The sequence below is a fragment of the Haliotis rufescens genome, unplaced genomic scaffold (assembly GCF_023055435.1).
Source record: "Haliotis rufescens isolate VD_foot unplaced genomic scaffold, xgHalRufe1.0.p SCAF_39, whole genome shotgun sequence".
Lineage (NCBI taxonomy): Eukaryota > Metazoa > Mollusca > Gastropoda > Lepetellida > Haliotidae > Haliotis > Haliotis rufescens.
In genome coordinates this window covers 2,799,646-2,871,734 of record NW_025964101.1, presented here as the reverse complement: position 1 = coordinate 2,871,734, position 72,089 = coordinate 2,799,646, and the positions used below count along the sequence as shown (strand labels likewise).

General features: G+C 40.5%; 3 protein-coding genes across 3 annotated transcripts; 1 reads left to right on the top strand and 2 right to left on the bottom strand.

The window, feature by feature from the left end:
- Positions 1–9,286: 9,286 nt before the first annotated feature.
- Positions 9,287–14,415, bottom strand: LOC124147175 (mucin-2-like). Its single transcript, XM_048381452.1, has 3 exons — positions 14,320–14,415; positions 11,642–11,989; positions 9,287–11,338 (listed from the first exon to the last, which is right to left on the bottom strand). The coding sequence occupies exons 1-3, from the start codon at positions 14,405–14,407 to the stop codon at positions 9,450–9,452; spliced, it is 2,325 nt and encodes a 774-aa protein (XP_048237409.1). The 5' UTR covers positions 14,408–14,415; the 3' UTR covers positions 9,287–9,449.
- Positions 14,416–39,544: 25,129 nt separating this feature from the next.
- Positions 39,545–49,188, top strand: LOC124147191 (methyltransferase-like protein 27). The gene is made up of 6 exons (XM_048381525.1): positions 39,545–39,620; positions 44,006–44,163; positions 45,361–45,489; positions 46,479–46,614; positions 47,298–47,390; positions 48,943–49,188. The coding sequence occupies exons 2-6, from the start codon at positions 44,008–44,010 to the stop codon at positions 49,125–49,127; spliced, it is 699 nt and encodes a 232-aa protein (XP_048237482.1). The 5' UTR covers positions 39,545–39,620; positions 44,006–44,007; the 3' UTR covers positions 49,128–49,188.
- A 4,561-nt stretch (positions 49,189–53,749) lies between these two features.
- On the bottom strand, positions 53,750–63,302 carry LOC124147167 (methyltransferase-like protein 27). Its single transcript, XM_046517780.2, has 6 exons — positions 63,158–63,302; positions 56,926–57,083; positions 55,968–56,096; positions 55,162–55,297; positions 54,622–54,714; positions 53,750–54,137 (listed from the first exon to the last, which is right to left on the bottom strand). Exons 2-6 carry the CDS (start codon positions 57,079–57,081, stop codon positions 53,953–53,955), a joined length of 699 nt encoding a protein of 232 aa, XP_046373736.2. The 5' UTR covers positions 57,082–57,083; positions 63,158–63,302; the 3' UTR covers positions 53,750–53,952.
- Between the last annotated feature and the right edge of the window lie 8,787 nt (positions 63,303–72,089).

The window sequence follows — 72,089 nt, the reverse complement described above, 5'->3', positions numbered from 1 at the left end:
TATGTTTCCGTGCATGAGTATGTGATGGGTGCCATCGGTGGGGCAGGATACGCTCACCTTTTCGCGAACACCTGGTATCATTACTATTTGATAGTGATTCATAAACACATGCTCATGATAGAGTCGGAATCGTACAATCGACTCTGCTTTATTGCGAGATTTCTATTGGATATGGTTGGTTGGTTGGTTGGTTTGTTGTTTAACGCCGCACTCAGCAATATTCCAGCTATATGACGGCGGTCTGTGTGGGTGTGTGTAGTTTTGTACTTCAAAAAAACGTTATACAATTACATGTTATCAGGGTCCTTGGTGGGAGATAAAAGTCATTTTAGGAAATGCCTATAAAACGCCTTGCAGTACCCTTAAACGTCCAACGAATCTTAAATCAATTTGCACCCTTGGAAGATCAGCAACGTGTGTACACATACACTACTGGGCCCATACGGTGCTGATTATCAAAAACTCTTAAGTTGGTTGGTTGGTTTGTTGTTTTACGACGCACTCAGCAATATTCATGCTATCTGACGGCGGTCTGTAAATAATCGAGTCTGGACCGGAAAATCCAGTGATTAATATCATGAGCATCGATCCGCGCAATTGGGATACGATGACATGCAACAACCAAGTCAGCGAGCCTGACCACCCGATCCCGTTAGTCGCCTTTAACGACAAGCATAGTCACCTTTTACGGCAAGCATGGGTTGCTGAAGACCTATTCTACCCCGGAAACTTCACGGGTCCTATTGGATATGGAAAGGATTTTGTCGCTTTATTGAACTTATTCTGAAAACAATTACTCTCCTCAGCTTTCCACTTTACCTTATCCTATTAATAATATTCAACACGACATATCGCTTAGGTTTAATTTCTCGGATTTTAGTTGGGCATCCTACCATCATCATCCTTGTTTGAAATAGTTATACGGAGAGTAAATAATATAAGTTTATGTACATCCGATTAGAGCAGTGAGAAATCATCTATTTCAAAGTTATTAAACAGGGTAGAAACTTTGAGGAAGAGGGAACAGAAATGAACATGAAGTCGACGACATTTTTATCCGAACAGGTACACTACTGCCTAAAAGTTCATTCCCCTAACACGCGTTGAGAACGCGTGTAACACGCATGTGACACGGGTGCTTAACGGGTTGCACACGGGGTGAGCACCCGTTGGACACGACACGATGACATATAGTTTGAATATTGATGACTGCGGCGTTAAACAAAATTGGCTCAAAAAGTAGTACAAGAATATTACACGTGGTCCTCGATTAGCATTGTCAAGGACATCCCCAAAATGCAAATATCCACCAAATAAAGCGTCAGCATTAACAAAAAAATCTGCACATAAACGTCAAGATCAGATTTAACAGACTTTATGCCTGAAAGGTTCACAATAATGTTCGTAATTAAGATGTCACAAACAGCCAACTAAAATGAAGATTAATTGAGGATGTTAAGCACGACCTCTTCCCTGTCTAGCCATCTTGCACCCAGACGTGTCGTATCATGTTCAAGTCAGTCTGAAGGTAGCAGTGCAAGGTAAGACATGTTACATCGCAAACGCATAAACTACGGTGATACGAAATTAGTTAAACTGTTCTAAAAGTTATCAGAAGTGTTCATATATTTTTCACAAGTTGCATGTCCGTTTTTACTTTCCTTTTTCATAAAAAAATTAGAATCAGAAATCCATAGCTTATGTACAAAGGTTTTCAGCCTCGTCCAAAGGTTGTTCATTTCTTTCTATTATTTTTGCAGATTATATTATCGTATTCTCAAGGAAAGTTGGTGACATGCAAAAGCAAATTAATGTATTAATTATTGTGCAAATTAAAGTAACTGTGATAAATTGAGTGAGTGGGTGAGTATGGTTTTACGCCGCTTTTAGCAATATTCCAGCAATATCACGGCGGGGACACCACAAATGGGCTTCACACATTGTACCCATGTCGGGAATCGAACCCGGGTCTTCGGCGTGAAGAGCGAACGCTTTAACCACTAGGCTACCCGACCGCCCCTGATAAATTGAAACTTGATGTTAATAGAGTCAAAACTAAACTTATTGTATTAAAAAATAGTTGTTAACTTGCCACAAATTAGATTAAATTGCCATTTAGAGATTCCAATATTAAACAACGAAATTAAAAACTTATTTGAAACAGAAATTGTGCGTGAAGAAATTTCATTTGTTGTTTAAAACATGAAAACAATAAAAGTTCCGTTTTGATGGCTTTCTTATTGAACTTTTACTCAATTAAATATATATGCACAGATTCATGTCATTTGAAGAACTGAAACTAAAATATCAGATAACAGGTTCAACATTAGACTATAGATATTTAATTTTCAATATACCAGTCTCATGGAAAAGAACAATCAAGAAAAGTAGAAAAATGATATTACAGACTATGTACGTAAAACGTTGCTTAAATGATCTGATGAAACCTGTTAAAGGCGCTGAACTCTTTTATGATAAATTAAAATCAACTGAATATATTTTTAAAGTTTGTGATAAATGGCAATTATCTTTTGACTGTGAGTTTAATTATAGATGTACACTGAAGGATGTAAAACTTTTAGAATTTCAATCGAATTTCTACATAGAATTATCTACACAGAAATGAACTATTAACAATGGATCTTGTAGACAACAGAGTATGTAGCTTTTGTAATGCTGTGAGTGAGGACATCAGCCATGTCTTTTTGGAATGTAATGAAACTAAATTATTTTGGAATGATATCGAACTTTGGCTTAACAATTATCTTTCACAAAATATTTGATTAACAAAATATCTTATTTGGTTGGTTATTAACTATTCTCATACATTAATCAATCCCATACCTTTATTGGGGAAAAGGCAATATTCATATGTGTGGCTTCAAAGGAATCAAACCGAAAGCAGATATACTTTTAAAAAGGTAATCAAAAACATATATTCAATCGAGAAATTTATTGCTATAAAAATGGATGACAACGATTACTTTAACAAAAAATGGTCACTTTAAGTCTCAGCATTTGATTCTTAGCTCTTTGTTGATACATGCCATGTTTGTGTCTGATTGTGTGTTGCATCCTTTTTAGTTTGAAATGTGCTAATTTTTGTTTCAAAACTTTTCAATTTTTAAGAATTTATTGCCAAAATGAAAAATGGTCCTTTAAAGGATGCAACTACACATTATACATATTTGGATGTTCAATAACAATCTAAATTGGTTTGTACAAATAAAGAAGCGTTAGTCAAGACCAAAAAGGTTTTCCTTGTATATAATGAAGAGTATACAAATTCTTTCAAGTTGCAAGTAATAATTTTTTATGTTAAAATTACTACAAGTATACTTAACGGTGCCGAAAAGCAGGGAATAAATCAATCCATTGTTATGAAAAGGTTCACGTGTATGCATGTAAAAGATTTCTAGGTGTGAAAAGCAATTCATCTAGCGCAATGGTTTATGGCGAATGTGGTATATTTACCGTTTTTTTTTATTTATTAAAAAGTTTAAAAGCTAAAAGCTCTAAAGCTACTGGCTGAAACTCGATAAAATGAATTTATCGAGATACACAAAGAAACGTGTCAATATGATGATGTTATGTGATATGAATGTTATGGAGATAATAACTGGGTAACTGATGAGGAAATGATGTTTGGTATGGATAATCTGTTTAATTTGAAAGTGCATTATCCAACATTGTTTTATATGATAGAATGTTAAAAACACATATATGTGTGTACTGAACAGCATCATTGTGATGTAAATATAAACAAATATCGTAATTCATTGGCAAGACTTCGGTGTTCATCACATTATCTATGCTTCAAGAGTGGGCGAAATACAAAACGACCAAGGTGAAAACGATTCTGTAAAACGTGTAATATCAAAGTTATAAAGAATTAATATACATTTTACATGTATATCCATCTTACTCCACAGTGAGGAAAACATATATTCATACAGAAATGAACATGAAGTCGACGACATTTTTATCCGAACAGGTACAGTGTACATGTAGGTTCACCTATTTACTGATCATTATCGATGCAACCATTGCAGATAAACACGTTTAGGTTCTTGCACATATTTAACAGTTCGTGTCCGTAATTATTAACTCTTGTTATGTCTAGTGATCCCCGAATTCGTGGGTGTTTTAAGACATGTGGCACTTCGAAACCATTCAAATGAAGCGCCCAACAAATATCACATACATGTGTCTGTTAGGACTTGGCACTTTCTACAACAATCAATTGCCACCAACGTTTCTTCATCGAATAACAGGCTCGTTATTCTCTTGCATTGACAATTTATATTCAATACCAAATACGGGCCTATAATGATAAAAGAAAACCTGATGAAGACAAAGTTAATGTCCCCTACCGTTATACGAACTCAAAAGCATACTAATTAGATGTGCGTTAGATTTGTTAAGGATGTGTATGGTATCAATGGAAATCAAATGTCAAGCCTATTTTCTGTATTCCTCATGATTATACTTTGAGGCCGTCTCCGAGCTCTGGTGTAATAGACGTTGTAGGGAGGTACTCGGCAGTAATCGGACGGCTGGGAGTCAGTATTCTGTGTCTGAATCGTGTATCCATGTTAAACTGCGGAATGGTATCTCAGTGGGAAAACCGGCACTCAGCACTAGAAGACCGGCACTCAGCACTAGAAGACCGGCACTCAGCACTAGAAGACCGGCACGCAGCACTAGAAGACCGGCATAAGTCCGGGCAGGTGTATGCAGCCGCACGCACACGCACACACACACGCATGTGCACGCACACGCACACACACACGCATGTGCACGCAAACACGCAAAACACACACACACACACACACGTCGCTATATAAGTGCAATGATCTTGAACACGTCGTCAAACCCCATTTGACTATTCACAGAACAGTAGAGCGTCCGGAAACCCATGGGAAATCCAGATCAGAACATATGACCCCAGCAACCTATGTTTTATTACTTTTATTTACAACCAATTTTGTATTTTGAAAAGAAAATATTAATTACTCAGCTATTTTTAGGCTGGCTTCCTGATGAAAGTATTGAGGAAAGTCGATGAAACTCAACATAGCTAGCTAGCATAAGTCAGTCAGGATAAAGGTTCGATTCCCGACATGGGTACAATGTGTGAAGCCCATTTCTGGTGTCCCCCGCCGCGATATTGCAGGAATATGGCTAAAAGCGGAGTAAAACCATACTCACTCACTCAGGATGAAGGTAATCAAAGGTGTATGGTTAAAGGCTACATTATAGTTTTCGGCTGTAATAGTTTTTCAGCAGTTCCTCGTGTGTGGATGTCCTATCACAACAATTAAAATAAGCAAATACTAACATGTTCAATAGTTACGTTAAAATCTGCGTGAAGATCCGGGGTAGAATAGGTCTTCAACACCCCATGCTTGCCGTAAAAGGCGACTATGCTTGTCGTAAAAGGCGACTAATTGGATCGGTTTGTCAGGTTCGCTGACTTGGTTGACGCTGACTTGGTTTTACCTGATATTACGTCAACTGCAAGGATCGATGCTCATGATATTAATCGCTGGATTGTCTGGTCCAGACTCGATTATTTACAGACCGCCGTCATATAGCATGAATATTGCTGAGTGCGGCGTAAAACAACAATCCAACCGATCCAAATGATAACTGTCAAAACGATTGATCAATTTAGACCAGTTCCAACTTGTGAAATATAGTATATGTGAATAAAATTGGCAAAAAAAACCTATCCATAATCTACTAAAAGCCCTTAAAAGCATTTAACTCTTATCAAGAACAGACAAACAACCGCGTTGAGGAATAGGTCAATATGTAATTGACAATAAATTATTTATGTGTTAAAACAATGAAGAAATACCTTCCTAACTAAAATGTACAACATTTTAAAACAACAATTAAAAACTAACAAGCCCTGGGAGGGAGGGTAGGAGTCTTATTTACTCGCCTGCAGGGGGAAGACTGAGTGTCACGGGTGAGGCGCGGTGACCTCGCGGTAGCGGTAGCGGGAGCACGTGACCTGAGCAGCGGATCGGCTGCGTTGTGCTTACCGAGTTAAACCTAAATAAACCTTTACTCATTATTTACCACGTATTTATGTATCACTATCAAATGGTGATGATAGCAAATGTTCGCGAAATGTGAGTGTGTCCTGCCCTGTCACAAACACATGCAAAGCCAAATCAATTGTTCATATTAAAATACATGGGAACCTAAAGGTTCAAAATAAGGAGTTGCTTGGGACATCATTTTGCTCATTGATGCGTCAAATTGTCAGTCGAAATGTCTACCATAGATCTTTTTGAAAGCTTTACTAAATCCGTCTATGGTCAGTCGTATACGTCATTTTGTAGGTGGCTAGAATATTCTCACATACAAATTGTTGAGCACATATGCAGACGATTTTCTTGATTAGTTTCATTTTAATTGGAGTTGCAACGGGAAGTATGCATGTTTTTTTCTTGATGAATTTAATTTCAGTGACAATAGAAGTCGTAGTTCCCAGAGAATGAGATTTGGTTAATTATTCACAATTTTGTTTGACTATAACGTCTTGAAAGACGTCAAGTCACATCTGACACATTATTCTCCTCGTTAAATTGGATGGAACGGCAGTGGAGTAAAAGATATATATTATAATTCAGCCATGATAAATGGAGTTTAAAATATTAATTACTTACCACAAATAACAATTGCATTATGTTGTCACGCTGGTTAAACAGCTATTGGAAGATGATGAAATTCGTTAGATGATAAGGGGCACGGTATAAGCAGTCAAGATGACTATTGTTCACAACATGCATAGGACATAGTAGCCTGCACAATGTTTGCAAATCAAAACATGATTAATATACTTCACTGATAATGTTCCTTCGACCGAAGCATTTAACGATTCCAGGAAGAAGATAGTTTGCTTTGAATCTAATTGTATAGAACCTCTTTCGAAATAATATGAAGTCGCATAAGCAACTTGTTTTTAATGTGGCTGTCTAGGCAAAGGACTTGGGATATGTTGCACGTATTTCTCAATAGGGATTGCGAGACCCGTGAAGATCCGGGGTAGAATAGGTCTTCAGCAACCCATGCTTGCCGTAAAAGGTGACTATGCTTGTCGTAAAAGGCGACTAACGGGATCGGGTGGTCAGGCTCGCTGACTTGGTTGATCCATGTCATCGTATCCCAATTGCGTGGATCGATGCTCATGATATTAATCACTGGACTGTCTGGTCCAGACTCGATTATTGAGCTGGAATATTGCTGAGTGCGGCGTAAAGCAACAAACCAAACCGACCGTGGCACCAGGCATGGTTTTCCAGGTCTTTGGGACACTGATGGCCCAGTTGTCGAAGGTGCTGGAATTCGCTGTGCAGAGTTGCCTCCCTGTTCACCCTGATTGTACTTCTTGGTTTGTTACATACCGTACTCGTGGGCTTCTCGAAAGTGGTAAACGTCTAAGACCTGCATCACTTCGGGCCTTCCCCCAACATCAATCTTACTCGCCGTGGTGTAACCGAAATACTGTTCAAAGTGGCGTTCAACTCACTCAAATCTTTATGACCCGTGAAGATCCGCGGTAGAATAGGTCTTCAGCAACCCATGCTTGCAGTAAAAGGCGATTATGCTTGTCGTAAGAGATGACTAACGGGACCAGTGTGTGTGTATGTGCGTCCGCGCGCGCGCGTGCGTGTGTGTGTGTGTCTACTTGTACTAGTCCGGACTGATGCCGATTTATCGTGCCAGCCCACGAAGATACCATGCCGCAGTTTAACATGAATACCCCACTCAGACACAGTATACTGACTTCAAGCCGATCAGTCCTTGTTTTAGCTCCTGAATCCCGAGCGCCAGACATGGTTACAACAAGTACCATCTTTTAACGTCTTTTGGTATGACTGGGGCGGGGATGAAACCCCGGATCTTCCGCTAACCAGACCACGGAGGCGGTCCACATATGTATAGACTGTGATGGGGTTGGCTTGGGGATTCAAAAAGAGGCTTTAATTTGTGAAAAATGATCTGTTCCCGAAAAAACTGTCCTGTGGATTTCACCGAAAAGCGATCGTCCACTGGGACCAATGATCAATCTGTTAGAATATACATGCAGTAGTCAATAGTTGTGTATGCCTATGTGTTCTTGTATTTCGAACACGAATCTGCAGAATTAAAGAGTAAAATGAAGATGAATCTTAAGCATTACAAGCATTTAAGTTGTGTAACACTTTATGTCATTTCTTATACGTTATAGGCTGTGTACTTACTTACTAATTAGCTCTTTAGGGCACTTCAATTAGGGCACTGACAAACAGACACTGTGAACAATGAAGTGAAACATTTACAACAGATGTACTGAAAAACAACAGATACTGTGAGCAATGAAGTCAAACATTTACAACAGATGTACTGAAAAACAACATAGACTGTGAACAATGAAGTCAAACATTTACAACAGATGTACTGAAAAACAACATAGACTGTGAGCAATGAAGTCAAACATTTACAAAAGTCGCACTGACAAACAGACACGGTGAACAATGAAGTCTAACGTTTACAACTAGGGCACTGACAAGCAACAGACACTGTGAGCAATGAAGTCAAACATTTACAACAGTCGCACTGACAAGCAACAGACACTGTGAGCAATTAAGTCAAGCATTTACAACAGATGTACTGACAAACAACAGAAACTATGAGCAATAACGTCAAACATTTACAACAAAGGCACTGACAAACAACAGACACTGTGAGCAATGAAGTCAAACATTTACAACAGTCGCACTGACAAGCAACACACACTGTGAGCAATGAAGTCAAACATTTACAACAGTTGCACTGACAAACAACAGACACTGTGAGCAATGAGTGAGTTAGTGAGTTTGGTTTAACGCCGCTTTTAACAATATTCCAGTTATATCACGGCGTGTCAGATTAATGTGGGAGGAAAGCCCGAAGTGATGCAGGTCTCAGACGTTTACTACTTCGGTGAAACCCAAGAGCACGGGTATGGTGCTGACAAACCTAGAAACATAATCGGGGCGAACCGGGATTCGAACCCACAATCATAGGTTTCTGGCGTGCCCAAGGGGCGCAACTCTGCACAGCGAATTGCGGCGCCTTAGACGACTGGGCTACCCGTGGGCAATCCTGAGCAATGAAGTCAAACATTTACAACAAAGGCAATGACAAACAACATACACTCTAAGTAATAATGGTTCGATTGTATTTCTAGCATTGGTAATTTGATTTGCATGAATATCACTGAATATCCCAAACATTACAATCACGATTACACTTTGAGAAAGTTGATTTATAATACGATCTTATATCTATGTACACGCATGTAACAGGGATTAAATGAGGTCATTAACTCGTCAATCACAGGGATACAATCAGAAAGTATTCTCTGGGCCATAAACATAGCACATTGTCAGTCCGGTTATGCAGTAATTTTAACTTTTTCTGTCCTTTGCACACGTGGGTTTTACTTTAGTTTTAAACAGCCATTTAACGACCAGGCCAGCGTCACTCAAAACAGCCAACATAAAAGGTACAGCTACAACGACAAGATACACCCACCCAATAACGACGGGAGACGATCGTTTGTCGTCTCGGCTTTTTTTCTTTAGAATCGTGTTGGTTAAATACTTCACGTCAACAGTTAAGTTCTTCTTTATTTCATTGGCCTTCTCAGTCACTTTGTCCAGTTCGCTTGGTGCATCAGTTTGATTTTGGCTTCTACAGACACATTTCCTGAATACATGTCGTTCTGATGTTGACGTTGTGTACGCTGTTGTGGTGGTGTCACCTGCAGTAGTAGTTGTGGTGGTGTGACCTGCAGTAGTAGTTGTAGTGGTGTCAGCTGCAGTAGAAATTGTGGTGGTGTCAGCCGGAGTAGTAGTTGTGGTGGTGTCAGCTGCAGTAGTAGTTGTTGTGGTGTCAGCTGGAGTAGTAGTTGTGGTGGTGTTACCTGCAGTAGTAGTTGTGGTGGTGTCAGCTGCAGTAGTAGTTGTGGTGGTGTCAGCCGGAGAAGTAGTTGTGGTGATGTCAGCTGCAGTAGTAGTTGTGTCAGCTGGAGGAGTAGTTGTGGTTGTGTCAGCTGCAGGAGTAGTGGTGTCAGCTGGTGTAGTAGTTGTGGTGTCAGCTGGAGAAGTAGTTGTGGTGGTGTCAGCTGCAGTAGTAGTTGTTGTGGTGTCAGCTGATGTAGTAGTTGTGGTGTCAGCTGGAGAAGTAGTTGCGATGGTGTCTGCTGGAGAAGTAGTTGTGGTGGTGTCAACTGAAGTAGTAGTTGTGGTGGTGTCAACTGAAGTAGTAGTTGTGGTGGTGTCAGTTGGAGAAGTAGTTGTGTTGGCGTCAGCTGGAGAAGTAGCTGTGGTGACGTCAGTTGAAGTAGTAGTTGTGGTGGTGTTAGCTGAAGTAGTAGTTGTGGTAGTGTCAGCTGCAGTAGTTGTTGTGGTGGTTTTAGCTGAAGTAGTAGTTGTGGTGGTGTCAGCTGGCGTAGTAGTTGTGGTGGTGTCAGTTGGAGTTGTAGTTATGGTGGTGTCAGCTGGTGTAGTAGTTGTGATGGTGTCAGCTGGAGAAGCAGTTGTGTCAGTGTCAGCTGGAGAAGTAGTTGTGGTGGTGTCAGCTGCAGTAGTAGTTGTGGTGGTGTCAGCTGGAGAAGTAGTTGTGGTGGTGTCAGCTGGAGAAGTAGTTGTGGTGACGTCAGTTGAAGTAGTAGTTGTGGTGGTGTCAGCTGGAAAAGTAGTTGTGGTGGTGTCAGCTGGAGAAGTAGTTGTGGTGGTGTCAGCTGGAGTAGTAGTTGTGGTGACGTCAGCTGGAGTAGTAGTTGTGGTGGTGTCAGCTGGAGCAGTAGTTGTTGTGTCAGTTGGAGTAGTAGTTGTGGTGGTGTCAGTTGGAGTAGTAGTAGTGCTGACGTCAGCTGGAGTAGTAGTTGTGTCAGTTGGAGTAGTAGTTGTGGTGACGTCAGCTTGGGTAGTAGTTGTGGTGACGTCAGCTGGAGTAGTAGTTGTGGTGACGTCAGCTGGAGTAGTAGTTGTGTTGGTGTCAGTTGGAGAAGTAGTTGTGGTGACGTCAGTTGGAGTAGTAGTTGTGGTGGTGTCAGCTGGAGTAGTAGTTGTTGTGTCAGTTGGAGTAGTAGTTGTGGTGACGTCAGTTGGAGTAGTAGTTGTGTTCGTGTCAGTTGGAGAAGTAGTTGTGGTGGTGTCAGTACGAGTAGTAGTTGTGGTGGTGTTAGTTGGAGTAGTAGTTGTGGTGACGTCAGCTGGAGCAGTAGTTGTTGTGTCAGTTGGAGTAGTAGTTGTGGTGGTGTCAGTTGGAGTAGTAGTTGTGGTGGTGTCAGCTGGAGCAGTAGTTGTTGTGTCAGTTGGAGTAGTAGTTGTGGTGGTGTCAGTTGGAGTAGTAGTTGTGGTGGTGTCAGTTGGAGTAGTAGTAGTGGTGACGTCAGCTGGAGCAGTAGTTGTTGTGTCAGTTGGAGTAGTAGTTGTGGTGGTGTCAGTTGGAGTAGTAGTAGTGGTGACGTCAGCTGGAGCAGTAGTTGTTGTGTCAGTTGGAGTAGTAGTTGTGGTGGTGTCAGTTGGAGCAGTAGTTGTTGTGTCAGTTGGAGTAGTAGTTGTGGTGGTGTCAGCTGGAGTAGTAGTTGTGGTGGTGTCAGCCGGAGCAGTAGTTGTTGTGTCAGTTGGAGTAGTAGTTGTGGTGGTGTCAGTTGGAGTAGTAGTTGTGGTGGTGTCAGTTGGAGTAGTAGTTGTGGTAACGTCAGCTGGAGCAGTAGTTGTTGTGTCAGTTGGAGTAGTAGTTGTGGTGGTGTCAGTTGGAGTAGTAGTAGTGCTGACGTCAGCTGGAGTAGTAGTTGTGTCAGTTGGAGTAGTAGTTGTGGTGACGTCAGCTTGGGTAGTAGTTGTGGTGACGTCAGCTTGGGTAGTAGTTGTGGTGACGTCAGCTGGAGAAGCAGTTGTGGTGGTGTCAGCTTGAGTAGTAGTTGTGGTGACGTCACCTGTAGAAGTAGTTGCATCGACATTATTTCAGCCATACAGCGACGAGACCAAGTTAATATATTCACAATTGAGTCATTTATGCAAAGTTATATTTGGTGGGTTGGTTGGTTTGTAGTTTAACGCCGCACTCAGCAATATTCCAGCTATATGACGGCGGTCTGTAAATAATCGAGTCTGGACCAGACAATCCAGTGATTGATATCATGTGTATCGTTCACGCAAATGGGGTCAATGACATGCTTCAACCAAGTCAGCGAGCCTGACCACCCGATCCCGTTAGTCGCCTTTTACGACAAGCAAAGTCGCCTTAATACGGCAAGCATGGGATGCAGGAGACCTATTCTACCCCGGATCTTCGCGGGTCTACGCAAAGTTATATTGATAACAACTTATGAAACATATTCGAGCATTACAGTATCATGTATACACTTTTAAAATAGGTTATGGGTCACCAGTTACCAAAGTTAGGCCACTTCGCTGGGGATCATGGGGACTTACAGTACCTCGGCTTCCTGCATGACTTTAGCTACAAGCTACTGGTAGTTGTGTTGTACTGGTCAATATTTAATAATAGCAATGAGTTGGCTAAAAAACACTGGTTGATGATAGTTTCATCGATTACGTGTCACATAGGGGGGACAATACATTTACGATACTTTAACCCCCTGGACAGAGCCTTCAATAATGTCAGTTGATCATTGCATCACACCTTATTAAAAAATAAGCATTAAATTATTCACATATAAATTAAAAATTTATTATACAGATCAATTTCTTTCCAGCAGTTGATAATGAGATGCCCGCTGACACGGGAAAAGAGACCATTCAGATTTACGCGTTGATAATGTGAATCCTCCTGCGATTGCAAAGTCCACACAGTCAAGCAATATATGCTTGACGGTGAACCTTTTATCACAAGGGATACACTTAGGAGGTTCGTCCTCATCTGTCTTAAGCAGATATTCGTGGGTAAACCGACTGTTGCCAATACGACATCGTCGTAAAACGACATCGTCATGTCTTGACTGACAACCCCACTTGGTATGACCGATTGTTGGTTTTAATTCGTGAAGTCTATTGCTTACTACCTGGTTGTCCCACCTGTTTTGCCTGAGATCCCGAGTATAACTCTTGATGGCTGGTTTGAAATTACTGTACGGGATAAGGATTGGAGATAACGGTTTGTCAAGAGCTGCTTTAGCTGCAGCATCGGCTGTTGAGTTATCAGTATGATACACATTATATGATCATAATCAGCTGACACCACTGCATGCATGAAATGCACGGATAAGTTACATAAAATGCACGCACTTGGTGGCTGATGTCCTGATCTTCACGTTGATGACCTGAACGCATTTACGATAATGCTGGGACCACAAATGACAAATTCAGCTTTAAAGATATTGAGACCCGTGAAGATTCGGGGTAGAATAGGTCTTAAGCAACCCATGCTTGCCGTAAAAAGCGACTATGCTTGTCGTAAGAGGCGACTAACGGGATCGGGTGGTCAGGTTCGCTGACTTGGTTGATGCATGTCATCGATCCCAATTGCGTGGATCGATGCTCATGAAATTAATCACTGGATTGTCTGGTCTAGACTCGATTATTTAAAGACCGCCGTCATATAGCTGGAATATTACTGAGTGCGGCGTTAAACAACAAACAAACAAACTATTACATATAACTTATCTTGGGTAGGGTGGGATAGCCAAGTGGTGAAGGCGTTCACTCGTTACGCCGAAGACCCGGGTTGGATTCCCCACATGGGTACCCCCGGGCGTGAAGATCCGGGGTAGAATAGGTCTTCAGCAACCCATGCTTGCCGTAAAAGGCATCTAACTGGATCGGGTGGTCAGGCTCTCTGACTTGGTTGATGCATGTCATCGATCCCAATTGCGTGGATCGATGCTCATGATGTCTATCACTGGATTGTCTGGTCCAGACTCGATTATTTACAGACCGCCGTCATATAGCTGGAATATTGCTGAGTGCGGCGTAAAACAACAAACCAACCAACCATTTCTGGTGTCCCTGCCGATATATTGCTTGAATATTGCTAAAAGCGGCGTAAAACCATACTCACTTGATCTTGTATACAAGCCTTATCAACTGAAAATATTTAATTTATGAAATAGTTATAAATTCATTAAATAGTTATTTCATACAGCTTATTTTGGAGAAGAGAGGCAAATACATCCGTATTCGGAAACAGTAATTACAACATAATGAGAGAGTGAGTGATTATTGCTTAACGCCGCATCAGAAATCTTGCAGCTATAAATAATGAGATTGGTACGAATGAGTAAATGAAATAAGTCTAAACACTCACCCAGCATCAGCTGAATTGTAACCAGAAACACCAGCCATGGCACATTCACGTTGGTGCTTAATGTCCTACAATTACATAACCATACCATTCTGAAAGAATCCCTCGGACAGTATGTTTTCCAACCAACTGATCATGCGAGTCTCGGCGGTTCCATAATTCACCTCCTAAACTTTCTACTCAGGCATTGATATGTTAGAAGGGACAAAGGAAGCCTGAATAATGATCGGATCCAATGACATATCGAAGCATGATGTCAGATGAAAAACATTCGTATTGTAATTGAAGATACTGGCGAATCCACAACAATTGTCACCAGGCAGATATAATTGGGTTCATTTATTCCAACAATCCTTTACAATTCAGCTAACGCCACCGACAATAATCTATTGGTACATTTAATATTTATCTTCATAGATTGGCAATCACCGTTATAAAACATCAACAATTGATTTGTTCGAAACAATCTCATTGTCCGCTGACATTTTAAACTGTTTCCTCTCAAATGTGTTATTTTAAATATGCCATCGCCATGGGCGCATAAATAATTTACATTGATTGTGTACATAAAAGCGACAAAACCTTTTCCATAATCGGGGGCACTGGTGGCCCAGTCGTCAAAGGCGCCGCGATTCGCTGTGCAGAGTTGCGTCCCTTGGGCACGCCAGAAACCTATGATTGTGGGTTCGAATCCCGGTTCGCCCCGATTATGTTTCTAGTTATGTCAGCACCATACTCGTGCTCTTGGGTTTCACCGAAGTGGTAAACGTCTAAGACCTGCATCATTTCGGGCTTTCCTCCCACATTAAGCTGACACGTTGTGATATAACTGGAATATTGTTAAAAGCGGCGTTAAACCAAACACACTCACTCACTCCGATTGTGTCATGTGTTATGAAACGGAAGCACCTGGTGGCTGTGATCAGTACACTGATGGCCCGTGAAGATCCGGGGTAGAATAGGTCTTCAGCAACCCATGCTTGTCGTAAGGGGCGACTAACGGGATCGGGTGGTCAGGCTCGCCGACTTGGTTGATGCATGTCATCGATCCCAATTGCGTGATTCGATGCTCATGATATTAATCATTGGATTGTCTGGTCCAGATTCGATTATTTACAGACCGCCGTCATATAGCTGGAATATTGCTGAGGGCGGCGTTAAACAACAAACCAACCAAACCAAATACCACTGCAAACACGAAAACGTCGTTTATTCCCGTATATGGTCATTGGACGGAAAACGACTAAAAATTCATTAAAATTGATTAATTGGTGAGCGTCTAGAAAGTGTCCGGAAAAGGGTCGAGTTTTTCAAGCGTAAAATGGACGGAAAAACGATGCTTTGTGCCCCGCCTTGTACAACTGTTAACAGCCAATGAGATGGCGCTGGTCCCCCGACGCACGTGATGCCTAAGGCATCCTTTCGGTAAGCATAAGGTTTCGTATTTCTGGCATGCCTTGCTCTAGTATCCGTCGCGCGTAGTGCAGCGAGATTAGCTGATAAGCCAGTTTTAGGATATGTAACATGTAAAAGGAATTCAGACACGCGCCAAGAAGTCAAATCAAACCATGTTACCAAGTTTATTGTAATAACATATCCCTCCGCTATGCACAGTTACCTCTGTCGGATAATGGGTTGTGTTTCATTTGGTTATCACAGTAACTATTTTTTTATGTGAAGTTTACAAGATATACGGCTTTTCCATTGGAGGAGAGGTCGGTCACATGACGTTTTTCACGTGACTGTATTCCTGAAATGACATAAACACTGACCACTTCCACATTCCTGGGGAAAACCCTGAGAATTCCCTGGTACATGTACGAATTCAAACAGAAGCGTTGTTTCTCGTCATTTAGACCCTTTAATTTTGAACTTAGCGTCTTAGCTTAGTCTGGGATAAGTCAGAGAGTTTGGTTGCATAGCCCGCTTAAGGATACCTCGCTACAACCCATCCTAGAGAAATAAAAACGAAAAAAAACAAAACATCCAAACTATCGTAGTGACAATCTACAGCAATCTATGAGTTTACCTTAGTATCTATTTGACACATCTTTACAATCACCTTTCAATGATTGGCCAATTGATCAGTGATGACAAAAGCTTGAAATAACCACAGGTTTATTAACAACTTCGGAAATATCTCCCGTCACGTTTATCGTGTCGGCCATTTTGACGTATTGTACTTGATGTTAATGTATTACGACGCTCTGTCATTGTGATTGACTTACTGAGGCACTTCTTTAACAGATCTTCTCATCTACTGAGGATATTGTTTGGAATACATTTCTTATAAACAGACTAAAAGGGATGTTCCTCGCTTTTGGGGAACTATTTTATTCCGGGATGGCCTATTAAAGCTAGTAGTAAGTGAAGGCACCATGCGTGTATATGATCTGTTATTAAATGTGTTTAAATTACGGTTTGGGGCGTTAATAAAATACACTGACGCAAGTATATTCTAATCAAATCAATTGGGTAATTGAAGCAGCCTGGTTCCCCGGGTATGCTGCGCTGGCGCTACACTGACCCAGGCAATGACTGCACAATGGCCATCTCCACTAGACGAACAAACATGGCGGACACGCCATGTATATACTATAGAAAAACGCTAGAACGGGTTGTTAAATATTTTTTCTTAGCATTTTCATGAATGCTCTTGCAAGTATATGTCACGAGAATAACGTCCGTTGTTACTTTTAGTGAAGGAAAACATTATTTAAGCTGTTTCGAGACTCGAAAGTGTTCTTCAAATCAGTGAAATGTAAACAATGACACACACTAAATTTTCGACAGTGATACGTGCGTTAATATTTCGTGTCAGCTCACTGTTAACACGAAATCGTATACATAATACGATCTTCATTTGATAAAGTAAATATCGCCGATTATGTCCCGTATTTTCCCATTGTGAAATGGTGGTTTAGCGGAATTATTGAACGCCCAGTATCCTTAACAATCGTGTTTAATGATAGGGTCTGTCATTGGTTCCGATATTTGGCCTCTGGATTTTATTCACATGAAAATCCATTTATTTGACAATTGTTTTCTTATTACACAATGAAATTAATCATAAATATATCTAATAATTTTGGAATCATATTGGATTAATTTCAGTCTAGTGTTTCTGAACTATATCTATGTGTGTTCTTGTTAAAATGTAGGGTCTGAATGGGATAATAATATAGAATATGATCATAATTAATTTGGTACAGTGGCATACACATCCATGAGTATTCTGTATGATGCAATATAGCCTCTGGGGAATCCGTCTACAGGATGAATTATCTGTGTACGAAATTATCTACAAATAAACGACTCATTAAAAGAAGTTAAGTTACATTATTGTTCAAGCAAAGGACAAAGACCCAGTATGATCATAAAGGACCACTCGCTAATTAGGTTCTTGTTTACTTAAGAGCAGAGTTGACCATGTTAGATGATATAACCAAAATCCAGGCGCTCCGGCGGAGGACTAACTGGTCTTGTTATTGTGTGGCATGAGCTGTGACGTAGACCCAAGAGAATAATGTAAAAAAATGAGACCAACTCAAGTCTATAATGATTTGGAAAGTCTAGATTTCCACAGCTCTAGTCTGAAATTAAGAATTGTTCTGTGCTCCTTTTTAATTGCATTATTTTCATTTTGTAGACATGGATAGACCAACCAGGAAAGAAATTGATGGAATATTAATATCGGATGTTACCACTGATCCAGTCAAATTCATCACATAATAATATAGTAGTATTTGATATTACGACATTTGATTATGAGGGCATGATCATGTACATGTTCACTGTAGTAATGTACACGCTAGTCAACATGATTATAATTTTCATTATAGTGTAGCGCGGCATCCTCACTTGTCATTGTGTGCCGGGACACTGTCACGAAATATATTCGCCCCCAGAATAAAATCTCCCCCCCCCGGCGAATTTATACCGGTACAGTTCCGCCCCTCTCGAAATAAACTCTCCCCCCTCCTACGAAATAAAATCTCCCCCCGAATACCCCCCCCCCCCCCCCTTTTCGGTCGTTTATATAAATACTTGCCATGCGTGTGTAATCGGTTAAATTGTAAGGTATACATTGTAGACAGACAGACAATAATATATTAATGTCTCACTTCTGTACATACATAAAACAGCTTTGTACAAATAAACATTGATAGAATGTACAGAACCATTCAATAGAATTATGAGAGATTATTAACAGAATATCCCACTGCTAAGTATATGATAAATTGTTGAATTAACATTAGATAAGGTTGAGAATTAAGTGTGTGTATTTTCAATACATCTTAGACTGGTGAGCCGTCTGCTCGATGATAACCAGCCTACTCATATTTTTACCCTTTTCCCCATTGTTGGAAAGTGTGTCGTCTGCTACACCAGCTGGAGCCATCTGGTAACATTTAATCACAAGCTGTCAATATAGAATACATTATAATTCATCAAGATGGCAGTTTCCATGTAAAGATTAAGTATTTCTAAGCAACTTAAAGATATGCACAATATCTAGATATATGTATCTTTAATTTGCTTAGAAATACTTAATCTTTACATGAAAACTGTCATCTTGATGTATTATTCTGTTTTGTATATTGACATCTGGCGATTGATTATGAGGTTATACTGTATCATTTTTACTGTTTTGATATTTTTCAATATGTTGTGGTCATCAGTTATGCAAATCAGTTTCGGTGTGTCTTTTTAACACTGCACTATGACCAAGACCTTTATTCTAAAGGTTACCCCCAAAATAGTGAACTTCTGCTTCTCTTGTTTCTCACCACAAAACTTTCCTCATTTCCAGGGGTCCGCCTCAGATAACACAATTTCGTCGGTCCGTTGGTGGCTAAAATCGGCACATAGCTCGCGGTCCGCCAACGTGTATGTTTCAACCCAGCAAATACACAACGCTGTAGATAAACTGTGGGAATGTTAGGTCGTAAAATAACATTGTGAAGTTACATTACACTCTACAACCACTGGTATTAGTCTGAAGTCGGCACATAGCCAGTGGTTAACTGCCAGCGGCCCGCTCGCGGTCCGACAACGTGGACGAGCTGTTTATGTCTCACTCCAAACCACAAACTTTGTGTTGTGCGAATGTTACGTTGTAACATGACATTGTAACAACGTTGCATTACATTTTACAACCACCAGTATCGGTCGGCACGTGGCTTTTACCCCCATTCCACAGAGAATTTTGGCTCATCGGTCACTCATCGGAAGCAAAGTTTTTTACCAACCGAAGAGTATCGTATCACACTCCGATGAATCCGATTTGTGTTTGTCGACTATCAGGTCAGTGTCCGACATATCGGGCGTGATCCGATGAGGCGAAATCGTCCGATGAAGGACGCCATTTCCTGTCGCAAATCGAGTCAGTGTCGGATGAATGTCGAGTCAGTCTGATGTGTGTCGGAATCGTGTTGTGCAACTATCGGGCGTGTCTAGCCGACGTCTGACGGTAATCTGATGAGTGTCCGATAACTGACAGTCATCTGACGCTCATCTGATTGCAATCTGCGGTCTGCCCGACGCGCCTGAGAGCCTGATACTTAACATGATATTTAGCACCGTCCGATTGCTATCCGTTGTGACATCGGAGGGTAATCGCCCATTAACAACTGCCATCCGACACATATCACATAGCAAGCGGTGACATCTGACGGCCAACGGACTACGAACGGAGGGTCAGCCGACACTCACTTCGCAGATTTTCATCGGACACTACAGCACCAAGATCCTGAAGATGGCTCCAAGAAAGAACAGAAATGTTGGAGGACAGAAGGCAAAGAAGAGACCTCCCAGCACTCCTCAACAATCTCAAGTGCCAGAAGACTCCACTGTGCCTCCTCCTGAAGATGCAGAAACGGAGGATAGGCCTAGTCAGGCCCCAATCACTGCTCAGCCACACGGCTCTCCTTGCATCTTGTTGCATAGTTTGTTGCTGGAGCATAAAAACAAAGCCCAGGGCTGCAGCGTTGCGAAGAAGTTGATCCATGTCGAGTACTGTCAGGAGGTGCAGCCCACTTATATACACGACTGCCGATTAGGGCGACAAATCCGACCAGTATTTGGTCATTGTCCGATTATCCTACGAATAGTAACCGATGTGTCGGATTGGTGTCGGGAGAGTGTTGGAAGTGTCAGATTAGTGTCAGGTCACCTTCGAATTACAATCCGACGGCAATCGGATTATAAAAAATATGACAAAATTGTTTCTTTGTGTTGGCAAAATTTACCCAACTATTTTGTTAAGTTTAGATGTTTCTTGTTAATCACTAAAATAACTATCACTTTTGAAGTTTTGTTTTGTTTATTCAACAGGACAAAAAGGGGTACTAAGTTTTGATAATGACTATTTTAATGCATTTTATTTGTTGAGTTGTTGGTGATAGATGAAATACATAATTTCCGAGACCGCCTACTATTTACAACATTGCTGACAATAAAGGCCATGGTCAAGAACAATGGCATGGCCATAAATAGATTTTCAGAGCAGGCCGACAAGTCAGGAATCCAAGAGAAATCAATTGAAGAGTTAGGATTCCCCTATAAATCAATTGAAGATGTTAGAAGAGTTGAGAAGGTCTTGGATGAAAAACCCAAGTTTAAACTTTTGATGAGGAAAACAACATTTACAAAGATATACAACTGACTAGGGATGGGTATTGGATATTGTACGTGTATCAACATATTTTACAATACACAAGGCCGTCTTACGATACGTATCACAATATATTGTATGAGTCAACACTTTGAATTTAGAAGGAATTTGAAACATCAATGCAGGAACTGAAGTTCATAAATGGAACAAACAAGATGCTAAAACAACATTCCATTTACTCATTCAATAAATATGCAGGGATGTATGCTCCAGGTTGGTTGGTTTGTTGTTTAACGCCGCACTCAGCAATATTCCAGCTATATGACGGCGGTCTGTAAATAATCGAGTCTGGACCAGACAATCCAGGGGGGGGGGGGGGGGAGTCTGAAGGACCAGCAGAAATGGTTGAGGTTGAACCTATTATCCATATGGAATCGAATTGTACCTGGAGCTCTGAACATCCAAGTTGAATCAACTTGATTTGTTTGTGAGCAAATTGCAGAGACAGTGGAAATGGCAACAATGGTGGAGGAGCCTGTAAACAACATCTTATCAGTAGGGCTGCAAGAACCTGAACTTGGGAACTCATCTGGAAGTGAAGACGTGGACATGAACAACAACACTGTTACTGCAGATCTTCCTGTTAGAGGAAGAAAACGTAGGAGGGATCCTGATTCATGGAGCAAGAACCGGAGAAAGAACAGGAGGCAGGCAGGTGAAAGTTACAAAGGAACTCAGGGACAGGATGTTCCAAAACTGGGAAACTGACAAAGGACAGAATTTCCATAGAAAATAAGCAATTTGTGAGAGATCGCATAAACTCCTTCCCTACAGTTGAATCTCATTACTGTAGACAGTCCAGCCAAAAGAAGTTTCTCGACCAGAGTCTGTCCATTACTCACATGTACAGACTTTAGCTTGAGAAGTGTGAAGTTCAAAGTCAAAGTCCAGTCAAAGAACATCTCTACCGGACAATATTTAACACTGAGTTCAACCTGGACTCCCTGAAGAAGGATAGGTGTGACAGATGTAAGAAGTTCCGTATGAAGGAGAAATACAACTTGTTAGATGACAATTTGAAAGCTGCTCATACTCAGCACATTGAATCGAAACAAGCAACCAAGACAGAGCGTGACAAGGATCGTCAGGGTAATGATGTTACTGTTTGTTTCGATCTTTAGCTTCTTTTACAGGAGAAAGCTATCAGTTTACAATCTCGCAGCTCATTATAGTCTTAACTCCACAGGCTATTGTGCCATTTGGCATGAACAACAGGCCGGTCGAGGAGCCAACGAGACAGCGAGTGCTCTTGTCGCTATTCTTGAACGAATAGATGCTGAACATCACCCACAATAACATTGTGGTCCGATTCATGTGTGCCTCAAAACAGGAATTCGGGTATGGCATTTGCAATGATAGATTTAATTAAATGAACATCTGCATCTTCAATACAGCAGAAGTTTTGTGAGCCAGGACATTCTAGCATACAGGAAGTAGACAACATCCACAGCCACCTTGAAAAACAACTAAGTGTATCTGATGTGTTCAGGCCTCTCGGAGAGAGGAAGTCTGTCAAGAGGGCATTGAGGAAGCCGATTAGCATTATTCAGATGAAGGACAACGAATTCAAGAAGTATCTAGAGGCTTCATGAAACTTAGACTTCAAACATGTTCCTTTTTCCAAGGTGAAGTCATTGAAGTACAGCGACAAAGATCTGTTTGGCTTGGCGTTCAAGAAATCATTTGAGCCCGAAGCTGATTGGGAACATGTTTCACTTCGTAAGCGTGAGATGTCAGTGTAAAGAATGTCACCACCAAGAAGTCCTACTTCAGTGGTATGGCCATTGAGCAAGCAAGTTTCTGGGATTCCATAAATGGCCAAAGAGAAATTAAAGCAGCAGACTTCATAGCCATGTTAAAATTTATGACCCCGGCGGACAAACGATTTATGAGTGGCCTTATTTCATAGGTTGTTACTGAATAAATTTATCAGTCTGTTAGGTTGTATCAATGTTTTAAGATGTTAACAGTTCAAGAGTTGTGTTTAAGCAGTTCAGCGGTTTCTCCTAAACAAGGGGGGGGGGGGGGGGGGGGGGGGAGGGGTGTGTGTGTAAATTTTTGTTGTTCGACAATGATCCTGTGATATTTGATTGCCTTTCCCTTAATGGATTAGATGTGTACTCAAAGGTGGCAAACTTTGTATATCGACTCTATGCAAACTTTATATGGTAGTTAAAGTGAATTATAAAAAATTGGTTTTATAGATTTCATTCGTTTTTCATTCTTGTCATATATTCAAATTGAATACTTTAATTTGTTTTGTACGCGGTTTCTAATCAGATTTTGATTTACGATGTTTAGGGAATATTTTCATTACATTCATGAATCGTGTTTTGCCTTTCTTCTTTTTTTCACCTTGGTCAAGGAATTAATGTACATGTTATAAATAGTTTATATGCTGTTTTACAATACTTTACAATACTAATTTCATTGTACATTTACATGTAGTGACGTAAAATACCCAGCATAAGTCACATAGAACAATATGGAACTAATGGAAACGGCTTCAGATTTTAGAAAAATGTTCTATCTCCAAACATTATTTTGTTATTGTAATTGACATTTTCAATTCATTTGATAAAATTTGTAGTTTATGTACTCAAACAATACAAAATACATATCTATGTAAACATTTATGAAGGTAGCTTTCATGATAATAAAACAGTTAACATCCAAACTTTTACAGCTCAGTTTCTCAAAACAAGGTTTTGTGGAGTTAGAACACCCTGGTTCTCAGGCGACGATGATTTGGTTGGTTGCCCAGCTAACACACGACGTTGTCACAACGTTATTATAACGCCAACGTGCAACGTTTTTTCACAACGTTATAACAACGTTGCACATTCACGTTGTGAAAACGTTGTCCAGCGGACATCACACAACGTTTTGTAACTACGTTTCTGAAACGTCGGTGAAACGTCATAGAGTTTGCTTCTTGATAGTCATAAAGGAATAGAACTGCTTTATCAAAATCAACATGAAATTGTCAGAATACCACGGCAGTAATGCATTATCTTTCTATATATTCGGCATTTGAATTTTCATCTCCTAATACTAAAAGTTCCAGAATATAGTGGCGTATCTCTATGGCAACGTCAGTATTACATTACATTGTAGCATCATTCCACAACGTAACAACAACGTTGCAAATTAACGTTGTGATAACGTTGTGCTTTGGACATTACAACACGTTTTGTAAATGATGTTTAGGAAACCACTTGTAGATCTACCATCTCTTAGTTTTATTTTTTTCAACATATATATCTATTCACGAAGTAATCTGTCTACTAAATGTTGTCACAGGCAATATTACAGTTAAAAACAATTGGCGCGCATTTTTTGCGGCGTGAGAGAGACTGCTGAAAAGTTAAGCCTGTTGCTTCGTGAAGTGACGTCAGAATGACGTCACATTGTCGCGGAAGGTTTATTGTCACCAGCCATCTTAGTTCAAGCTCACTCTGGACATATTACAACCAAGTGATTGTGCAGGAACTGGAACTGGACAGATGATCTGTGAATTCGGATAAGGTCAGTTATTTTTCAAAAGCAGTCTCCGCTTGTTGATATGTTTCTGTACATGCAGATAGTCAAATGATTTAAATGTATCGTATTAATCAGAAGTGCCGGGGTTTAGAATTTAGTTTTCCAGTCACTTTCACAGAGCGTCAGTGTTGATATTTATATTTGATACACAGAACATGATGTATGTAGAGGTGAAGGAGGCCCAAGACTTTTTTCCATATTATTATTTTATGGATACCAAGGGTAATTACCAAGGGCAAGCAGTATATGTTTGACCAGAATTCAATCTGGTGGCGTTTTGTGGTCGTTATATTATCTTCGGGTTTCGATCATAAGGGATCTGTACACAGAATCTAGGCCTAACGTATGCATCGCCTACTGACCACTGACAGTTATCGCCATTTCTTCTGTGTTATTTCTGATATCATTACTATTTAAAGTTTTCTGTACATGTACTAATCTACTGATTTTTTGTGAAACAACGTGGCTCATTTAGGCCATGGGAGGGGTTGAGTAGATTTCTCTTATACAGCAAAGAGAGGGTATCAAAACAATCGACTAACTGTAGGCTGCTAGTTATAGCCCTAGTCTAAAGCGCTCAATGATTTTATGAAAAATTGTATTTTTGGTAAGAGACAGAAACATACTTGTAGTTGTTTGTTTCCAAATAGGACTAAATAGCACTGACTGAAGTTGCCTAAATGTGGATCATCTGGTTGTTGGTTTTGTCTATAAAGTTTTATTGTAGCAAGGCGCTTATCGTGTGTATTTTTATTATTTCCAAAAAACAATCAATTCATCATTATCCTATAGCTAGATCTATGTCCGACTCCCTTCTAATGAAAACGAGCAAAGGTGAAACGAGTCTCTGGTCGCGCACTATAACGGGGTGTTTGCGGTATTGTCCTCGCTGGTGATGATAAGCTAGTCGATGGTCAGAAGTTTAATATCACCATATATTGTCAGTGAGTTGGTCATCGTTTGTTGATTATTAAGGTGAGATAGGTGTAGCCAATGTGCACCAATGAAAAATACAATAAAAATTGATAGCAACCATATTCGTTCGGTTTTAAATCTCCATATGTTGCCATATAGGCTACCATACTACAGAATTATATTAACGATATTGAACTGTATTATGTTCAATAAACGTAGATCTAGTAACAAATAAATTTCATATGATCTATATAAACAGCGCCTCGATAAAGATGTGAGTCGTAATTAGCTACAATGCCTGTTTACAATGTCTGTTCCCGTTTGGATTCCGGTTTAGAAAAGGTCCCCAATAAATCATGTTTGTACTAATATGATTGGGTGTCATTGTACTCTGACAGATGTTGTGAGACGTGACTCACTATAACAATCACTTGTTTGCCTGACCGATGGGGGGGTGGACCCGGAACTTTTCTATGGAGATTACATATGTTTTCGGTCACAGCTACAAAGTCAGATATATGTTTTTATTTAACTCTATCTGCCTGAAGATAAGCGCCTTGCAACTAGATCTATGTCATTTTTGTGGCAGGTATTTGTTTTCACCAGTCTGAAATAATTTTTGTCAAGACTTTTCGGTGACAATATATGTTTTCGTTAAAATTCCAGGCCCCGACCCTCCCCAGAATATCAAATGGTCAACACCTTACCATGTCTGCTATTCTTATTTTGTTTCCTGCAGTACAAGCCTAAAGGGTAATGGCGTCTGACGTAGTCATATGTATCTAGTTAACAGTTCAGTGGTGTTTATACATTTTGAACATTGTCAGCAAAACACGATCTAACTGTAAATTGGGCTATTCGACGCCCTGGTTTTAAAACATTGGTAAAGGGTATCTCGAATCATACACATTCACGTGACTAAAGCATATTCTAAAACATTTCCGGAACATGTTTTTGTGGGGAATGGTCATGAGACAACGTTGTCACAACGTATTTCATCCTTGTAACACAAAGTTATTTCACGTCGTTGTGACAACGTCCATGGTAGTACACAGAATAATATTGTAGGGGGACGCATTATTATAACATTGCCACAACGTAAAATACAACATTACCACAACGTCAAATACAACGTTCCCTAAAAGGAAAAACACAACGTTCCAAAAACGTAAAATACAACGTTATCACAACGTGAATATGACGTAACACAACGTTAGGCCATGACGTTGTGACAACATAAATGGGAGTCGACAGAATAACGTTATTTGGACGTAACATCCCCGACGTTACCACAACGTAAACACAACGCGATCACAACGTTGTCACAACGTGAAATTGTTAGCTGGGTGGTTTGTTGTTTAACGCCGCACTCAGCAATATTCCAGCTATATGACGGCGGTCTGTTAATAATCGAGTCTGGACCAGACAATCCAGTGATTGACATCATGAGCATCGATCCACGCGATGACATTTATCAACCAAGTCAGCGAGCCTGACCACCCGATCCCGTTAGTCGCCTTTTACAACAAGCATAGTCACCTTTTACGACAAGCATGGGTTGCTGAAGACCTATTCTACCCCGGAATCTTCACGGGTCACCAAATAACATGAATTTATTATTTGTTGAAAATGATATATGAAATTCGCTATAAACTCAAGATGTCACAGGGGACCACGTATATTGGTACATGTTGGTTTGTTTCTTGTTTTACGCCGCACTCAGCAATATTCCAGCTATATCACGGCGGTCTGTAAAAAATCGAGTCTAGACTATACAATCCAGCGACTGATATCATGATTTTGGTTGGTTGGTTTGTTGTTTAACGCCGCACTCAGCATTATTCCAGCTATATAACGGCGGTCTGTAAACAATCGAGTCTAGACCATACAATCCAGTGATTAATATCATGAGCATCGATCCACGCCATTGGGATCGATGACATGCTTCAACAAAGTCAGCGAGCCTGACCATCCGATCCCGTTAGTCGCCTTTTACGACAAGCATAGTCACCTTTTACGGCAAGCAATAATAAATCATACAGCATCTATACAATCATGATGATGATAACGATGCAGACATGGCCAGGCAGCATCTCAGAGAGCCAGCCTGCCTAGCCCCTGTACGAGGGTCAACTCCTGACTAACAGAAACTTGAACCAGTCAAATCACTGACCAGCTGCCACGTATCGAATACGATACCTATCTGGTCAGCCTGCAATATCCCGCACCTCATTCACAATGTTCTGTGGCCAACTGGCAATTCTCTATAGTGTTAATTATAGTCCAGCGGATCAGCCCTCATTTTAGGGATTCAAATCGTGATAAAACGATGAAACTTTACACAAATATTTTTTGACGTATCCCCCTTGAATTAAGATCAAGACCCCATCCGGGTCTTGCTTTAATGCGCCGCCAATTTGAATTTCAAAATGGCGGACATAAATATCTGAAAATGTTTTGATTTTTTTTTCAATAATAAATTAAATAAAATCCACACTTACTTTTGTTGATTTATCATCTTTAAAAACTATATTTCATTACACAAATTCTTGTTTTTTCTAACATGATGATATTATGCAGATATGTCAAGTTTTCTTTAAACACGTAGTTTGGATAGATTCAGCAAATGAGTCTAAACACGTAAATAATTTCTTATAACATGCGGAATTTTCCCAGAATTATATTTATCCTACATAGAAATCATAATCATTGCAAAATTTTAGTTACAGGATATTATTTGTTTTCAAATTTAAAAAGAAATCTCGGATGTCGCTACAAACTTTAATGATTTCTATGAAGATTCCACCTACAGTTACAGTTGTGCGTCAATCAGCATATGGTAACGGACAGTATTGTCGTTCGTCATCGGAGCTCAAAAGTTATCATTACCACTGTTTGGTAAGTATATACACACTGTAAAATAGTTGCACCCTGATGAAATAACATACAAAATAATAACTTCAGATATATAATTATTGAGAGCCAAACGACCTGTCAGTAAACAGCGATTGAAACCTGTTTTGCAAAATGAGTCAGAATTTACGTTGCATCGAGCTGATGAGTGAGCTAGGGTGTACCGACGTCTCCATGAACGCCATGCATACGGGAGGTCGACATATTTGACGTTGGTAGAATAATGGTGTGGGCGGAAATCTCCTACACTGGCCAACAAAACTGATGCAAGGTACACAAATGTAACGTCACCTCGCTCAGGGTGGCTGACGGTAAAGTACAATACCTTGAGTGAGTTAATATTTAAAGTCACATCGGCAATATTTCAGCCATACAGTTTGTTTATTTGTTGTTTAACGCCGCACTCATCAATATTCCAGCTGTATGACGGCGGTCTGTAAATAATCGAGTCTGGACCAGACAATCCAGTGACTGACATCATGAGCATCGATCCACGTAATTGGGTTGGTTGGTAACAGAACTCGACGTGACGTGGAGTTACAGAACTCGAGTTTACATGACATTACAGAACGCGACGTGACGTCGACGTGGCGTGACATGGAGTAACAGAACTCGAGGTGACGTGGCGTTACAGAACACGGCGTGACTTGACATAGCGTCACAAAACGCCACTATATTATGTGAATCCAGTGTGAACTACTGGTGAGTTACTGGATCACCAGACCGCCCTCGTGGTCTAGTGGATAGAGCGTGTGAATGGAAGGTCGGGGGTTCGAGTCAGTATACTGTGTCTTATTTGGATAGTCATGTTGAACTGCGGCATGGTATCTCAGGGGGCTAGCACTATTAAATCGGCATTAGTCCGGACTAGTACAAGCGCGCGCACACACACGTTAAACCCCATTTCATCTCACCCACGATCATCTTGATTTACATATAGAAAAGGTCTCCAGCAACCTATGCTTGCCGTAAAAGGCGACTATGCTTGTCGTAAGAGGCGACTAACGGGATCGGGTGGTCAGACAAGCCGGCTTGGTTGATGCATTGGCGGATCAGTAAATCTATAGTACTTGGAAACATAGTTGCTTTGAGTGATTGACGTGGGGATTAAATATACTCTGCAAAAAAACCCGCAAAAGTAGTAAAATCGTAAATATCTGACAGAGTGTTGGAAACATCCATACAAAACTAATGCCAAAAATGAATTGGTCATTTCTCCATAGATCACTGGTCATGGTCACGTGTCACGACTGACAATAAATGCATCAGATGGACATAAATTATTCGACTCAAAACTCGGAACAAACCCGTACCCAAGATTGCCCCCACCACTCAGCCCGGTGGCAAAGTGAGTGAGTGAGTTTTGGTTTTACGCCGCTTTTAGCAATATCACTGCGGGGAACACCAGAAATAGGCTTCACACATTGTACCCATGTCGGGAATTGAACCCGGGTCTTCGGCGTGACGAGCGAATGCTTTAATCACTAGGCTACCCGACCGCCCTCGGTGGCAAAGTGGTACTCTTTGTGTTTCATATGTACTATGTCAATATTTATACACTGAAACATGTCTTATATATGTTATTTAGTACAATGTCTGTGTTTGGAAATATGAAGACAAAGACAGGCATAAACAAGTAACAATGATAAGTTTGTTTATTAGAACCTCACCCAGTATTTTCCTCTGACGGCTGACACTGGTAACCTCCCCAAACCCCTACATCCCTGACACTCAACCCGCAATCACTACAACAGCTGCTAGGTGTATGTACAGTACACCCCATATCAGTGTTCATCTTATTTTAATATACGTCAGCGGTTCCTAGCTGGTAAATTGTCCTCCAATCAGGTGACACGAAGCCATGCCGGAACAGCTGCATATTCCACACGTGGAGCAATAAGGCAACACGCAGTCTCATTCAACCAGCTATAACATAAGGTTATGAGGTATATAAGGTTATAATATAACGTTGTTTCGAGGGAACAGGCCGTTTCGGTAAGTTGATACTTAGTTTATAATTGTTACACACATGCCCTTGTTTTACTTACGAGGTTCCAGGACACAAGCAGTAGGACATCTTTAGCAGTTGATCATGTCTACAACGTGTCACTTACAACTAATCCGTGAAGATCCGGGATAGAATAGGTCTTCAGCAACCCTTGCTTGCTGTAACAGGCTGCTTGCCGTTAAAGGCGACTAACGGGATTGGGTGGTCAGGCTTGCTGACTTGGTTGATGCATGTCATCGATCCCAACTGCGTGGATCGATGTTCATGATGTCAATCTTTGGATTGTCTGTTCCAGACTCGATTATTTACAGAATATATAGCTGGAATATTGCCGAGTGCGGCGTAAAACAACAAATCAACTAACCAACCACTTACAACTAATATGGTGATGCTAACATATACTCTGCAAAATTCTCTGCTAAAAGCTGCACTATATCTTCAAATGTAAATATTTCAATGAACAAGGGACACGTACATCCCAATACACTATTCGAAAAGACCAATTATGTTACAACTCCAGCAATTATTTAACAGCCAAAAGATCTCTGTCCAACAGAAACAGTGTAAATTTGTTAACATTATAATGAAAATTGTAAAAACTCCCGGTTAACCTCTGTCCACCGCAATGTAAAATACTGTTTTACCTCATATGCCGATCCACTTGGCCTTAGAGCAATCAGTGCTGTTCTGTTCTGTTCTGACAAAGTTATTGGCAAGATGCATAGACAGTCATTTAAGGCGGTTGCTATCAATCAACAAGTAAGAGTTAATTAACTCAACACTCTAATGTGTTAGTAACCTTTGCTGGGTTAAAGAGCGCGAATTAAACACATGGTCTATCCCTAAAATAAGACTCTTGGACAATAAAATTATACAAAAAACAGCAAACGAGTCTTATGCACTAACGTCTAAGTCATTAAGACTGGCCAAGGAAATACTAGATTTCCCAACAGTACAGAACAGAACAGAAGTTTATTGCTCGTAAGAAAATCACACAGAGTGATTACAGAGCATACATGAGGTTGAATATATACACAACCACACCAACAATAATATCTAATAATATATACATACATGAATACATACATGCACCCATAATGCATTTCTATAAATTAATATATGATCTGCATAACTACACACGTGAACACATAAAATATACACATATATTATATTGTAGAGTGAAATTCACAAATTTTAACGTCGCGAGGGCAATTTTCCAGCCATAGATCGACGATCCTATGATATTTAATTATGTAAATAATGCTAAACTTTTTTTACAGAACTGAGCCAGTTTTACTAGAATGGGTTTGTATGAACATTTCATTAATTGATTGTATTTTAGAGTGGAGGGATATTTAGTATAGTAGGCCGGAAGGTATTGTTTTCGAAGGTCATTTAGTCTTGGACATACTAATAGAAGGTGCAAGGTACTATCTAGACTCCCAATCATGAAGAGAGGCATTTTAACAAAAGAGTAACTTGACCTGAATCGTAAATAGGTACTTGACCTGAACGAATTAATCACGGGAAAGTTGGTTAGCCACGGATTACTAGGAAAACAGGGTTCGAAATATAAACTTCAGTTACTTTAAAATTGTCAACAATTCGTTTTCTCTGAACAAGTTAAACACATATTTGAGTATTCACTTTTCAATTTTTTTGGCTAAGCAACATGTAAACGCTACAGGTCTATAGTTTGAGCATTCATGTACATCGCCTTTTTTTTGTGAATTGGTGTTACTGATGCTTGTTTCCAAACTAACGGGAAGGTTTTGTTTTTGAGCGACAAGTTAAATAATTTTGTCAGGATCGGAGCTAGACGAGTCGCTGTTAATTTAAGTAACTTGTTACCTATACCATCTGGCCCTGTTGTCTTAGTTGTATCTACAGAAAGAAGAATATCTTGAACTTCTTCTTGATTTAAATTCACAGATAGTAATGGATCGTCGATTGTATATGGTCCAATAGATGGAAGGTCAGAATCGGGGTTTCTTACTCTTGCTTGATCAGTGAAACATTCATTTAGGACATTTGTAATATCTTCAATATCATCATATAAAACATTATTTGATACTATTGACGGAAACGACGAATTTTCGGTGTGCGTTTTGACATATTTTTTAACTAGTCGCCACCAGATCTTCGTACCATATGAAGAATTTATGATGTTATCTATTTTTAATTCATGAGCTCTTTTGGCTATTCTGACTGATGATATTACTTTATTCCTGCAAAGCCTAAATTTTACCCAATCTGACGGTCGATTTCTGTTTTTAGCAATTTTTTGAATACGATTACGTTTCCAAAAAGAGAGCGTATCTCGTTATTTATCCATAGAGGATCCTTTGTTCGTATTGTGACAGTTTTAGTTGGAATGTATTTATCAAATATGTCTTTAAGTCTACAAGTCAGATCTTCAGTGATTATGTTAATATGATCAGATGAGAATAGGCTATCCAGGTCAATCTCATTAATACCTTGATTTATACCATCTGCATCTGCCAAGGGATAGTTATATGTTTTTCTCTTAAACGCATAGTTTCTGGGTATAGTTTCTTTTATATGAACAAAGATAGGGCAGTGACCTCACATTGTTTACACAGGATACGAATATTAAATCGATCAAAGTTTTAGAATTAGAGGTTATTCTTGTACGATCTGTAATTATTTGTTTTAAACCGTACATAGATTGTAAATGTTCAATCTTTTTAGTGGTTTCGCATAGAATATCTATATTGAAGTCGCCAATAACAATAGTAAACATATCAAGATCAACAGCATTGCCTATTGATTCATCAATTAAATTCCAATAATGAACACATTTATCGGCACGATAAAATGTACCAATTAAGTAATTTCAAGTTTTACATTTAACCTGTATCCATATCGCCTCAAGCTCGGCAAGTTCTAAATTTCTCATTATTTTAGCGTTTAGATTATTTTTAACATAAGCTGCAACCCCACCACCACGTTTTGTTCTGTCTTTTCTAAATGGAGATTGAAAACCGGGAATTTGTATGTCATTGTTTCGAATATCTTCACTTAACCATGTTTCAGTCAAACATATTACATTAAATTCTACTACGAACATTTAGGTGTATAATATTTAGGTCGTTTAAGTATTTAGGTCCAGGATGAGGGTGAACATCTCCACAGCAGAGGAGTAGAAAAATGAAGAAAATTGATAGTCGCAGATTATACAAACATCGAAATTTAGATTTGTGCCACAAACAACATGAAATGTATTACATTGCAGGAAGTTTTATTACATACAGATATTTACATAAACATTTGGCACAACATGGGGGCTGCCTCGGTTGCCTAAGAGACCCTGGGGTCGAAGTGACCCGGGTTGACACCCTGGGGTCATGGAGACCCGGGTAAGATGACAATGTACTGGGGTCTTATGGACCCGGACTGTGTAGCTGTGAGAGGGATATGCCGGTCCTGGGGTCCGATGACCCGGACGATCCCTAGAGTTAAGCTAGTACTGGTCGTGCTGACCGGACAGTACCGAAATAGCGTAATGTTCTTTAGGGGGCCACAAGCCTTCCATGCTCTGAGTATGGAGTGGCTTATGACGCCCAAACGAGGTTAGCAACCGAGAGCCGCCAAAGAATAAAGAATATAGGTAAATACATGAATATGGTACTTAGTGATGGTGACACATAGCCTTGTGGGCTTGCCCTAAGGTGGAATCGGACGTTCTGATATACTTGGCGTAACAGTCCGACGTCCACCTGCCCATAGTCTTAATGAGGTGATCCTCGATGTGAACGGTGGCCGCCGTGGTAGCTGCTCCTATCCGGAATGAGTGCCCGGAGTAGTCGGCGGAGTTGTAGCCAGTCAACGTGAGGACCCTATCTAACCATGACAAAAACACAGTCCTGGATATTGGTAGATAGTCCCGATTGACGAACAGCGGATCCTGGTATGCAGCCCTGCACTGCGTTCTAATGGAATACAGTTTGGACAAGGCCGAGTAGGGACATGTCATAGTGTCAGTAGCGAATAAGGCAATGCGAACGCCTAGTCGGAAGGGATCAGTCTTAGACACTTTTAAGGTTATAACACATGTTCTTTTATGATGTACGAAACTAATGTCGCTCATAGTTATGTTCCTACTGGGATCAAAGTTGGCTGAACATGTGAGTTCACCGCATCTCAAGAATCCGAAGAACGCTGTAAGACACATACATTCCATTACCAAATCGTTGAAAGGACCGAACACGCCATCCCTGAGCCGCTTGATGATGTTACGTAGCACATGGTAAGTGATGGGGAGTCTCTTCCTCCGCTCTGGTGTATGGGCCCGTTTGTATCCTCTGAGTAGAGTTTGAATCCGATTTAGGGCACCGGTTGAGACATCTTCAAACAGTGTCCTGATGCCCGCTTGTAGGTACGTAAATCTGATTCCCGCCAGATAAGTCTTCACGGTGTCATGTGAGAGTTTGAGGAAGCCGAAGCAATGGGCAAGAAAGTACTGAAGGTAGGCGTCGTTAACTGGTGGCAGGAAGCTGCTGGCACCCAGTGTGTTGAACAGACTGAACTTTAACATGAACTTTAGGTAGCACTGAAATCCTGTAGAATATGCTGTTCTTGTTTGTCGACTGATCGCGGCTGACCACAGGGTGTCCAGGTGATGGTTCAGGTCCACGTCACTTGGGAGCTGGGTGGGCAAGGCGTTGGATGGAGGTCTGCGTGGGGCGCCAGGGCTCGGAATTTCCTGAACTGCAAACGGGAAAGTGCATCTGCAATGTTATTTTGTACGCCTGGAACATGTTCAGCTAACACAATAAAGTTATTTAAAGCTGCTTGCCATGTAAGGGTCCGCATCAGAGCCATAATGTCCATACATTTTGATCTACCCTTTTTGATAATACCCACAGTAGCTATATTGTCACAATGAAACAGTACTCTCTTCTGTGTCCAATGTCGTCCCCAGAGAATGGCCGACACCACAATAGGATAAAGTTCCAACCAAGCAATTGATTGTGCTGAGTCTCGACTGTTTATAACGTCCTTAGGCCACGCCTGGGCGAACCATGCCCCATCAAAATATCCCCCGTGTCCTACACTTCCAGCTGCATCCGTATACAGATTGAGATCCGGAGCTGATGTGATATGGTCGTCATGGAAAAACGAGATGCCATTCCACTGGTTCAGAAATTTTTTCCACATGTGCATCTCTATCCGACATTGCTTAGATAGTCTGATATGGTGGTGCAACTTGACCACAGTGGCCGACAGTCGAATCAGATAAGATAGGAAGGATCTGCCTGGTACTACCACTCGACAAGCATAGTTTAAATGCCCTAACAAAGACAGCAACTCTCTTTTCATACACTTAGTCCGAGTAGAAAATGATGTTAACATATCTGCTATCCTTTTCAACTTGTTCTCTGGTAAGCTCGCCGTCATCGAGACTGAGTCCAAGATGATGCCGAGGTATTCTAGACAAGTTACAGGTCCATCAGTCTCGTGAACAGCGAGTGGAATTTATAGTTTGTCGAACAAGGTTAAGATGGCATCCATAGTTGTGCTAGCTTCATAACCGGGAGGATCAATAGTCAGGAAATCATCTAACAGATTCAAAATGTTTTTAACGCCGTAGTTGTATTGCAATATCCAGCACACGGCTTGTGATAGGGTATCGAAAATCTTTGGACTGGATCTGCACCCGAACGCCAATCTAGTGTAGAAGTAGTACCTATCGTCCCATCGGAAACCGAAGAACGGCCAGTACCTGGGGTGCAGCGGAATCTGGTTGAATGCGTCGGTAATGTCCACCTTACACATTTGTGCACCATGTCCCAGTTGCTTAATAACTGCAATAGCATAGTCTATGGTCACATACGAGAGTGAAGCAGATTCTTTACTAATCAGATCATTGATACTTGCGGTATGTTCCGAGTTATGTGGGGCTGACAGATCAAGGATTAGCCTCTTCTTGCCCGAGTACTTGCCCGTGGCAACTCCTAAGGGGTTAATTCTGTAGACAGGGTATGGAGCCCGCTGGAAAGGTCCGATAACGTACCCTTTATCGACTTCTGTTTGCACTGCCTTAGTCACAACTATTGGATCCAATGTAGCACTACGATTGTTTTTACATTCCGTTGTGGACTGTGGAACATCCGACATTAAGGGGTCGAAGCCATGTTGCAAGCCGTTGACGAGATATGTAGCAAATGGAGGATGGGGATGAGAGGCGAGTTCTGCCTGTATAGCCTGAACATTGATGGGAGTGAGTTGGACTGCAAAGGTGCCTACGTCCTCTTCTCTGGTTATATCCGGGAAAGTTAGTCAAGCTTGGTTGTCCCGTCTCGATTTGGGAGCCTTGGCGCAAGTTGCCTGTCCGTGGTTTGGGGCATGACAATTGAGACATACATGAAGGTATGCACAGTTCACTCTCACACAGCCCTGGTGATTGAAATTATTGCAGACCTCCCTTCCGTTTTACCTAACTCTAGGTCGTCCCCTGGTGTCGTTTTTGTCCATCGCCCCCATCCTGTCGGAGCTGGCACTTCGGTCCGAGAACAGGGTGGGCCTAACTGTATCAGTACGTCGCTCAGGACACAAGTCTGTACCATGGGTGATGCTGTGGCAAATCGCACACGATCTGGAACGGCGCCCCGACGAACACAGCCCGTACAGACGTGTGTCCCTCATATCCCAGCGAATGATGCAACCTTGTTCTGCGTAGGACGCCACTCTGGCAGCGAATAACTTGTGGTAGTCATAGTGCGCAGAGCCCCCATACAACGTAGCCAGTTCGATGACAGTTTGCTCGTGTCCGTCCAATTGTTTCCGTTTGGCGTTATTGATGTCACAAAGAATGTCCTTGTAAATGCCAAAGGCCTGTATGAATTCTGCTAGTGTTAGAGTGCGATTTAGCCTAGCATCCTCCTTTAAATGATATACATTGCCATCATATTCGGCCATTCTAGTGTCTAGAGTGTCTTGATTAGGTATCAATAACAAGGCCAGGTTACAGTACTTGCCGTCTTTAATCTTCTTCTTGAGCGCTGGCGCGACTGTGTGGATGTGGGGCAACGAATCCGACGGCACATCATGGCTGAGGTGATCCGGTAGGCTTGTAGCTGCGTACTCGGTGGGCACTGCGTTATGGCTGGTCATGTTCGCTATCATGTGTTTTAGCTCTGCAAGTTCGCGTTGTAGGCTGGCAATACTAACAGGTGACACGGAATTGGTACCATCGTCCCCGAAGTCCGATATGACACTGTAGGGTAGCGTGGTCCCACTAACGAGGGCATCTGGGTTCCTGTGATGTGTGCTGGCTTCGACCACCCCCGGAAGTGTGGCCGCCGGAGACGAAATGGCACTCGGGTCGTAACTGTCCGACGAGGTCACCGTCGCTGCTGCTGGCCGTTGTTGTTGGTTTTCTTGGAACAGCTGCAACAAGTTTTTCCTAGGCCAATTATTTGGAACCCTCACGCCCCGTTCTGCCAGTTGTTTGCGTAGCTGGGCCACGGTCAGATACGGTTGACTGCTGATTCTCCCTGTAGTACGACTGGCACTGGCAGCAGTGGCGCGGGGTTCGAGGCTATCCGGGTTTTCTTCAGGCTGTGCGGAGTCGAGAACATTAACCCGATTGCGCTGACTTCTGGCTCGTCTATGTCTCCACTCCGCCATTATTAGTCTGGGTTAGCTGAGTAGCGCGAAACCCGAGATCGGATGGCTTGACTTGACTCGTGATTTAGCACCGAAGCATATGAGAATAACGCAGTTGAGTGGCTTGCGACAATGTAGAAAGTAACCTCGTGCGGGGCTGCAGGGTTAATAAAGGTAAACACTGTGACGTCATGTCCGTCTTACTGGGCATGCGCAGACTGTTGAGAGTGCATTGTGGGATGTAATTACTGTAACATGATCCAGACGGCATAAAAAGCACATTCGGGTGACAGAGTTAAGAAATCGTGTTGAATATAAACGTAATGAGGTGATTGACCTGTAATTGGTATATTAAATATGAACGCGTAAGTACTGTTGTTGTTGCACAAACTAAAATATCCAATTACCATAATGTGTACAAAAATCAGAAACTTAAATGAGTATTTAACATGAAGTGTAACTGCAAATGTACCCACTGCTTGTCTATATTGTGATATGTCAACCGACATCGAATGTTAGTATGATAAACAAAGGCACAGTGGGTCGCAAAAGAAATGGACAATCATACAGACACACACAAGCTACAGATATGGCTCGGTACAAGATACGTAAATAAGCACTATTTTGGTTTTCTTTTCTTGGACAACAAACAAGTACGAAAACATTATCAAAAACAGATATGAAAAAGTGAATGAACAACACAAACATAGTTTTCTCGGTTCGATAAACAAAATATCCGATAAAAACAATCAGGGATAATGCATATCTTAATATTAGGGTTTCACATCAATACAACAGAGAATTACAGCAATTGGACATAATGCAAGTGTCATACTCAAGGGGAATGATGGCCAATGTTATACGGTAATTATAGTTGTATGTTAGCGCTGTATACTGGGGTAGGACGAGAGACACGAATAAGTTACGTAACATAAGTTGGCTGCACGCTTTACGCAAGTGGTTTTAATGCCGTTGGATACCTGTTACAATAAAGAAGGAAAACACAAAAAGTAAGTATTTGTTGAATACAATTTTAAGAGAGTGATGCAATAGATATTTAAAAAAATGTTTGGTTGAGGGAAATATAAGGCGCTGTATCAGAATGAGTGGTCAGCCGGGGTTTTAATAAGTCAGCAATCATATCATATGCAAGCAAAGTGGACCACATCAGTGTTTTTAACATTGAATTCTAAAACGTACTGGATTTGGATGGTAATTTTAAACCATGATTATAGAGTATTTACTATTTGAGTTATTTAATATGTGATTAGCTTCGACTTGATTCAATTTACATAAGTTGACATTTAAAGTAGGACTGCATACAATGCATGTGTCCATAAATATGCAGTAGAAAGTCAATCACCGCATGGTTTATTTTACTAGGTCATTTGGTTGAGGTACCAGTACATGTACAGTTTAAGAGAAATAGGTGGCCAATAATTTACGATAACTATATTTGTATGCCGTAAGCGCAGCACACTTGGGTAGTACGGGAGACTCGATTATGTTACATAACATAAGCTGCTGCACGCTTTACGCAAGCGACCTCACTGCGAGTCTGTCGGCTGTTTTCATACCGTTGGATACCCATAACAATAAAGAAAGGAAACACAAAAAGTAAGTATTTGTTGAATACAATTTTAAGAGAGTTATGCAATAGATGTTTTAAATAATGTTTGGTTGAGGGAAATATATGGCGCTGTATCAGAATGAGTGGTCAGCCGGGGTTATAAATATGTCAACAATCATAATATTATTATATGCAAGCAAATTGGACCACATCAGCGTTTAGTCATTGAATTCTAAAACTTACTGGATTGGGATGGTAATTTTGAGCTATGATTATAGAGTATTTACTATTTGAGTTATTTAGTATGTGATTAGCTGCGACTTGATCAGTTTGTGTAAGTTAATACTTAAAGTATAATCCTTGATGTTTTGATCATAAGTGGATCAGCACATGAAGAGTGTATTCATATTCCAATTTTGATCAACTTAAACATAATTTTCAAGTTAATTAGTGCATATCCACTTTGAATCTAATACCCGAGAGTACGTTATATATGTCAAAAGTAAAATGGAATATATGTTATAGACATGTTTGTTGTGATCACATGCTTGTGTACTAAGACTGTACATATTCGATATCAAAATTTTAAATAAAATACACATTTTCAGTCAGAAGTACATATTGTGCTTGTGAAAAACAATCCATACCCACATTGCAAACTCCACATAATATACATACATATATATACACATACATACACACATACACACACACATACATACACATACATACACACACACACACACACACACACACACACACACACACACACACACACACACACACACACACACACACACACACACACACACACACACACACACACACACACACACATACATACATACACATACATACACATATACACATATACATATACACACCCTGAATTCATGTCAACCTGAACAGTAAGAAAGGATTTTATCGCGCATAATCGGCTACATCTAGAGACTATGTACTATGTTTAAATTAGTAAAGGTTAATTAGGGATGCCCAACACGTTAATTAATTAAACAAGAGTAGTCAAAACACTGTCGTTTCCTGCCCTGGAAATCACACCCCTACAAGCTAAGGTCGGTGAGAAACTTTCTCATCAAAGAAAACACACAGTCAAGACACTGACCTTTCTACGAGGACTCACGTCATAATTATCCGTTTATTACATTGTTGAAGATGCATTTTGATTCAAACTCAATTAATTGAGCAAAACTATACGTAACTGCCTAGATGTGCACGTTTTCCTTTTATTATTCTGCAATCCATTTTTAGTAATACCCGCTGGCCCGGCCCGTCATCTATCCAACGGTACCACTAAAGACTTACACCCAGATATGTACAATTATTAAGTTGGCAAATAGAACTATAAACACATGTAAAATATCTACCAGTACCAGATAAATGCGCTCATGCGTGAAAATAAACATATATAATAAAAGATATATAAAATAAATACATGATAAATGTATATGATTAAACCCCTAGAGAATAAAATTTAATTACCGGGTCACCAATTATTCTCTAACAATGAATGTTAAAATGGTAGACAGCAAAGAAGCTGGACAATTAAGAGAGGGGGAAGCGGTGCGGTCACTTGACCGTGACTAGACTGGTTTTACGACTTGGTGACAATCAAGATGGCTCCTCCAGATCGTATAAAACATCAAAACATTAACACATTAACACAGTTACAGCCCCCCCCCCCCCCCCCCCCCCATGTTCAGACACACGTTAAATAAGAGTACATCAGACATGTTCAGACACACGTTATAGTAGAGTACATCAGACATGTTCAGACACACGTTATAGTAGAGTACATCAGACATGTTCAGACACGTTAAATAAGAGTACATCAGACATGTTCAGATACACGGTATTGTAGGGTACATCAGACATGTTCAGACACACGATATTGTAGGGGACATCAGACATGTTCAGACACACGTTATAGTAGAGTACATCAGACATGTTCAGACACACGTTACAGTAGAGTACATCAGGCATGTTCAGAGATACGTTATAGTAGAGTACATCAGACATGTTCAGACACACGTTGAGATGTTTTTATTCCCAACAGTAATATCAATGCTCATAAGATAAGTGACCCAAATAAATGTGTCACATTGTGCACATGTGGTAACGTGACAATGCTACAGCCGACAAGTATCGCTTTGCTGTGACGTCACTGTTTGCTTTGTTTTTTCAGTATGGCAACGTGATAACGTATCTTTGATGATCCCATATTAATGTGTTACAATTTATTCAAGTGATCGGGGTGGTCGGGTAGCCTAGTGGTTAAAGCGTTCGCTGGTCACGCCGAAGACCCGGGCTCGATTCCCGACATGGGTACAATGTGTGAGCCAATTTCTGGTGTCCCCCGCCGTGATATTGCTGGAATATTGCTAAAAGCGGCGTACAACCATACTCCCTCACTATTCAAGTGATCTTCCAGAGATAAATGCTGGACCTGTTGAAGTCTGAAGTGACCCAGCGACATGTCTATAACCTCCATACAAAGGAAATGGTAAAGTTTCCTCACATATAGGCTGAAACAGTCAAATGTTACCCAAAGGGTCGAGTACTTCAAAAAGCCTAAATGGTTATTTTAAGTGAAGAAATTCAAATTATCAACGCCAGAGAATAATCATTCTCGAATATCAGAATATAGCCCCGATGAATAGTTCGCCTCCCTCGGCAAGTATTAGTTGCTGAAGATCTATTCTAACCCGGATCTTCCCGGTTATAATCCGAGTGAGGATGGTCTTGTTATGTAGGGGTATCAACGCACGTGGGGTCTAAATCACGACTTTAAACTGGAGAATGAAATAATTCCTTACTACTCATAGATTGGGTCTGGCACTGTTAGTACTGTTTGTTTGTTGTTTAACGCCGCACTCAGCAATATTCCAGCTATATGACGGCGGTCTGTAAATAATCGAGTCTGGACCAGACAATCCAGTGATTGACATCATAAGCATCGATCCGCGCAATTGGGATCGATGACATGCATCAACCAAGTCAGCGAGCCTGACCACCCGATCTCTTTAGTCGCCTTTTACGACAAGTATAGTCGCCTTTTACGGCAAGTATGGGTTGCTGAAGACCTATTCTACCCCGGAATCTTCACGGGTCACTGTTAGTACTGAGGATATGAGGAAATATGGAATATTCATATTGTCCGCTGTGCGATTCCGATTGTTCCATGAGCATGTGTTTATGCATGACGATGTGATGATACCAGGTGTTCGGTAAAATGGTGATCGTAACCCGCCCGACAGTCGGCACCCATCGCAAACAACCACGAAGGCCTTAAAAACACGGGAACGCATCTTCCTCCACATGTCTACCATAAACCATTTTGAGAGATATACTTTGGCCCGTAAGGCCCTGGCTGTCCCTGACTAAACACACTTTTGAACAAGCGTCACATGACGCGCTTTGAAATCTTCGTAGTGAGAGCATGCTTGGTTGTGTCTCATGTTGTAAAATGTAGTCCCCAAAAGGCTGGAGCTGTTGGAATATTGCTCGACATGAAGGGAAATTGACATTCATTCCTCTTGTCATGCAGTTTCGTGGATAGTTTTTAGTCACGCAAAATCTGTAAACATTACATTACATTACATAAACATAAAACAGATGAGGTGGCTTTAATGGTCTCATTTTTTTCTAGATCATGTTGGAAAATCAGAGGAAGTGAATTGACTATTCTACCATTTTTGAGAATGAATGATATTAATTCCACTTGTCTAAAATACTTTCTGTGAATATAAAGAAGTCCATCCTAGATTATGCATTAAGGATAGTCGTTAATCTTCGAGACCAGGATTTGTTGGTACGTTTAGTGGACCGAGCAATATATCTCTCTATATATGGATTTTGAATCCATTTCAAAAGAAGAATGGACATGATTTCGGTTTTTATTTTTATTTTCATATTTCGGTCTCAGCAATATTCCAGCTACATGACGGCGGTCTGTAAATGATACCAGTGATTGCATTGATCCACGCAATTGGGATACGATGACATGCATCAACCAATTCAGCGAGCCTGATCACCCGATCCCGTTAGTCGCCTCTTACGGCAAGCATGGTTTGCTGAAGACCTATTCTACCCCGGACCTTCAGGGGTCAATTTATGTTACTTCTTGAGCCAATTCTTTTGATATAGTTTGAAATTGTATATGCAGTTAGTTTGTTGTACCAAGTGCGTGCGCGTGCGCGTTTATTTTGATATGTTGATTTACATGTTGAGCTACCAGGTCAGAATTGTTTGTTTTGTCATGTACTTGATGCCTTTCAGTAGGATATCTATTGTGGAAGTAGTTCCTTTACCTTTTAACGACCACCTCACCCTTTAGCGTCTTCTTTTGACTGTTTTTAACCTTGAGAACTTGGGGCAGTATGTTTAATGTATATATTTCTCTTTTCTTTTTCAGAAATGGCAGAAGAGAAAGCAAAGCGATATGTTGAAAACAGTGCGCCAGATGATGCTCGTGCTTACTCCAGAGGCTATGAGGCTCACCGTGTTGGGATCAGTATGCAAGAATGCGTTGAGTACTACTCTAAATGGGCGGAGAATGGAAAATATGATCAGGTACGCATACCGTCAATGAGTATATGACCAAATAAGGCAATTTTAGCAGAATGCGGAAGGCACCCGATATATATACACTATCAATGTAGAGTTATCTCATACTGGATACGTTTGCTCAGACAACCAGATACACGCTACTCTAGACGATGCTATTATATGCTTAAGCGCCTTGATGTCTTTGGGGATATAAACTGGGCTTCAGCTGTTAAAGAAACTCTTTTTTCGCATGGATTTGCATACGCGTGGATATACCAGGATGTTGGAAATAAAATAATGTTCTTAACAATGTTTAAACAACGTAAAGATATGTACTGTCAATGCTAGTCAGCTGATATCAGATGTTTAAAATCGCTACATGCCTCTTCCATGTTTAAGATGGAAATAATACCAGAAATGTATTTAACAACAATTCGATCTTTATCTTTACGCAGATGTTTAACGAAGTTCAGGTGGTATACATACCCTGATCAATATACAGAGACCCCAAAGATAATGACGTTTTAACATCGATGTGTCCTTCCTGCAAATATTACCAAGAAGATGAATACCATGATTTATTGATATGTCCAGTATATGAAGATATAAGAATTAAATACCTGCTGAATTTGTTGAATTTTCTTACAACAAAATGTCATTGTACAATTGGCCTCATGGCCACACATACGAAATAAATCTGCCTGTCTGTCTGTCAGTCAGTATATGAGCGAGCTATGTCTTAATCTACACATAATGTATCAATATATTGATGTTCATTGCGCAAAATATTCCGGGCAAATAGCTTGACTTGAAATCAGGTATGTAAAAGCTACCACCATTCGACATCTACAGGTCGGAAAGTGTCCCACTATCTAATATTCCGAAGATACCTTGAATGTTTGTTGAGAGATTTGTTTTATTTTGTTTAAATGGAGCCGATCGATTTAATATATTTCAGGGCATCCACCATGTCCTGCGAGAAAATCATATTTGTATGGTACCTCCACGACCCCACCCCAAACACAAACCAAACTGTCCCTGATCCATATATGACACCGTCCTTACCTGTTGACATTGTAGTTTATCACTGACATTTTATACCCCCCTCCCCATAACTCAAGCCATTATTATCATCCTGAAGCCAGTGTTTCTGCAAGATTTTAAAGTTCTGCGCCGCGACAATCTTGATTTCTTAATGTTTTTCTTCTTTTTTTCCCACAGGATCTGTGTTCGAAACGTTACAGGGGACCAGTCATTGCTGCAAATGTTCTTACAGAGCATTTCTGTGACAAAATCCCAGAGACGAAAATACTAGACGTTGCTACTGGAACAGGACTTGTAGGGAAGGAGGTACACATTCAGGTTGTTTGTTTGATTGTTTGTTGTTTAAAGCCGCACTCAGCATTATTCCAGCTATATGACGGCGGTTTGTATACAATCGAGACTGGACCAGACAATCCTGTGATTGACATGAGCATCGATCCACGCAAGTGTTTGTTTGTTGTTTAACGCTGCACTCAGCAATATTCCGGCTATATGACGACGGTCTGTAAATACCGAGTCTGGACCAGACAATCCAGTGATGACATGAACATCGATCCACGCAATTGGGATATGATGCCATGCATCAACCAAGACTTGGTTGATGCATGTCATCGTATCCCAATTGCGTAGATCGATGCTCATTATGTCAATCGCTGGATTGTCTGGTCCGAACTCGATTATTTACAGACCGCCGTCATATAGCTGGAATATTGCTGAGTGCGGCGTTAAACAACAAATAAACAAACAAACAAACAACAAAGAAGATATTAGATGACATCGTTCCAACTTTATGAGCAATAGACATTAGACTTATTAAAGCTCTCTTTGCACGCAAGGACAAGTCAAGGGCACATTTTTTTCTAATTCATTGTGTGTGAGAACCAGATTTCTAAATGTGAATACTGATCTACTATATTGACTGACTGACCATCGAATGGTCATCTTTCTTTCGACGCTATTGGACCACCTTTTCTAAAGATCACAATTTTAGTTTTTTCCAAGTTCACTGATAATTTCCATTCTCTCGTGTATGTACTTAAAATATTTAATTGCCTTTGTAGACCAACAACAGTATCTGACACTAAAATGACATCGTCTGCGAAAAGTAGCATAAATATTTCTATCAAATCTGGAAACATTTGGATTCCATGTTTACCATTGATAGATATTTCGTAATATAATTCATTAATAAAAAAATGAAAATAAGATCGGAAAATCACACGTTTCTCACATTCGTATCCCTTAAAGGACGGATCTCACTGTACCACAAGCGTATTATCGATTGACTTTTACAGCTTCAGGCTCGAGGTTTCAAGCATCTGGATGCCTTAGAACCAGCTACAGGGATGCTGGAACAAGCCAGGAAGACGAACATCTACACCAACCTGTACTGTGAGTTCCTGGACGGCAAACGTCTCCCCATAGAGGACGGTGAGGAACATTTTGGGTTGTGGCGTCCTGTATCTCTAAAATACTGTAAATGTAGTTACAACTTGTATCTGTTCAGACGAAATCGTATAGCATGCCTGTTAAAATAACTATGTACAAGGCTCTTCATTAAAGATATTGAATAATAGATGTTGGTTCAAAGAGAATTAATGTTGTTTAACATGGAAGCCGGCAATATGTCAGCTGTATCAGGTACTGGGAACCTATTCAAACCCAGATTGTATAACAGCACTGCAAATTTTACAATACCGTATTCGACGTAATAAGCCCCAGGGCGCTCTCAAAATTAGAAATACGGGGCTCTTATTAGAATATTATTTTTGTGAAAAAAACCAGAGCTGAAGGATCGTAAATTTCGTGATTTATGCTGACAGCCTGAAATGTTGACAGATATATTTTTCCAGAACTTGATTGTCCATAATTAAGGATGTATATAACACGAAAGTGCGTATCATACACGAATACATAAGTCTTGTGTACATTGATCAATCGGAAGGGGTGCTGATTGGGATTGTTCACTAGCCAATATATTAGCAAATATCGCCGTGGGCGCTTATTACAGCGGGGCGCTTATTACGTCGAATACGGTATTTTAATTTAGAATAGCATCTCGTTTCTTCATTCGTCCTGCATTGTTATTTTAAAGAATATCCTTTCATTTGCAGACACATACAATTGCTGTGTAACATCGGGGGGTATGGGAGAAGGTCACATTCCTTGCCACGGGCTACACGAACTAATTAGAATAACTAAACCAGGTGAGTTTAATCGAAAATGTGTACATTAATGCAAATGACTTATGCAAGGATCACAAGTCATAGTCTTCTAGCAAGACTCGTGTACTTCTTCGTGCGAAAGAAGCATGTATATGTTTTCATTTGGAACTAGAATTCACGTTATATAATTGCTATATGTTGACGGCGCCGACAGTGGCATCACCGCACTTTGTTTTCAACATCTCACGGAGATAATATCAAGTACACCACACTTGTTTTGATCATATCATGTATGTAATATACATACACGTCCTGTATATAGCACGTTTGTATTGACCACCTACGTCAAGGTCATCCTCAAATCTTACCTCGAGAAGCATCAGCTGTGCGTCATATAATCTGGGTGTGTCATTGGTAGGGTAGATTGGTTGGTTGGTTTGTTGTTTAACGCCGCACTCAGCAATATTCCAGCTATATGACGGCGGTCTGTAAATAATCGAGTCTGGACCAGACAATCCAGTGATTAATTTCATGAGAATCGATCCACGCAATTGGGATCGATGACATGCATTTACCAAGTCAGCGAGCCTGACCACCCGATCCCGTTAGTCGCCACCGTGATCAGAAAAAGTTTGTAAATAAATGAGTATAAAGTCAAGGTCGCAATGAAGGTGATTCGTTAAGTTCGCTTCCCGTTTTTCACTTAAATGCCTCGATGACAATCTTATGAAAACTGTAGAAGGTTACCTCCTGGTTTTTTTATTTTCCACAATATCCCATAGTTTCGGTAAATTCCAGCTACCGACATCAAATTAGGTTCATAGTCTGTATACTGTTTAGTCTGAATGTCCGTTTGGATTTGTTTTTAGAAATATATTTCATTTAAAAGGTCAAATCAGCTCTCAATGTCATTCACTCAAAATGTATTTGTTATTTAATTCCGCACTCTGCAGGGTTACCTCTAAATGATCATTTAACCAATGCGTGAGCAGCGACCAACGCCAACTGTGTACAATTAGCCAAGACTACATCTTAGATATCCTGGCTTGATGTAAGTCTGGTATGACTGGGTACTGTGGACAAATGAAGCAACATAATCCCCACAGCGCTTGTGTGATGTTTCACATATGTACAGTCGATCCGTGGGTCCCCAGCAACCTATGCTTGTCGTAAGAGGCGACTATATGGATCGAGTGGTCAGGCATGGTGACTTAGAATGCGATGACATGCAATCGACTAACTGTGTGGATTGATGCTCATGATGTCAAACACTCGATTATTTACAGACCACCGTCATATACTAGTAGCTGGGATATTGCCTATACGCCTTTAAACAAGAAACCCACATATGAACATATAGCAGCATTGGGGAATAGTTATTACCCTGTATGGGACATAGTGGGTACCACGGTGTATGACAATGGTCTTGTCCAGATTATGAAAAGGGAGAACGTTAAATAAAGACGAGAAAAAGTATTTAATGTTGAACCTCGTTTGGATTTTTGCATAACGTGTGGCAATCTGCTGAAGGAACAACATCTGGAATATGTAACACATATTGTCTATAGTATACATCCCATAATTTCCTTGACAGGGGGCCTAATCTGCATCGTGATGAGGGAGGAGTATCTGACCCATGTCAAGGAGTACCACGAAAGACTTGAACCACTGATGAAGAAACTAGAGGATGATGGGAAATTGAAGCAACTGTCCCGTGAAATTGTGTCTCAGTACTCCTTTGACAACAACGGATTGGTCTATAAATTACAAATTTGTTAATGCAAATGGCAGTAGTAGTATCAGCTGTCATATGTTTTAACGTATTAAATAAATCGTTTGACGTCATCTTGATCTGAATTTTTTTGCCTCCTTACCTTCGGCTATATTTCTTTTGCTGTTTTTGTTTTTGATGTGGTAGGTTGGCTTATTGTTTAACGCCGCACTCAGCAATATTCCAGCTATATGACGGCGGTCTGTAAATAATCGAGTCTGGACCAGACAATCCCGTAAAGCCAAATAGGTGAGCGGGTCCCACGACAGACACTGACTGTGTGAGTATATATATTATATATACCCAGTGTGTGTGTGCCCTTTAGGGCGGGGGGGGGGGGGGGGGGGGGGGGGGGGCGGTCGGGTAGCCTAGTGGTTAAAGCGTTCGCTCGTCACGCCGAAGACCCGGGTTCGATTCCCGACATGGGTACAATGTGTGAAGCCCCTGGAATATTGCTAAAAGCGGCGTAAAACCATACTCACTCACTCACTCACTTTAGGGCGGGTAAGAATAAAACGCCAACTCCAGAGAATAATCAGTCTCGGAAAGGCGTGCCCTGCTCTGCCAGTAGCAGGGAAGTATAAGGGTTAATTTAATTTTGACTGAAGGAGAGCGCCATTTTGGTTTCTCTAAAAAAATGGAGTTTTTAAAATGAAATGAGATTGACTTAATAATCTGGACACGTTATAACCAATCGCCTGTCACATTGTGTGACTTGATCATGTTTCTTAATGTAGATAATCCATGCAATTTGTTCATTTTGCTTTTAAAAGAGCTAAAAATGTTTTGGAGACATACATCTTCTTTCGCTAAAGTTAACCGGTCTATATTTTGTAAGAATAAACGACTGCGCATGGATTGATTATCTTCTTTAGCTATGATCCTAGTATAGACCTTTTCATGCACTGACCTTGCAATGCTGTGCATCGTATCTTATTCAAGCTGTATCACTGAGAGTGAGTGATTATCTCCCTTACTCCCTTCCGGTAATTATGTCATGCGTATATACAGTGTATTATTGACAGTAGCGGGTGACCTCGCGTAGGTGAACAGTAGCAAGCTGACTGTCGTTCATTTCCCGTATTTCAAGCGAATGACATTGTGGTAGCCGCCATTTTCTGCCGTTTGTAAAACCAAGGGATGTCACTCCAAATGGAATGTGTGGGACGGATGACGTCACGACTCTCCGCGTTGATATAGTTCGCTTTCAATAATTAAAGTTTGATGTTTAATGGATTGTTTTGTTATGATTTATGAATTTGTCAATATAAGGATTGAAGTTGTATTTTTTGACGTTCACCAGCTGATGAAGACGGTGCCTCACGTGAGCAAATTTACCATGAAGCGCGTCTCCACCCACTTTTTGTCCCAATTCCGGTAATTATGTGATGCGTATATACAGTGTAATGATCACAAGCTCAATGTGTTACATGTACAGTGAGTGAGTGAGTTAAGATTTAACGTCACATCGGCAGTATTTGAGCCATATCGTGACGAGAAGTACATTAATAATACATAGATTTAGACTAGATAAAAAGCTGTCAACGAGGGACAGTAAATAACTAGAATATCACAGATTCGATTTTAAACTAGTTCAGAATATATAAAAGTCATAAGTATCAGTGAACAACACAATATATAAATGAGCTAGAGATCGCCAGTAACTAAAGGGAGATCACCATACTAGGTGTTACATGTACAGTTCATATATCGGAATCGAACAATGGACAATAATATTGCCCTGCATATGGCTGATGCAACTTTGAAAAAACGTCTTCACTCACTTCTTCGTCCCTATTTCTGTAATGTAGTGAGCACAACCTGGCTTTTCATAACACATGACATAGTCGGAATCGGACATTGGACAATAACAGACATTTTTAATGATTATGGAAAATGTTTTCTCGTAATTATTTACACAATAATGTAAACTATTCATGCAGACTTGACGTTCGAATATTGAATATAAACATTAAAGTGGAAACTGTTCAAAGCGTTAGTGGAGAAAGAGACTGCTTACGATAAAATCATTTGTTGATCTTATATAACGGGTAATTGTCAATCTACATACATACATATTTAATGTACCAATAGATTATTGTCGGTGGCGTTAGCTGATTTGTAAAACATTTTTGGAATAAATAACCCAATATTAAAAGACTGTTGACTGAAGGTAATTGCGTGGATCGATGCTCATGATGTCAATCACTGGATTGTCTGGTCCAGACTCGATTATTTACAGACTGTCGTTATATAGCTGGATTATTGCTGAGTGTAGCGTTAAACAACAAATAACCATAATATTTGTAATTCTCTGTGCCGGAAAAAGTGGAACGGTGCCATTCCATTGACGTTTTGACTCGGGATCATAGCGGTAGACCCCTGGTTCATCACCCGTTTTGGGGTTTGTCCAAATCCTCCTCAGTCAGCTCTAAATTTTTTCTCTGGCAATGTCAGTTCTACTTTCCTCAAGATCAGAATTGAGACACTTTGGCATCCAACGTGCAGATATACATGTATGTAAATGTTCATGAATAATAGTTTCAAAAGATCCATGGCTTAGAAATATGTAATACGTCTATCTGACAGTATAAGTTGTTCTATCTCCTTGATTTAATTTTCATTGATGGAAGTTGAGGGACGTCCGGACCTAGGGTTATCACCAAGGCATCTTCTCCCAGCGTAAACATGGCTGACCAACGTTTAACAGTGGAATAACTAGGGCACATACACTTGTGACATGCTTTTATGAATTTCTTGGGGAGTACTTTTCTCTGAAGTCAAAAACTTGATGACCCTCTGTACTCGTTCTTTTCCATTTCTGTGTCCATTTGGACACATAGCTGGAATATTGCTGAGTGTAGCGTTAAACAACAAAAGAAGGAGAAGAAGAAGTTGACTGTAGGTCGTGGTTTGACCAGTATCTTCGCACACAACACGAATGTTCAATCTTCTGACATCATGCTTCGACATGTCATTGGATCCGATCACTATTCAGGCTTCCCTTTTCCGTTCTTACATATCAGTGTTTGAGTATGAAGTTAAGGAGGTGAATTATGGAACTGTCCACACTCGTTCGCCCACGTACTGTCCGAGGGATTCTTTCAAAATGGTGTGGTTGCGTTGTTGTAGGACGTTAAGCATCAACGTGAATGTGCCATGGCTGGTGTTGATGGTGACGTGTCAACGTATGTATGGCATGTGTTCAGACTTATTCCACTTATGCTTGGTTGGTTGGTTTGTTGTTTAACGCCGCACTCAGCGATATTCCAGCTATATGACGGCGGTCTGTAAATGATCGAGTCTGGACCAGACAATCCAGTGATTAAAATCATGATCATCGATCCACGCAATTGGGATCGATGACATGCATCAACCAAGTCAGCGAGCCTGACCAGCCGATCCCGTTAGTCGCCTTTTTACGACAAGCATAGTCACCTTTTACGGCAGGCATGGGTTGCTGAAGTATGCATTCCTGTAATACTACACATACCAATCTCATAATGGAGGTCTCTACGAATAGCTGCAGGATTTCTGAGGCGGCGTTAAGCAATAATCACTCATTCCATCATAATGTAGTTATTACACTCTACGTACACAGATGTATCTCTTATTCAAGAATAAGCTGTTTGAAATAATTGTACCGTGCTGGAAATTCATAACTAAGGCGAATAAATGTTTCCAGATGATATGGCAAGTAAACACGATAAAATGAAGATTAGGTGAGTGAGTGAGTGAGTGTGGTTTTACACCGCTTTTAACAGTATTCCAGTTATATCACGGCGTGTCAGCTTAATGTGGGAGGAAAGCCCGAAGTGATGCAGGTCTCAGACGTTTACCACTTCGGTGAAATCCACGAGCACGGGTATGGTGCTGACAAACCTAGAAACAAAATCGGGGCGAACCGGGATTCGAACCCACAATCATAGGTTTCTGGCGTGCCCAAGGGACACAACTCTGCACAGCGAATCGCGGCGCCTTAGACGACTGGGCCACCCGTGCCCCCTCAACTAAAAAGAAAGGAGTCCAATTAAACTGCCTGATCTGTTTCATATTTAGACCTAGGCATACAGACTCAGCCTGAAAAAACTATCCACAAGACTGTATGTCAAGAGGGATGATGTCAGGTTTCGACCAGTTAAATTTCCCTTTATGTCGAGCAATATTCGATGTACAATCAAGTCTACTCTTTCCATGAAGCTTTCAAAGAGAGTCGTACGATAGCATTCAAGTACTAAATAAAGTGTTCTAAAACTTGTTGCAGATGTTCCCGGCTTTCTTTACGTGAACACTTGACTTGCCTTTACATGAGAATGAGACGGGTGCGCTCACATTTCAGGAAACACCTGCTACTTGTTAGTGATCATAAACACATGCGCTAGAAAATATGGCCTATTTTACACCAGAAATAACGGTTGCGTGCAGTGCTTTGAGAATCCGGCGTCATCAATTGAACCAGTCGGGCGACCCTCTCATTGAAACACTTACATTGTCCAAGATACGCAAAGTGTTTCCTGCAAAGAACTGCAGTAAAGCATCATTAACACTGAAATACTTGCACAAAAGAGCTAAAACTTTACCTAACTCTATGTGTTTATTTCAACCTCTGTAGAGAGAACGATGAAAAATATAACATTTATGAAATGCTAAGATAGCAGTTAGTAACTACACACTGGATACACCCTACCTTTTTGTTCACTGTAAATTGATATTCCAAATCACAAGAGGACATCAAAAACAAAAACAGCATATGAGATATCGCTCCAGGTTAGGGGGAAAACGATTTTCAAGGTCACGATGACGTCAAAGGATTGAGGGATTGTTTGCATTTCATTAACAAATTTGTAATTTATAGACCAATCCGTTCTTGTCAAAGGAGTACCGAGACACAATTTCACGGGACAGTTGCTTCAATTTCCCATCCTCCTCTAGTTTCTTCATCAGTGGTTCAAGTCTTTCGTGGTAGTCCTTGACATGGGTCAGATATTCCTCCCTCATCACGATGCAGATTAGGCCCCCTGTCAAGTACATTATGGGATGTATACTATAGACAATATGTGTTACATATTCCAGATGCTGTTCCTTCAGCAGATTGCCACACGTTTTGCGAAAAAAAAACCGAGGTTCAACATTAAATACGTTTTCTCGTCTTTATCTAACATTCTCCCAGGATGTGTTACATATTCCAAAAAACAAAACAAACAAATATTGCTCCTTCAGCAGATTAAATGAGATGTTAAAAACAAGCAGGATTATGGCAGACATGGCCGCCCTGAAATTCAAAACAAAAAAGTAAGTGTGTTGCATGAGGGGGATGTATTTGTTTAAATGATGAATTGCAGTTATCACATGAATTTCTTGTTTCCATTTGAAGATATATACATGCTTCGTCCCGCTCATTGTTCCACTTCTTCCACAAGAAGAACATGATCCTTGCATAATTGTCACAAATATATATCACAGGTCATTTGCATTGATGTACTCATTCTCTATTCAACTCACCTGGTTTAGTTATTCTGATTAGTTCGTGTAGCCCGTGGCAAGGAATTTGTCCTTCTCCCATACCCCCCGATGTTACACAGCAATTGTATGTGTCTGCAAATGAAGTAATATTCCTAAAAATGACAAGAAGAATAAATAAACCAAACTCTGTTCTATAATGAAAGTATTACGTTCTTGTAATATTTGCAGTGTTGTTTCCCTGTATGTGTCTGCAAATGAAAGGATATTCTTTTAATTAACAATGCAGGACGGATGAATAAACGACATGCTATTCTAAATTAAAGTACTACGTTCTTGTAAAATTTGCAGTGTGTTATACAACCTGGATTTGAATAGGTTCCCAGTATTTGTTACAGCTGACATGTTCTGGCTTCCATGGTAAACAACATTAATTCTCTTTTGACCAACATCTATTATTCAATATATTTAATGAAGAGCCTTGTGCATAGCAAGTCATTTTAACAGGCAGGCTATACAAGTTGTAACTACATTTACAGTATTTTAGAGATACAGTATGCCACAACCCAAAATGTTCCTCACCGTCCTCTATGGGGAGTCGTTTGCCGTCCAGGAACTCACAGTACAGGTTGGTGTAGATTTTCTTCTTTCTGGCTTGTTCCAGCATCCCTGTAGCTGGTTCTAGGGCATCCAAATGCTTGAAACCTCGAGCCTGAAGCTGTAAAAGTCAATCGATAATACGCTTGTGGTACAGCTATATCTGTCCTTTAAGGGATACGAATGTGAGAAACGTGTGATGGTTCTGATCGTTCTGATACGATAAACATATCTAAAGGAAGATAAACACAATGAACGGAGTACTCTTGTGAGGTTCAAATTGGTTGTTTTATGACGACAGTCATCATTATTCCATCTATATCACGGCAGATGGTAGATACTCGAGACATGGCGAGACAACCAGTGGTTGTCAGATCAGTATTAACGTCCCATGCCGTCGGGATCCAACCCGGATTATAACATCATAAGGTGGTGAAGTATTGACTTAGGTTGGCACATCGGGTAGAATTGGCCCTCGGCCCACCCTTGGGACTGGTACTTTCGGTCAATTAAGACGGATTATTTATAGCCCGCCGGATTCAAGGTGAACATTGCTGACTCACAGATCTTCCCCCATGTACACCAGGTCGATGTTAGGCTAATGTATGGGACATCATTTAATTCTTTTTCAATTTTCAATCAATCGCAAACAGTGGACGTCATACTGACACAATAAATCAAGAATCATAACAAGGGTGAAACCAACGATCACCGGAAATTGCGGCGCCTTTGATGACAGGGTCACCGGTACCCATCCATGTTGGATGAAGGACATGTGCATGAAAGTGTACCTCCTTCCCTACAAGTCCTGTTCCCGCAGCAACGTCTAGTATTTTCATGTCGGGGATTTTGTCACAAAAATGCTCTGTAAGAACACTTGCAGCAATGATAGGTCCCTGGTAACGTTTCGGACATATGTCCTGAAAAAAACACAGGGCATTAAAATATCGCAGCAAGACTGTCTGCAGGATAATAATGATGTCAGCAATATTTGGTCCATTCATTATTTGGTGGGCGTGTGGAGTGAGTGGCTTTCTGGGATTTCTTCATACAAGAAATTTGTTCAGAAATAACTGGACACAAGTAGTTCAACCTGGTGTTTTGTACACAAAAAAGCAACTATTCGCTGGACACGGTTTGGTTTGGTTTGGTTTGTTGTTTTACGCCGCACTCAGCAATATTCAAGCTATATGACGGCGGTTGGTAAATAATCGACTCTGGACCAGACAAGCCAGTGATTGATATCATGATCATCGATCCACGCAATTGGGATCGATGACAAGCATCAACCAAGTCAGCGAGCATGACCAACCGATCCCGTTAGTCGACTTTTACGACAAGCATAGTCACCTTTTACAGCAAGCATGGGTTGCTGAAGACCTATTCTACCCCGGATCTTCACGGGTCCGCTGGACACGGTGTGTGAGCTGAATATATTACATTACTAGGCTCCTCCTTTCACACAAAAACATTTCTTGTTTTTAAAAACATCTCAGGCCTCTCCAGAAAAATTAAATGGTGGCCCACCTTCTGACCAATGTATGTCGGATAGTTTTAGTTGCCTTTTACGGCAAGCATGGGTTGCTGAAGACCTATTCTATGCCGGATCCTCATGGGCGGATAGTTGTAGTCTTTCATACCTGAGGTCATTTGCCGCGAATATTTACCTGAATGTACATCAGTATGTTGGATGCGTATTGTGTTAAATATGGGAGAAATGGGATACATACTCACTGACGGTATGTGTACCTGATCATATTTTCCATTCTCTGCCCATTTAGAGTAGTATTCAACGGATTCTTGCATGCTGATCCCAACACGGTGAACCAGATCAACCATGGAAAGAACAGTAGCATCATCTTGTGCACTGTTTTCAACATATTGCTTTGCTTTCTCTTCTGCCATTTCTGAAAAAGAAGAGAGAAATATACATAGACAGTAAACACTTAAAGTAAAGTAACTTCCTCGCAACTGTTTTCATCTGGCAGCCAGGGGCGGTGGGGTAGCCTCGTGGTGAAAGTGTTCGCTCGTCACACTGAAGGCTTGGGTTCGATTCCTAACATGCGTACAATGTGTGAAGCCCATTTCTGGTGCCCCCGCAGTGATATTGCTGAAATATTACTAAAAGCGGCGTAAAACCATACTCACTCACTCACTCTTCAGCAGTCGGCTCTCTAGGATTTGTTTGATCAGCTCCCAAGACCCTGTATCATCATGGGTGACCTTAATCGTCATAACCCTCTTGGGGGAAGTACTGATACCAACAACAATTTCTTCATTTCAAATAACAATTTATGCATATTTAATGATGGATCAGACACATTTACATCCCGCTAGTGAAACATATTCTGCTCTTGATTTATCAGTCACAGATCCAAATATATATAGCGAATTTGAATTGTCGGTCCATGACGACCTGTGTGGAAGTGACCATTTCCCGAAATACTTTCAGCTATTAACCCGAGTGATGATCCACATATTACAAGGTGGAATTTTAACAGGGCCAACTGGCCATTGTTTCAGACACTTTGTACTGACAAACAGACATCTGACATTTTTTTTAATGTCCCTGATCCTAATCAGTTGTTCACGGACAAACTGAATAATATTGATGATGAAACTATTCCTTGGTCCTCTGTTAAACCACACATTCGTAAACCATGGTTTACTGATGATTGCAAACAGGCTCGGAAGTGTAGGAGGAAGATTGGAAAAATACATTCGCCGTCATCCTACAGTTCACAATTTAAATAATGTAAGATAAATAGTGCCATGTACGTTTAATCAAACCGGCGACAGTCTTGGAAAAACTTTGTTTGATAGATTAATTCCTGTACGCCAATGACAAAGGTGTGGAACATAGTACAAAAAATCAAAGGGAAAGGTTCAGATTATGGCGTTCATCATCTTAAAGATGACTATGGTCCTCTTAGCGACAAAGATGACATTGCTAAAAAGTTGGGTGAAGCTTTAGCTAAACATTCTTCATCATCAAATTTTTATTCCCAGTTTCAGAAACATAAAAATCAACAAGAAAAGAAAACTATTAACTTTAATCCAGATGATGGTGAAGACTACAATGAAGTATTTTCACTACATGAGCTCAATACTGCCCTAGAGCAAGCCCATGATACCGCAACATACCCAATCCATGTCTTGAAACGTTTCTGATTATTTTTGATAATATTTGGACAACAGGACACTTTCCTCCTTTGTGGCACAATGCCATTGTTATCCCTATATCAAGACCTTGTCGGGATCATCCCAATGCATCTAAATATCAACTATTTCGTTAACTAGCTGCGTTTGTAAAACCATGGAACGCATGGTTAATAGTCGACTAGTATGTTTTTTAGAAACCAATGATCTTATTACAAATATTCATTGTAGTTTTCGCAAAAATCGAAGTACTATTGACCAGGTCTTTGAAAGGCATTTTAGAAGTGATACACATAAGGAAGAGAATATATGGATGTCAACTTCTTTATTATGTGGAACAAAACGTTGCAGAGTATATGCTTACTCCTTCATCAGGTGAATTAATGCCATGAGGCAGAGAGGATATATATGTACATGTAAGGACAACAAAATTAATAAGATACCAAAATGAAGAAAATTACAAAGGGTAGAAACTAACAAGAGAAGCCAACAGATGATTGGCGCTGATAGGTGATTAACAACAGACAATGGAAGCCAACACTTTACAGTAATTAGCTCTGATAGTATGGAAGCCAGTACTTAAGTATCATAAATAAGTAATAGCTTATGGACACTGGGCAAACGGGAGGCCGGGGGTAATTAGCACTAATAGGTGAAGGAATGGACATAGCAAAGGGCAAATTGACGCCAGCTACGTGATTAACTCCGACAAAGAGCAAAGCAATAAGTCCCAAGCACTAGGCAGCTAGGTTCCCTGGTCATTGCTGGCTGGTGTCTCCTGATGTCAATGGCTTCTTGTAATTTTCTTTGTTGCCAGTTGTTGGTAGACAGGACTTTGGTGGTTTCCAACATGATGCTATGGTTTTTGTTCTTTAGGATGTTTTCGGAAATAGCGGATTTCAGGTCAAGTTTGTTAACAGAGGTCCGATGTTCTTTGAGTCTGGTGTTGAGGGGTCTTGGTTTTCTCCAATGCACTGGTGGAGGCTGATGGGTCCAAGGATGGGGGCAAAGTAGCAAATGCCACTGTCATTGGATCAAAAATATATCATCTAGAATACCAGACAATAGGTCTATTTTCACTGCTGAGGCCAATGCTATCGTTACAGCCTTGATATACATTCAACGACAGTCTGCATGTAAACAGTTTTTCATCTTTTCTGATTCTCTTTCTTGTCTTCAGATACTGAATAATGTATCTTCGACTCATCCAAATATTTTAGATATTTTAGAACTTTACAACGATCTTTCAACTGGCAAGTACGACATCGTCTTTTGTTGGTTACCCAGTCATATGGGCATAAAAGGCAACATAATGCCTGGTGCTGCAGCAAAAGAAGCACTCAACCAATCTGCGACACCACTTCTTATCCAATACAATGATTACAAACCTTTTATTCGATGTTACATCCGAGATCTGATGCTAAAGAAGTGGGACACCCAAGCAGGTATGAATAAGTTACATCAAATAAAACCATATATCGGTTACACCTTCTTGGTTGCCAGATTTGAAGAGGTCATTTTATGACGATGTCGTGTTGGCCACTGTAGTTATACTCATTAATATTTATTAAAAGGTGAAGACCCTCCATTCTGCATTCTTTGTGATGGAAGAATCACAATCAATTCAAGCATGTCCTGCTTGACTGTAGTGATTTTACCATCACATGGGATAAGTAGATAAGTATTTCAAAGTTTCAGCCATCATGGATCTTTTTAATCAGTTAGGTTCTCATTTAATTCGTGGTTATTTAAAGGAAATCGACTTGATTCATAAATTTTGATTGTTATATTTTGTAAATAAATAGATCAACTTTTACAATTGGTTGTATAAATCAGTAGCTGATATTGTTAGTTCCAAATGCTCGAAGGGGGCCTAAGTAGTGTAAATTATTGTCCTTCTGAGAGGGTATGTAAGACCACTTCTTTCAAAATATATATATTTCTGGCACACTTTTAATCGTAGCATATGTGTCCTTTTAATGTTTGGCAAAATTCGTCAGCCACTGCCAACAACTGAAGGGATGATGTAAATCCTGCTGGGGTCCATGCAGGTAGCAAACTTACTGTAAGTCCCCATGGTCCCCATTGTGGTGATGTGCCTTTAGAAGGTGGCAATCTAAAGCCCGTTTTTATATTGTATTATTGATTGTTAATTATTTTTACATGCTCTCAAACTAGTTTAACGTACATCTATGATATTCTAGTTATCATACTGTGCTTTGACGACAGAATTTTACACAGTTAAAATGTATATCATCAATTTCAAATTTCGTCTCGTCACGATATGGCTGAAATATTGCCGATGTGACGTTAAACTTCAAGTCACTCACCCACTCAAAACGTCAGCCAACACACCTTGCAAACCAGACAACAAAGGGTATCAGTATGTTGTCCCGATAGTATTGTCCAGTGACCCTCTCTTGCACAATACGGTGTGGAGTGATCCACTGCCGAATCTGTCATGAGGTCTCAGGTTGACATTGGCTTAACATTCATTTCGACGTCGCCAGACATGGAAGAAGTGCAAAGTGAATCGGGACTCATCTGAAAACATGGTGGATGTGTACACCATTGACGTCTGTTGGCAATATGGCGGTTTGTAAGGGGCGTCACAACACGTGACCATTTAGCATGGAGGTGAATTGCATGTAGGTTTCTAATCTTCTGACCCGTAACTTATACTCCTAAACCCTGATGAAATCTTCGAGCAATTTGGTTTGTGGTTTGAGATCGCAGTTTGAGTGTGGTTTCGGATCAATCTTGTTGTTGACCTGAGACGCCCTGAACGATGTCGATCGTCAACATTTTGGTTTTGTTGGTACCTGGTCCATAGTCTGCCTATCATAGACTCTGAAGCATTGAACACACTGGCCACCATATGCTGACTTTTGCCAGTTTCCAGCATGCCAATAGCTCATAGACGCTCAGCGCGTTACACACGCCGCATAGCTAGTTCATACACAAACAATCGGGGGCACGGGTGGCCCAGTCGTCTAAGGCGCCGCGATACGCTATGCAGAGTTGCGTCCCTTGGGCACGCCAGAAACCTGTGATTGTGGGTTCGAATCCCGGTTCGCCCCGATTATGTTTCTAGGTTTGTCAGCACCATACCTGTGCTCGTGGGTTTCACCAAAGTGGTAAACGTCCGAGACCTGCATCACTTCGGGCTTTCCTCCCACATTAAGCTGACACGCCGCGATATAACTGGAATACTGTTAAAAGCGGCGTTAAACCCAACTCACTCACTCACTACACAAACAATCATTGAAATCAAGTTACAATATGATAAGCAGAATGAATCAGATTGTCAGAAATAAAGATCCACAGAGATCAATCGACCTTTCTTGAAAGTTACAAAAATAGGCACGTAAAACTATAGCCTGTGTTCTGGTGTTAAATCTTACAGATAGAAACGTCCTTGCATAGGATGTTTATCTTTGTTCTAATACTTAATATGAACATTTATATTTCATGATTCCCTACTATTTCTGAAGGGGATATATGATCTCTGCACACACTGAGTACATTAACAAGTTAAATAACTTTCGACTTTTGTAAATAAACAAATTACAAAAGCACAAGGGGGTGTCGATCCTCTGAATAGTCAATGTTCAGTCTGGAGATCGGTCACAACAGTTGCTACCTGACATCCGTGCGAGCTCACGTCATTGTGGTCTATATAAATAGTTTATAATTTAATGGATCGACGGATTCAGCTGAGATTTTTGGTGGAATTCGAAGCATATGCCATTGTGATACGATGACATGCATCAACCAGGTTACCTCTTATGACAAGCATTGGCCGCTGATTACCAATTCTAGCCCGGATCTTCCCGGGGATGTAAGCATCAGTACAATCTTTGATCAACGAACTTGGTGTCATATCCAATAATGCCATATATAAGGCCAGTATGTTAACAGTATGTGAATAATATGTGTGTAACATCAACATGAAGTTTGTGGAAAAGATATTAAGGCAAGTAGTAGGTGTCCCCTTGGGCATCTCCTTGACTAATTCGTTTCATTGTGAAACCGAGACAGGTTTTCTTCTCGGATTTCAAAACAAGGAACTTTGGCTAAGAAGTATATAGACTTAAGCTTCAAGTATATTGATGATCTGATATCGTTCAATAGCCAGTTTCCTTCAGCTGATTTACCCACCTGAACTAGAAATAAAGGGGGACCAGTGAGCCTGTATGACAAGAGGGATAACTTCAACTTTCCAACAGTCAACTTTCCCTTTATGTCGAGCAATAATCCAGAAGCTGCAGCCTGTTTACATTTCACAACTTTTGAGGTAAAATAGAGCATGGTCTTTTTACCAAGATTTCAAAGAGCGTCATATTTACAGCATTCAAGGCCTCAGTAAAGCTTTCAAAACGTTTTATTGTAGTCATGTGGAGGACATTTCCAAATTTGTCACATCAGTGACCAAAATTATAATTGATGCAATTCCCAATTCCTTGAATTGTACCATATGTTCCCGTGTTTTTTTCATGTGAAAAATTGACCTGCCCTTGCATGTGTTTGAGGGCACCACCGGTGGGGAAGGATACGCTAACCTTGTTGCGAACACCTTGTTGAAAGGGATTGATTTACACATTTTCATGATATAGTCGGAATCGTACTATCAACGGCTTTTAGCAGAGATTTTGAATGAAAATAGAAAGGGTTTTAACGCTTTTTTTTTACCCGAGAAACATAACAACATGGATCCTAGTCTTTAAACATGTACAACTGCTTGTGTCCTGGAACCTCGTAGGTAAAACTAATTCAAACGTCAGTCATGTCTGTGACAATTATAAACTAAATATCGACTTACCGAAACGACCTGGTCCCTCGATCTTATCTAATTCTCTTCAAAGACAAACAACCACAGGATGCTGTACTGGTTTGATTTAAAGTGGCTGCAGCTTTATTGCGGCAGGTCTTAAATATGCAGCTGCTCCAGCACAGCAGTGTGTCACTTGCTTGTGGGAGGACAATTTACCAGCTAGGAATCGCTGATAGATATGAAAATAAGATCAACACTGATGCGGAATATATTGTATATGTAGCTACATGTACCAGCTGTTGTAGTGATGTTACTGTTCTGTGAGTTTATGCGGTGAGAGGAATATACTGGATGAGTGAGGAAAAGAGGCTGCAATAAGCAGACTTATCATTGTTACTTGTTGATGCCCTGTCTTTTTCCTTTCTTCATATTGTCAAACAGAGACGTTTTACAATGGGAGTATTACTACATAACATAAATAAGACATGTTTCAGTATATAAGTATTACAACATAGTACATATAAAACATAATGCTTCAATGTTTCCTAAGTTAAGCACAAAGGTTAATCCACAAATCGGTATGCACAGACATCAGTAAATAACCACATATTTTACCAATTATATTGATACACAGAGGATTAGGGAAGAGAATTTATGGATGTCAACTTCTTTATTATGAGGAGTTAACATCTAAACTGAACAGTTCCTGTGACATTGAATAAGATTTAATGCAAAGTTATGTTTTTTATCAAATCTGAAACAATTTCGGTTTGCAACAGATAAAAGACTCCTGTAAGTGTTCAAATGGTTTAATTTGCCATACCGAATTCAGAAAATGCGTGATTTCATAAAAAAGCATGAACATGCCAAAATGTCAATTTACAAATCAATAGGGTGTGTCCACCTCTGGTTGCGATGCAAGCAACACATCTTCGTCTCATGGAATGGACCAGGTGTCGCACAAAGGCATGTGGGATATCTATCTATATCTGCTGGAGCATGTTTCAAAGTTCCTGGAGTGTCTGTGGAACACGTGGTTGACGTCGAAGGCTCCAATCCATCTCATCCCACATTTGCTCGATTGGTGAGAGATCAGGGGAGCAAGCCGGCCAGCGGATGACATTCACGTTGTTTTGTTGAAGAGAATCCTGAACAAGTCGAGCAATATGAGGCCGGGCCTTGTCATCTTGAAAGGTAGTGCCTGGTCAATGACGACGCAAAAACGGTAGAACAACAGGGCCGATTATCTCGTCGCGGTAGCGCTGTCCATTGAGATTTACCTCTACCACTATCAAACAGGTCCTCTGTCTTGCTGTAATCCCACCCCATACCATAATGCTGCCGCCCAAGAACCGATCTCCTTCCATGACACAATCATTGATGTAACGTTCACCTCGACGTCGGTACACTCGAATCCGTCCATTGCTGTGGCTGAGGTGAAAACGAGACTCGTCAATGAAAAGAACTTTTCCCCACTGCATGGCCGTCAAGCGTAGACGCTGTTTGCACAACTGTAGACGTGCTTGACGGTGGTTTTCTGTCAAAATGGGACGTCTGGCGGGTCTTCTGGCAACAATCCCTGCACATCTAAGGCGATGACATACGGTTTGTGAAGATATTAATCGAAGGCCAGGTATACATCTTGCAGTCACTGTTGCTGGCTGGAATTGATTTCGTAGGTGTGTTGTTCGAATCCAGTTGTCTTGTCGATTGTTGGTTTCACGTGGCCTGCCACTCCAAGGATGGTCTCTGACTGCATTCGTCTTTTGCCAACGTTGCCATGAACACCAAATGGTGTTTCTGTGGACGTTAAATTGTCTTGCAACATCACGTTGACTCGATCCTGCTTCAAGCGTACCAATGGCTCGCAGACGCTCATTTTCGGACAGGCGTGGCATTTCATAATGTTAAATACTTGCATAATTTTGTTGTTTTTCTAAGTGGTTGTTGTCAGCATGATGCTAAACAATGCATATGGAATCCCGTTAACGTATATGTTTTTATACCCATTCTTGGGTAGTGAAAATTGATGGGGCTTCCATAAAAGTCAACTTTTGCATGGAATGCATTCTCTTCCTTATGTGTATCACTTCTAAATGCCTTTCAAAGACTTGACATAGGATTAGTTTTAGAATATAACGTCAATAGAATGTGCATTTCAAGTCCACGTTAGGGCCATAGGCAGGCTCCAGCAATGGTACCAGACCACCAACACTACAGATGACCGACCACGTAGTGGAAGACCAAGGGTTACCATCCGACGTCAGGATCGTCAGATTGTGGGACAGCATCTTCAAGATCACTTTGTTACTGCTTTTGAAACTGCTTGACAGACCATGGGGACACATCAGCGACACATTAGTGCAGACACTGTGCATCGACGATTGACTAGCAGACACCTCCACTGTCACAGGCCACACCGAGGACCCATTCTGATACCACGTCATCACCGGGACCGTCTTCAATGGGCAACACAGCAACAGCATTGGCGCCACCAGCAGTGGAGAAGAGTCCTCTTCTCAGACGAGATCCTTTACTGTATCCCAACAGCAGACAGTGAGTCTGGCGACGCCGTTGGCAACATTACCCGGATGCTTGTGTATTTGAGAGACTTGTGGGGTGGTCCGAGCATCATGGTGTGGGGTGGAACTGGTCTTGCACAGAGGGTCGGCCCTGTGGTCCTTCCAGAACATCAGTCCAGGGAGAGGGAATGATGTCACAGCAGCTGGGTACATTGATCAAGTCTTGAAACCACACCCCATACCTCATTTGGCACGTCACCGCAACCACGAGTTTCAGTATTATAACGCCCGTGCACACTGCGAGAGCAACAAGAGACTTTCTCCAGCAGAGAGGCATCAGAACCATGTAGTGGCCGGCCCTTAGCCCCAATTTAAATGCCATTGAGCACCTGTGGGACGAGATTCAAAGACAGCTGAATGACGTCCGACCAAGTCCAACAACTGCAGCTGAACTGCGTCAGGCGTTCCTTAGAGTGTGGGCTCAAGTGCCTATGGCCTTCATCAACTGCCTCATCCATTCCATGTATCGACGTTGCACGGCAGTCATCAATGCACATGGCGGACAGACGAGATACTGACTTGTGATGCCATTTTCTCCGAGACTTTTTCACTTTATGAACTTTCGACACTTTAACTTCAACCTTTATGATCAGTTTTGCCAAGTTTCATTTCTTTTATATGTCTCAAAGTATGTTTACAGTGTTTGGACAAATAAGGTTTCTCATATCTCTATCCATGGTGACGTTTCTTTTGCGGTTCAGTATATATTGCCATACATACTTTCAATATTGTAGTAACGGCACGTATACATATCATAAACTGTAAGTGTTCAAAAAATTAATGTAAACAGCTTTATTTCTGCGCCGTTAAAATATTGAGAATACCACACCAAAGACAATACTGCGACGATATATTTTTGCGAGTTGCCTTGTTGAGATGACCCCTCGATTACCAAACAATAGACAGCTTCTTTCCGAAGCTAGTTAATCTGAGTTGGCCGGAAAGTTGACCAGTGTCATGAAACCGATTCACGCAAGATGGCTTGTTTCCTGTGTGGACAAAATTGCAAAGGACACTGACGCAATCAAGCGAGGTTGGAAGAAGGCAGGATTAATGTGAGGTAACAGTGACACTAATTGGTCTGTTTACACTGTCATTTGTGATTTATTGTGTGACCATTCTGCATTAATTTGTGTTTTTAACTTATAGAGTAACTTGTGGTTCTGGTTGACTATTTCAACATTTGATGACGTGTTGCAGTGAATAAAGTATATATGTATTATTTATACTTATTTTTGCATTTTAAATTTTTGCGATTGAGTCTCATTCGCAAAACTCGCAATAATAAAACGGTCGCAAAAAATTCCCTGTTTACAGTATTGAAAAACGCCTGCCGACAATTACTGTCAAGAAATAGTTTTTCTATAAATAATAGCTTACGCTCTCATGTGGGTGTTAAATAGAATATTTTAACCAGAAATGGTTATTGGGATTTATTACCTCTGTTTGATGGTAGAATTATAATTAACGACTCGTATACACATTTTGGGAAATAGGCTTAACTTTAATTATATTTTGAGAAATACATTGAATTTTTGTGTGTGACAATTTCAGAATTTGCGATGTTACATATTAGCGGCACTTGTAATATAGCATTTGTATTCATATAAGCTTCATCATATTTGCGAGAAAATGCACAAAAAAACCCAATTGGATGAATATAAATGAATTTGGATCTGAAGAAATTCTATGACATGTATGACATATGTAACATGTTGTGTAATGTGAATAAGTACATATATTAAAGTCAATGTTTCAGTCAGTTATTTTGTACAAACTGAATGAAACCTGGGAAATGATTTCAAACCCACAAAAACATTCAAGATACGTCATGGTAAAACCACATTCATTCAGAATGCATACACGGATGATTCCGAAATAAATAATCGGTTACCGTAAATGCTTGAAAAATATATTTTGTTCTTAGAGTTTGTAAAAAATCGCTCCTCGATTCTTGGAAATAGAAAACAATCGTTGTTAAAAGCAAGATTGATTGTATTCACACTTGGTTGTTGCTACTTAAGACTCCCTTGTTACATTTACAACTAGAAAGGTCTTTTGATTACATGCAAAACCAAACTAGCCCATTCCCCATATATCTTTCCTTAATGGTCCGAAACGTTTAGATCAGACACATGTACCATGTACCCTTTGACAGTGACATCAGGTGACAGCTGACCTCAAACATTCCCAACTTGGCAAGAGAAAGTCCTACGCCTCTGGCTTGCTTAATAACAAAGTTATACACACTTCCAGTTTGTGAAAAGTATGAAAGTTGAAACTGGTCCAAGTGACACATATTGTTTATCAAGTGAACAGAACCAGTCCTTGGAAAGTTTGGAGACATGTCCCGACATTTTACCATCACGTTTGATGCATCATCCTGTTCATTTGAAACCGTGTCTGTATGCACATGTGCTGTATACACAATACACAGTTTCACTTGATTTCTTCTGAAGTTGTAATATTACAATAAACGACTTCAGTTTAACTGTTTGATTGGTATTCTAGAAGTTGGTGAATAAATAAGAAAACGTACAACTTTATGGATATCAACTTCTGGTTTATTGCATATAGCCACATCTCGATATAGATTCTTACACCGTTATCAAGCTGGAGTGACAACAACAAAGTGTTGAGAGGAATATATAACATAATATGTTGTGATAAGCAGCAGATTAACATTAACAGTTAACAGATTACAAGTAGCACACAGATAATTGGATGAAGAAAGAAGAATTAAAAATAGCAAGGATTAAAAAAGATGCGAGAAGCCGATTGGGAACCAATTCAATAAAATTAATAGAGTAGTCTTTTGCTTGATTAGATCTTCATAGTTGCTGAAGAGCATGGTACCCCTTAGAGGTAAGTGTGAGTATTTAAGCGAGATTGGCGCCCTCATCGAATGCATTATGCAACAAATATGTCAATTTAGTATTGAGGATGAACTTTCTCACAAAACGACTCAAATAGAAAGCTAAAAATTGAGCAACATGACCCTCCATCAACCGTTCAAGTCTGTTTAGGGGGTGATGATGGTCAAGAGAGATGCAGAATGTATGGTGCCTCGGTTGACCCAAGAAGATTTAAGTGCTTACGTCGAGAAGCAGTTGGGCTATGTTCTTGGGCTGGTCAGAGCACAATTCAATCCCACGAAGGAGCCAATTTATGGATCCGTGGCTAGCCTATTGAGTGTTGCTATCATTGACGTACATGTTAGTGAATCCCCAGGAAGAGTGACCACAGAAGCTATTTATAAATGGCAAAGTTAGTTCGCTGGTGTAACCAGTACATATGATTCCTGTTCAGGCCCCTATTCCATTTTTTATAGGTTATCTGAATTTTCTATTTTGTCAAGGGGCTCCACAAGTGCACTACATGATCAACATCCACATATCAGACAATCTAAGGGACATACTCACGAGGACAGGGCTCGCATAAGGTAAACATAAGATAATCTCTAACCACCTGTAAGCAACTAAGACAAACTGTGGCACAACCAAGATTGTCATCCTGGTGGGTAAGTTCTTGATGCATGTTATTAATCAAAGAAACAAAACATGTCTTTCATCATACGAAATCTCTATAAATACGTGCCTTAGAATCACTATCAAATAGTGATGATCAAGGTGTTCCTGAAAAGATGAGCGTGTCGTGCTTCACTGGCGGCACCCATCACAAACACAAACAAAGGTAAGTCAACACCAGAGAATAAACGGGAACATATGGCACAAGTCATAAGAGTGGTGAATGGGGTGGAGGGATTTTATTGGAATGTTTTTCTGCAACTTCTTCCCGACATTCTATTGAACCAATGATTGCCTGCCACAAAAATTACTTTGCTGAAAGGTGTTTTTCTTCATCTCGATACATATTTCCAGATAATCTCTGGCTATAAATCGTCCCACGTTCAATTAGGATGAATATGCGAACATTCCATGTTCATATGAAATCTACAATTTTAATGAAACAGCTAATCAAACACTTACGATAAAACTCATGGTGCAATATACATGCATACTTTGCAAACGGAAACAAAAATGGCTCAGGTCCAATGAAATTACTTATGACAACCATATGTGTACTCAAATGAAGGTTGTGGCATGTTAACTTGAGATTTTCACTTGCCGTGACTTTGTCATTGCACCTAAATACATGTTTTGTATCAGCAATAATAAGAAATACATCCAGAACACTCACAAGTATTATCTGTATCGCATTTCAGATAATTGAAGTCAGTTATCACAGATAACATTTTACTTCTGATGAAAACCTGGAAGGCGTGAACTGATCTCCCTTTCTTAGCTGTCAATTACAATATGGAGCAGCCGTTGTTATTTAATTGTGTCACGTTGTTATTTAATTGTGTCACGTTGTTTTTTAATTGTGTCACGTTGTTATTCAATTAAGTCACGAAATATATATTTCATGACATGACGTATTGGTTTTGTCCAAAAAGGGATGAAAATGTCAATAAGGGTCAAAGCTGCACTAGGTAACCGTTCCTGAATCACATAGCGCATACCAAATACACTATCAATTTTATTGGCAAAAACTAGAGTGCAATACATCATGCGTTGGGTCATCAGGTATGTGCAGATGGCACATTCCCAAGAGAATGATGATTCATTTGAAATCTGACTCTAATAAATATTTTTGCAATAGTTATACTGTTCACAGATAGTATGATTAATATGGGAAAACTGCCACTTCATGCAGGCCCCGTAAATTAACATTCGTCCTTTTTGTGTCATTTATTGGCTACAAATTCTCAGAAACTTATTTTGTCTCCTATAAATTATTGACTCTTGTTCTTTGAAATATTTTCAATTTATCACAGCAAAACAGGAATAGGATGTCTGGATCAAAGATATTGACTTTATTACTACAGGTATTCCTTCTTCAGAGGGGCGGTCCAGTACCCTTGTGGTTAAAGCATTCGCACGTCATGCAGAAGACCCAGGTTTGATTCCCAACATGGGTACGTTGAGTTTGAGATGAGTTTTGGGGTTCGGCAAATTCTGACATATCTTCCTGGTTTCGGTATGTTATGGTCCTCATAAGTGTATCACGTTGTAACCCAAAATAGGGTTTTAGCTTGTGCGAAGGGTCGGAAAAAAGGGTACTGGGAAATACACCAATACCTGGAACATTATACCACCTAGGTAATAAGATACGCTTTACCAATTATCTTCTATTAACATATCCTAAATCTAAAGATAACACCATTCTTGTCAAACGCGTATTTTGGCAAGATATTACGTGACAATTTTTCCCATTTTCCAGCATCCTCTAGTTCCTTCATCAGCGGCTGTAGCCTGTACTTGTATTCCCTGCACTGTGAGAGTTGTTCCTCCATCATCACGATGCAGACGAAACCTCCTGAAAAAATGAATTGAAATGTTTACTACATACAATATACACTATCAAATAACATTTATCCAATACATACAGACTTTGGAGCAAGAATCGATAAAGCGTACAGTCAATACATTTCTGAACAACTCGTTATCAAATCAGACAGACATATAGACAGACCGATATTTTTTTAAATATAAGGCCTTAGGCCCAAAACATTTAGAGAGCAAATTGTTTATAGGGCACTATTCATTTTGCAAGTGTCTGGTTTTCAACAGTGTGTTTACTTAATATGAATACAGAGGAGCGTTCCAAAGAAATTCCATGTTGTTGATTGGGCGGTGGGGTCGTCGAGTGGTTAAAGTGTTTGCTCGTCACGTCAAAGTCCCGAATTTGATTCCCCACATGGACACAGCGTGTGGAGTTAATTTCTGGTGTCCCTCGCTGTGATATTGTTGGAATATTGCTAAAAGCGGCATAAACTCACTCACTCACTCACTCCATGTTGTTCTAGAAAAAGTAAACTAATGTGTTTACAGGGTACAGCTCTTTCCCTTTAAACCTAGAAATATATTTTGGCCTTAATACAGAGCATAAATCTGTGCAAGACCAATTTCACCCCACACCATGATGCTCGGACCACCCAACGAGTCTCTCTCAACAACACAAGCATCCGAATAATGTCGTTAGACTCTCTCTCTGCCATCTGCTGTTGAGATACAGTAACTGCTCTCGTCTGAGAAGAGGACTCTTCTCCACTGCTGGTGGCGCCAATGCTGGTGCTGTGTTGGTGGCGGCAAAGACGTGGTGTCAGAATAGGTCATCGGTGTGGCCTGTGACAGTGGAGGTGTCTGCTAGTCAATTGTTGACGCACGGTGTCTGCACATATGTGTCGCTGGTGTGTCCCCATGGTCTATCGAGCAGTTTCCACAGCAGTAACAAAGTGATCTTGAAGATGCTGTCGCACGATCTGACGATCTTGACGTTGGGTGATGACTCTTGGTCTTCCACTACGTGGTCGGTCATCTGTAGTGTTGGTG

Excerpts from the sequence above, each read along its gene's own strand:
- LOC124147191 (XM_048381525.1), top strand. The coding sequence starts at position 44,008 with ATGGCAGAAGAGAAAGCAAAGCGATATGTTGAAAACAGTGCGCCAGAT. Across the intron at positions 44,164-45,360 it reads AGAATGGAAAATATGATCAG|GATCTGTGTTCGAAACGTTA; the intron begins GTACGCATACCG and ends TTTTTCCCACAG. Across the intron at positions 46,615-47,297 it reads ACGTCTCCCCATAGAGGACG|ACACATACAATTGCTGTGTA; the intron begins GTGAGGAACATT and ends TTTCATTTGCAG.
- LOC124147175 (XM_048381452.1), bottom strand. The coding sequence starts at position 14,407 with ATGGTATGGTTATGTAATTGTAGGACATTAAGCACCAACGTGAATGTG. Across the intron at positions 11,990-14,319 it reads TACAATTCAGCTGATGCTGG|GTGACGTCACCACAACTACT; the intron begins GTGAGTGTTTAG and ends CTACTTCTACAG. Across the intron at positions 11,339-11,641 it reads TACTGCTCCGGCTGACACCA|CTGACACCACCACAACTACT; the intron begins CCACAACTACTA and ends CTACTGCTCCAG.
- LOC124147167 (XM_046517780.2), bottom strand. The coding sequence starts at position 57,081 with ATGGCAGAAGAGAAAGCAAAGCAATATGTTGAAAACAGTGCACAAGAT. Across the intron at positions 56,097-56,925 it reads AGAATGGAAAATATGATCAG|GACATATGTCCGAAACGTTA; the intron begins GTACACATACCG and ends TGTTTTTTTCAG. Across the intron at positions 54,138-54,621 it reads AATCAGAATAACTAAACCAG|GGGGCCTAATCTGCATCGTG; the intron begins GTGAGTTGAATA and ends TGTACTTGACAG.